Source organism: Cherax quadricarinatus, chromosome 40 (assembly GCF_038502225.1).
Source record: "Cherax quadricarinatus isolate ZL_2023a chromosome 40, ASM3850222v1, whole genome shotgun sequence".
Classification (NCBI taxonomy): domain Eukaryota; kingdom Metazoa; phylum Arthropoda; class Malacostraca; order Decapoda; family Parastacidae; genus Cherax; species Cherax quadricarinatus.
In genome coordinates this window covers 10351742-10423830 of record NC_091331.1, presented here as the reverse complement: position 1 = coordinate 10423830, position 72089 = coordinate 10351742, and the positions used below count along the sequence as shown (strand labels likewise).

Genomic DNA, 72089 nt, shown 5'->3' with positions numbered 1-72089 from the left:
ATTGCCCCCCTATCCACCCTGTCATACGCCTTTTCCAAATCCATAAATGCCACAAAGACCTCTTTAGCCTTATCTAAATACTGTTCACTTATATGTTTCACTGTAAACACCTGGTCCACACACCCCCTACCTTTCCTAAAGCCTCCTTGTTCATCTGCTATCCTATTCTCCGTCTTACTCTTAATTCTTTCAATTATAACTCTACCATACACTTTACCAGGTACACTCAACAGACTTATCCCCCTATAATTTTTGCACTCTCTTTTATCCCCTTTGCCTTTATACAAAGGAACTATGCATGCTCTCTGCCAATCCCTAGGTACCTTACCCTCTTCCATACATTTATTAAATAATTGCACCAACCACTCCAAAACTATATCCCCACCTGCTTTTAACATTTCTATCTTTATCCCATCAATCCCGGCTGCCTTACCCCCTTTCATTTTACCTACTGCCTCACGAACTTCCCCCACACTCACAACTGGCTCTTCCTCACTCCTACAAGATGTTATTCCTCCTTGCCCTATACACGAAATCACAGCTTCCCTATCTTCATCAACATTTAACAATTCCTCAAAATATTCCTTCCATCTTCCCAATACCTCTACCTCTCCATTTAATAACTCTCCTCTCCTATTTTTAACTGACAAATCCATTTGTTCTCTAGGCTTTCTTAACTTGTTAATCTCACTCCAAAACTTTTTCTTATTTTCAACAAAATTTGTTGATAACATCTCACCCACTCTCTCATTTGCTCTCTTTTTACATTGCTTCACCACTCTCTTAACTTCTCTCTTTTTCTCCATATACTCTTCCCTCCTTGCATCACTTCTACTTTGTAAAAACTTCTCATATATATACATATATATATATATATATATGTATATATACATATATATATATATATATATATATATATATATATATATATATATATATATATATATATATATATATATATAATGTATATATATATATATATAATGTATATATATATATATGTATATATACATATATATAATATATATATATATATATATATATATATATATATATATATATATATATATATATATATTATATGTATATAAAATTTTACGTAAAGATACCACTCCATTTTATCTCATCTAGGGAATTATTAGGGAAGTAATGTACAAATTTTATCGCCACTACTCACATTAGCCAACAAAACTCAAGTCATAATGAATAAGCCATCGAATAATCACAGTTGTTCATTACGACTTACCACGAAAGCTTCTGAGGCTGTGGGATGAGACAGTAGGGTCACAGTTGGTGTCGCTGATGCAACAGAAGTGAAGGCTGTAAAATCATCTTATTGTAAGCTCTGTGACTGAGTGCTTACTGCGTTGGACCTGATATATACATGGACCACAGGTTGAATCCCCATCTATTTTTCTGTTTAGCCAACACAGTTAAGCAGTAACATTCCCTGGATAAAATTGTAATAAATGAATTAAGATTTATACAAGCCAGTTTCATTTCACGACAATGAAGCATTGCACAAAAACTAGTTTTTAAAGAGAATTTACCCGAGTAAGATCATTTTTTCCAAACTCATTATGTAATTGGGGGGGAGGGGTTGTATATATACAAATAATGACCAGAATAGCTTAACCTCTCCACGTTCCACCAAAACACACTACAATCGCCCAACGATTGTCAGCTTTGATCCAAATGGCATACTGTCAATTCTAAAAAAAAGAAGAATGCTATTGAACATTCATTAGGGCATTGCTTTTTTTATATTAAGGACATCGCTATTGCATTTGGATAGAGAAAAGAACGTTGCATATTACATAAGAGATCCGTACGATGAAGATGCAAATATATGGAACATACTGTCCACCCAGGCTCTTCACATCGTCAAACATACCATGCTCATTAAGCACCAGTAATTTAAGAGTTATGAATCTTTACTTGTTACTGTGCCCCGGGAAGTATTGCCCGGTTTAGGAACCTCCCGAAAGGTCCGTATACGCACCACCACATTAGTAACTCCATGAACGCTAGTAACACTGACATCACTACTGTTAATACTCTTAGTTGCGTCAGTCCGGGACTTCTTGCTTGGTGGTTTCTGCGCCGGCGTGAGCACATCAGAATCAGAACTGGCCCCTCTCTGACGAGGCCTTTTTATATCAACATTGTATGCCACCTCTTGATCAACCCCACCCCGTGGAGATAGGTTGAGAACTATCTTTACCCGCCACCATTTTGCCCAAATCACATAGCACCTAATCCAGAATTACTTTCACTCCCTTACAGTAGTACGGTCCTCCACACCTTCCATCACAAGCTGCTGGCTGGTAACCTCCGTTATTACATCACCCACAGGTGGTGACAAGCCCTGAGATCAACCCCACTCCAAGGTCACTCACGTCGGACCTGATGTTCTTCACTCTCGGGCTGCACCTCCACTGCCTGCTGCACTTCATACTCTTGATGGCCTTCAATAACTGGTCACTTGCTTGCTCGTCTCAACCCTCCAGAGGTGAAACCTCAAACAAGCCCCGCAGCTCAGTTTGACGGATTTCTCCACTGACTCCTCAGCCATTCTTTAGCCATATGATCATAAGCCTCACAGATGCGGCATGTCCTCCGTTGACCCTTGTAAGTGACCATGACCTGAGATCCAGTCTAGGGTAGGTTCACATACGAAGTGATAGCATACCGCAGCGCCACCTTCAAGGAACCTGCGGCATCTTCACAGCGGGAGTAAATGCCAGACAGCTACTTACCATGCTGGTCTACATAAATTTTGCCATATTTATCAACTGCTTGTCTGATCAACACTTAGTCGATCTCAAATTAAACATTCCTAACCATGAGCCAGGTATACCTCCTGGAAACTATCTGTAACCGCACCGTGACATCGTATTTGACACTGAGAACGGTACGTGTATTCAGAAACTTGTCAACAAGATTTTCATATGCTTCACTCGTCAGAAACTTGAAGAAGCGTATCACTCCATTGAGGGAAACACCTCATATATCCGAGTGAGAAACACCATACCGTGTCCCTGATGACATGAGGCAACAGAAAATCACAAACGCCTGGTGTATTCGTTCCCCATGGCAATTTCACACTGACCGTGTTGACACGGCTCATGTAAACCCTCCGTCATAGTGCTTCACTATGCTCCGAAGTAATTTAGGACAAAATGTTGTAGGTTTTCTTCGACATTCTTGCCAATATAATGCTTACCATTTCTTTGGTAAGGAATTCTCATGGAATTTTGATTAAACATTAGAACAATATTTAAGTTACGATGTCTGTTAACGTATTTTCAACCTTGTGGGTCCATTGCAAAATTAAAATCAACCGAACATTTTCTGTTCATCTACTTTAGACCACAAAGCAAGAACCACCTTCAAACACGAATTTGCCACCCTCGCATCCCATACAAAATTAAAAACATTCTAGGTAATGCAGCCTGCTCATTACATATACCATAAAAGTAAACAAAATAAAATGAGAGTGCTGCTAATCTAGTTTCCACAAAAATTATGGCAGTTTCTTTACATACATGGTGAGGATTGGGGGGATGAGAGGATTGAGTTCATTGCTATTGTAGTCATGCTGAGTGGGCTTCTGCTCCCTATTTGCGGCCACCACATACGGAGGCTAAACTAAGCAATACTTGTGCATTTGCCGTGCATGGTGACCTATATACTCCTTGCTTTCTCTGAGAAGTTGAGCCTTCCTGCGGACTTACATTACATTCATGGTGGGAGCTCCAAACCTGTATTATTATTATTATTATTATTATTATTATTATTATTATTATTATTATTATTATTGTTGTTGTTGTTGTTATCAAAAAGAAGCTCTAAACTCTAGATCTGTAGAAGTCATGCAGTAACTGAGGGAATGGGAGGCAATCAGATTCGATCCAAGAAAGTGGAGATCATGTCTAAATCTATGGATCAAGAACACCTTCACTGGGGTCAAGGAACCTCTCTTGAGGGGCCTGCCCTTCTAGTTGCAACCCCTGAGTGGGCAACATGTTTCTTTAATAAGGGGAAGTAGATGTCAAACGGGAGGTTTGGTACAATCCTTACTCATGGTGGCGAATCTTGCAAACTGTTGACTCCTCATTGTGGCTATATTTGTTTATGCACTATATTGTATGCCTTATAGGGTACGATATCAATCTTTTAAAGGAGTAAGATGGCAAATCATATGGCCAGGCAATGGATCATCTTTGCCGAGCTGATCTGCTCATGATTTCATGTTTGTAAGGATTACCCGACTTCCATTTGATGAATGCATCACTCCTCGCTATCTTTTGCATTTAAATTTGAAGTTTTTTTTCTGAAATTTCTATATCGACTCAGTGCTCTGTGGATTCTAATTTCTCCGCAGATTCTAATCATTTCCCCTGAAATCCTAAACGCTGTAAAAACCTTGAGGAATCTTCCCTGCATGACAGTCATTAATCTTTGGCGAGACTCTGCCTCACCTTTCTATTCACCCTATTCATTTCTTTTCCACCCCACCTTACCCTCAAGGGAGGTTCCTTGATGCTGGTGAGGGGCTCTTAATACAGGGAATTGGATCTGTGCTCCAGTTCTCTGAATTGAATCTGAATACCTTCCATTCAACCCCCTCAAGTGCTGTATAATCCCTACGGGTTTAGTGCTCCCCCATGATTATAATAATCCACCCCACCAGGAGAGGTACTGATGATGCGAGAATGTCCTTCCTTCCCTTTCCAGAGTCTTTTATCTCTGCTATGGACATACGCTCCCTCTTCCTTAAACATTTTCAGTTGCACTCACATGCTTCTGCTGTATACCCTGATTGTTATAAATCCTATAAAGGTATATGATGACTCACGAAATCGTAATGACGCGATTGCAAACAAACCATTCAATGGGCAGGATTTGAACCCGCGGTCAGAGAGTCTCAAAACTCCAGACCGTCTCGTTAGCCACTGGACCAGCTAGCCACAATAAGATTCGTCCAACTAGGTATATTTCTACACCATAGGAAGGTTAGCATAGGCACCACTGTGACCACAAATGCAAATTTTTACAGACGAATCTCCAGCTAGGGTGGCCGTGACGAACTCTAGCTCAAGTCCCCTCACTGCCGTCAACATGACTCATGAAATCGTAATGACACGATTGCAAACAAACCGTACCACAGGCGGGATTTGAACCCGCAGTCAGAGAGTCTCAAAACTCCAGACTGTCGCGTTAGCCACTGGACCAACTAGCCACAATAAGATTCCCGCCCGTGGTATGGTTTGTTTGCAATCGTGTCATTACGATTTCATGAGTCATGTTGACAGCAGTAAGGAGACTTGAGCTAGAGTTCGTCACGGCCACGCTAGCTGGAGATTCGTCTGTAAAAACTTGCATTTGTGGTCACAGTGGTGCCTATGCTAACCTTCCTATGGTGTAGAAATATACCTAGTTGGACAAATCTTATTGTGGCTAGCTGGTCCAGTGGCTAACGTGATGGTCTGGAGTTTTGAGACTCTGACCGCGGGTTCAAATCCCGCCCGTGGTATGGTTTGTTTGCAATCGTGTCATTACGATTTCGTGAGTCATGTTGATGGCAGTGAGGGGACTTAAGCTAGAGTTCGTCACGGCCATGCTAGCTGGAGATTCGTCTGTAAAAACTTGCATTTGTGGTCACAGTGGTGCCTATGCTAACCTTCCTATGGTGTAGAAATATACCTAGTTGGACAAATCTTATTGTGGCTAGCTGGTCCAGTGGCTAATGCGACGGTCTGGAGTTTTGAGACTCTGACCGCGGGTTCAAATCCTGCCCGTGGTATGGTTTGTTTGCAATCGTGTCATTACGATTTCGTGAGTCATGTTGATGGCAGTGAGGGGACTTGAGCTAGAGTTCGTCACGGCCACGCTAGCTGGAGATTCGTCTGTAAAAACTTGCATTTTTGGTCACAGTGGTGCCTATGCTAACCTTCCTATGGTGTAGAAATATACCTAGTTGGACAAATCTTATTGTGGCTAGCTGGTCCAGTGGCTAAAGCGACGGTCTGGAGTTTTGAGACTCTCTGACCGCGGGTTCAAATCCCACCAGTGATATGGTTTTTTTAAGGGTATATGATATGCAGCAGTTTTTCCAGAGTGTCTTACCGGAAAACACTTACTGGATATGGCTAGTATTTTCACGGCAGAGTTTTATTCACTTACAGCTTTTGTCCATATTGCTTCTCTTAACACAAACTCTTTGTAGCTTTGACTCGTCACATCCCATCATCTTTCGCATTCAATGCTGGTTGTGTCGCATCTTCAGCAAGCGTAAAATTATTGTCTTTTGCTGAATTCCTGGTCATCCTTGCGCTCAGGACAATAAACTTGCAGACCTCTCTACATTTTCCACAATTCAGAATCTATCACTCTCTTGCAGCACTCTGCCCTTTTCAAATTATTTTTCAGGTTTGTCTCCGAGCATTAGGGATCAATGGCAACATCGCTGTTTCAGGTTAGAAAACAAGCTGTTATTGATTTAACAACAGGGGAGTCTTGGTCGACTTCTTTACCGTGCTGTCGTATTTAAGAAACGATTCTTGTGTGACTGCATATTGGTCACACAAGATTCACACATAGATAACACACTGAGAGGCACCCGCCACCATTTTGAAACTTGCCAGGTCATGTTGACGGTCAAACACTTTTAGGATGATTCTTCTATTTATCAGAGCATGCAGAATTTATCTCCGTGTTCTCTTCTCAGCGCCTGGGTACCCTCACTTTGCTGATCTTTTGGAAAGCCCTACTTTTGACTTCTTATAAGTTTAACTTTCACACTGTTTTACCGATAGATGACCTTAACTTTACAATGCCTTACGGCTCGTACTGGCTTGGCGCATTTTGTGTATAAATAATCTACATACTACAAGATATATGAATATGTGGGCAAATAGCATATTTCATCCAAGACTTTCTGCAGAAGCAAAAGACAACACTTGTGATGCAGCTCTGCAAGCATTATATTTCTTGACAACAAACTTTACTGAACCAAACATAACCTAATGCCCAGTTTCCACACAACACTGAATGACCCTACACAAGTTTAATTTTTGCTTTTATGGATATAACAGTTACTTAACAAAAGTAACTGCCCACTCTGAAGTGCCACAACACACTACAACTCGTGTGCTCATCAGAAGAAGAAACCTTAAGGCAAATCACATATGTCTGGAGGAACACTTATTGCATTATATTTGGCTATTAATACAGCTGCATGAATTTTTACCCCTTCGCTTGCGATTAAATATTGTATTAGGAATAGAATATTTTTGAAAATAAATCATGCATATTTTCTGGAAATTTTAATTAATTCTATTTTCTTGTGAATTTCAGTAGTAACCCCATTAAAATGATATCTAAAGAAATGAGGCCACAAGAACTGTCAACAGCAGTGACTGATTGAACTACAAAGCAATATCCCCTCAAGGGAGGTTCCTTGATGTTGGTGAGGGGCACTTGATCTAGGGAATTGGATGTGCTCCAGTTCCCTGAATTGAGCCTGAATACCTTCCATCCCCCCCACAGGCGCTGTATAATCCCTACGGGTTTAGCGCTCCCCCTTGATTATAACAAAGCAATATCACTTAGTTTCTTGTCAGAATCAGTTCACTGTCAGCTTAAAAATCTTGTATCTAAACTAACTGACTTCCTCTTAGCCTTTTCACTACTGAAATTGTATCACTTTAATTTGTTTTAAGATTTTACAGACAAAATATTATACCAGTTTAAAAATGAAATTGGCAAATACACACTCTAATAACAGTTCCAAAGCATCATTCGCTGCCTGACTGCGGTGGAGCGCGGTTGTGCTCTGCACCCCTCTGCTGTTTTCAGGCGAGCTCTCATAGCAACAACATGGCACTGAGTGTATGGCATAGAGTGAATACTGTCAGCATTGAGCTGCTTCGTGGGGTGATTTCCCCCTCTACGGCACAAGTATTGCTACCGACAATCATCAGAGACATACGGAATACAGGATGACGAGGTATATGGTGTAGCCCTGAATGGGGCCTACAGAATCTTCGTTAAGTTGAATTCGATGGCTGTGTATGAGTGTTGGTGAACAAATTCCAGCATGTGAGTCTAGATGCAACCCCAGCTGTAAGAGTGCATCTCATAGACGTCTCTCGGCATTTTATGTGGGTGAAGTTGCGCAACGTCCCCTTCGAGGCTGACGAGGCTGACATAAGGAACGTGTTTGAGGCATATGGTGCCATGCATCTGGCAACCCAAGGCAAGTGGGGGGCAGGTGCATACATGGGACGTCCGGAGGGTATATTCTCCCTCAAAATGACTCTGAGGCATCCAATCCCGTCTTACGTTGTGATGAAGGAATTCCGGACCCAGATTCTTGTATCTTATGCTGGGCAATGACATGCGTGCAGGCTGTGTGGGGAGTACGATCACATGGCGGCGATGTGTCTGCAACAGAGGAGGGGGATGGCGTAGACTGGTGGAGCACCAGTTACAGGTGTGAATGCCATTGTGGAGAGTCCCACGGGCAAACGAGTGAGTGGCCGTCTGTGGAGTGACATAGTTGAAGATACCATTGTGGTGAATGATGGGCATGCCAAGAATTGTGTAGAGCCAGAAATGGCCACTTTGCCGGTGATGGGGGAGGAAGTACTTGTACAGCAGGAGGTGAAGGCACTGGAGGAAGAGCTGGACGAGGTTTTGAAGACTTTAACTCCATCTGGGGAGGATGACGTCCCTGTACGGGAGACCGTCACTGCGTTGCAAGGAGAGAGTGACGGGGCATGCATAGGAAGGAAGGAGGAGATCAGCAGGCACAGATAGGAGTCACCGTGCTCTGTGCAACATGAAACAGTGGAGGTTGAAGTTCATTGTGAGGAATCCTCGAAAGACAGCATGGCGGTGGAGGGCGTCATGAGGAAGAGAGCGGCGGCGTCAGACTCAGATGATGTCCTGACACCGGCGCAGAGGTCTGGGAGGAAGGATGAATATTCTCGAGGTAGCCAGGATAAAAGGCATCGAAAGAAGGGGGGCAGGGTGGATGGTGCAAAATCATGTGTTGACCCTGGGGCAGGAGACCCTGGGAAGGATGAGAGGAGGAAGAGTTGGAAATTTTAAGAAGGCCTTAGGTGTATGACTGTGAATGTGAATGGACTGTGTAATAGAGTGAAGAGGGAATGTTTTTGTATGCTCCTGTGTAAATATAGAGTGAACGTCGTATTTCTACAAGAGCATAATTTCAGGGAGGGAAGAGTGCTAGAGGTGGCAGGGTTCAAGGTTTTGACTCTTCCATCTGCACGTTTGAAAGATGGTGTGGGTTTATTGATAAAGGAGGCAAGCCCGTTTGTGTTTGTGGCCATCGTTGGTGGGGGCTGGAATTGTGTAATTAGGAGGGCTGATGTGGAACCACAAGGGGCGGGGCACATGTTGGCAGTCTTACGAAATCTCTTGGTGGATGTTCAGTTGAGGGGTGTGGTAGGTGGGGGGCATGGGAGGTAGAGCATACTTTCATGAGGAGAGGTTACACGGCTAGGTTAGATAGGTTGTACATATCTCACAGGGTTTTGCCAAATAGAAGTAGCTTTTTCAGATCATCGGGCAGTAGTGGCAGAGGTGGAGTGGGAGTCATTAGCTAGTATCTCTAGGGGATACTGGAAGTTAAATACGAGTGTGTTAGAAGATGAGGAGGGGTTTGAGGGTTTCACAGCACTGTGGGAGGGGTTAAGTGAGGAGGTAAAAGGGGTGGAGGATGTGGTGACGTGGTGGGATGGTGTGGCTAAGGAACGGATTCAGCATTATTACGTGCGGGAAGGGAAACGGATCAATTCTTTAAAATATGGGTTCATTAACTATTTGGAGGACAGGTTAAGGAGTTGTTATGTAAGGGGGGCAGTGGAGGGTACTTATCCTATGGACGATATTATGGTAATTAAGGGGAGGTTGCGTGAAATCCAGGACAAGAGGTTCCAAGCGGTGAGAGTAATGGCAGGGGTGGAGGAGGTGTTATGGGGAGATAGGCCATCGTCGTGTGTATTGCGTAGGCAAAAACAACAACAGCGGGCAATAGCTATTCCAAGGTTGGAGGTTCATGAGTCGGTGGGTGGGTATAGGGTGGGTCATGTTATACAAACTACAGATGGGATGGGGGTGTTTGCGTATAAGTGGTATGAGCAGCATTGGCAAGAGGAAGGGGTAGGAGCTGGGATTTAGAACAGGTGTGTGGGAGTGTGATATGTCGGTTGGGAAACAGTAATAAGGAAGCACTGGGTGGGGAAATAACTGAGGAGGAAATATGGAGAGCTTTAAGTGAAATGCAAAAGGGCAAAGCGCCAGGAATCGATGGACTACCGGCAGAGTTTTATCAACAGCACTGGGATCTAATGAAGGGGTTTTTGGTAAGGTTATTAAATTTGATGAAGGAGAGGGGCAAATTGGGAGAAAAGCAGGCAACAGCTGTAGTAGTCTTGGTACCAAAGGGTAAGGGACAGCATACCCTTAGGGACTACCGGGCAATATCATTGTTATGCGCGGATTATAAGTTGTTTGCTAAGATTTTAGGAAATAGGTTTAAGTGCATACTAGGGCGGGTCGTATTGAGAACTCAGTTTGGGTTGCCAGGGAGATCTGTGGTGGAGAGGCATGGGTTACTACGGGATTTTGTGGAAGAAAAAGGGGGGAAGGGGGGCTTGGTTGCTCTAGACTGGCAAGGAGCATATGATAGAGTGGAGCGAGAAGCATTGAGAGCTATCCTTAGGGGACAGGGTTTTGGGGAAGAAATAGTGGGATGGGTAGATGCATTATATCATGGGACAACGGCGAGGGTACAGATCAATGGAAGATTGGGGGGGAGGATTGTAATGGGTAGGAGACTTAGACAGGGGTGTCCTATGTCACAGCTTTTGTTTGCATGCATACAGGACCCCTTTTATAGAATGGTGGAGCAGCAAATGGGCATTAGTGAGGGAGAAGGGTGTGGAGTTGGGAGGGTTTGACCAGTTCTAATAGGGTATGTAGATGATACTACTGTTCTGGTTAGGGAGGGGATGTCAATGGACGCCTTAGATGGGGTAGTCAACATGTTCGCAGGTGCAACTGGTATGAGAGTGAATTCAGAGAAGTCCATGGTCATGGGGTTAGGAGCTTGGGTGGGGAGGGTTGAGTGGGGTAGTGTAGTTGTGACGAAGTGGGTGACTTCATTAAAAATTTGTGGTCTTATCTATGCAGATGATCTGGATGTTGCACGTGTGGAAAACTCGGTTAGGTTGGTAGACAGGATTCTGGGTCGCTTGGGAGCATTGCGGCCTTATCATTTGACCCTTGTGTAGCGTGCCATTGTTATTAACGTCTTATTGTATAGTAAGGTTTGGCACGTGGCAGCCATGTTCCCTTTAACTGGGATGGCAATTGCAAATATACTTAGACGGGTTTTTAAATTCTTGTGGGGTTTGGGCTGTGATTGGCTTAAAAGGGATGTGGTAATGTTACCTGTGCATCAGGGGGGTTGGGTTTGATGGATTTAAAGCAGAGGGTTAAATGTATCTTCATTAAGAGGGAGGTGATGAGGGAGGGGGTGGGTGGGGGGGTTTGGTCAAGATACACAGTAGATTGAAACGTATGTATTCTGGGGTAGAGTTGCCCGAGTGTGAAACTGTTTTGAGGGCTCTGGTGTTGGCTCGGGATCTGGGGAAGGTAAAAATAGGTGGGCTGTGTAGGATGTTAGTGGGGAGGGTAGTGGCACCGGTGGAGGGGATTTTCCCCATGTATGACTGCTGAAGTATATGGGGTAGGTTCAGTAGGTTAAGGTTACAACCCCATGGGCGTGAGGTGATGTATCGTTTTTTGCATGGGATTTTACCGTCGGGTGGTTGAGGGTGGGGTCTGTGGAATATGTGGAGGGAAGGATTCGGCGTTCCACGTAATGTATTTTTGTGAGGGGACGGGGAACGTCAGGGGTTGGTTGAGCAGGGTGCTGCATAGGATAAAGGGTAAAAGCATTTCTGTTCTGCAGGCATTAAGTTTTGACATGGGGGGTATGGATGAGAGTATTATTAGGGCTGTGGGGTACATTATGGTAGATTATATTTACATATCGTGGGGAATGCGGGGGAAAGGGGTTAGTGAGGTGAAGCGGCGGGTATTAGCGGTTACGTTTTATAAAACATTGTGTAGAAACAGGGATATTTATGGGCGGAGGTGAGAAAGGGATTTTCCAGCTGGATACAGAGAACTAACGTTAGGGGTATTATTAGACTTGTAAATCAGGAAGGAGGGGTAGGATAGGGATGGTGTATGCTTCTGTGGGAAGGGGTGCCAGGGGTATGAAACGGGGTTGCCTCCTGGGGTTGACAGTTGCTAAAGATGTGTGTGATTTGATGGGAGTGAGAGTTGTTGAACTAGCGCACTTTTTCTGAGGTGTAAGGAATATTATCATTGGCAGTTATTGTCACCTGGTTGAGGTGACATTATGTTACAACCTTATCTCCATAATTATGTAAAATGTTGATATCCAATGTAATGTGTCTTGGTGTTATTGTGAACACCGATGATTATATATTTATTTAAGGATTCCTTCATGTTTTGTAAGGATGTACGTAAGCATGTTAGTATATAAACATTTTAATTGTATCATAGGATATTTAGTGGTAGGGTGTGGATGGTGTGGTTTGGGAGGAATAGAGCCTTTATGATTGGATCTGAGTCTTGCTAGTAGAGATTTGTAACTTGTAACCATATGTGTCTACCTATATCTGTAGTTGTGCATAATTTAAAATGATCAATGTAACTTGTCATAATAATGAGGTATTCATACCTGTTTTTTAACTAGTGGCACGTTTAGGTATTGTATATATAATGTAAGATCTTGCCTGGGGTGTTCTTGCTTATGTATTGTTACAGAAGTTTTTCACAAGTTCATTATATATGATTAAGTGAATGAGTTTTTGATCTTGTGTATAGCCAGGTGAAACTGGACAGTTTTCACTTGGGGGTGGGGGGGGGGGTAGGAGTGTAAGCAATCTCTGCAATAGCAGGTCATGTGAAACACATGTCATAATTATTTAATTAAGATGTCTAATGTTGTCCATCTCTGTAGGATGTGATGTATAGATTATCTCCGGCAGTGTAAATAATCTGTCTGCAGGAGGGAACAATGTGTAAATTTATTTATTTTGGTAGGTTTATGTATATAGCGTGTTATTAGGGTGATATACATTATAAGACGCTAATTACCATCAATGACTGTTGGTGGTTATGAGTGGTGATGGTAGACACAGTTACTAGGCATGTGGGAGGGGGGATTGAAGTGTCAGTGGTAGTGTATTAAATCCACCACCGTGCACGATATTGATTATTACCATAGGGTATATGAGGGTTAGGGTGTGGATTGTGTTCTATGGTGGATGTGAGCCATCATATTCAGACAGTCCTTGTATTATAGTGTCATCCGTTTAGCTGGCTGGATTGTGTTTATATATTTTGTTATTGAGTTTCTTAATTTGGGTTCAACAGAGCATGTACGCGAGGATGAATTACAACTGGACATGTTGAATGATGAAGACAGAATAAAGCATTAGATGGTGAGCTGCCTAGTATTAGCCAGTAGGCCTGCTGCAGTGTTCATCCATTCTTATGTTTGTGTTAAGATAAGATAAGATTTCGTTCGGATTTTTAACCCCGGAGGGTTAGCCACCCAGGATAACCCAAGAAAGTCAGTGCGTCATCGAGGACTAACTTATTTCCATTGTGGTCCTTAATCTTGTCCCCCAGGATGCGACCCACACCAGTCGACTAACACCCAGGTTCCTATTTGCTGCTAGGTGAACAGGACAACAGGTGTAAGGAAACGTGTCGAAATGTTTCCACCCAGCGGGAATCGAACCCGGGCCCTCCGTGTGTGAAGCGGGAGCTTTAGCCACCGGGCCACCGGGCTACCTAAGACGTCATCTACATAAAGCAGGCGCCAGACATGATTCAAAATAAATTTCCACATGACTTATTTATTTCCATTGGAGACCTGGTGGTTGATAGTCTACTATTCCCACCAGTGAGCTACTCACTATAGCAAATAAAACACTCAAGGGCCGACTTAGTATTTCTTCATCCAAAAATTAAACTTCAGAAAATCTGGAAACCTAGTAAATGCTTATAATAAATACTATTCCAGTTCAGTGTGATAATTTAAATATGTAAATTATTATAAATAATAACGTTAAAGAAAAGATAAGAAAAGTAATATAAGAGTCTACCATGATCCACTCTGCCATTCATTTTTTTTTTTTTTGCAGTGTAGAAATCTTTATTTTTTTCATAATATAAACCAATGAGACTGCATAATTTTGTTTAATGTAGTGTTTTCAAACCATATATCTGTATATTGGGGAAAAGTGTTTTCGTTACAATCTAAATTAAGGGGTAGAGGATTGTGCCACACTTGTGTGGCAGCAAGGGTTCATCATCCTGCCCTTTGCAGGTTTTGAGTGAGTGTTAACAGAGTGTGGGGGTTTAGTGTTCTTTGGATTGGTGTGGTATAAATTATGTTGCTATTGTAAATTGTGAACGTTTTGACAATGGTCCTTTTATTGGGCAACATTTTTGTGCTAGCGTGCATTTATGTATTGTGTAAGTTTTTAAATAAAATATAAAAAAATATATAAATCAGAGGTAAGCGTCTGTTATTTACATATATTTTTTAGTGTCAAAATTAACTAAGTAAGTTTATTCAGATTAAATATATAGCTACGCTGATGTACGTGGGTAATGAGAGGGCTAGAGCCCTTAGTAACAAGTTTATTACACACCCATCATACAAGATGGTCTTACACTGTAAGATATCATGTTACATTACACGGGATGGATTAAAAAGAAGTAATATTTGTAATTATTTCAAATATTTCAGTCATCATTTTTAAACAAACAGCATTTAATAACAAAGAAATAAATGAAAGTTTTTTATATAAAAGTATCTTGTAATAGTAGATATAAAAAATCTATGTATGATTTCACAAGTTAAATTAATTAATGGTACAGTACATGAATTTACAAAAGCATAAATCTTTATCAGATGTGTTGCGTGGAGGTGGTGATGGCGGGTGAGGCAGCAGCGTCACTCGTCCACTCTCTCTGCCGCCACACACCAAGCAGCATCACTCTGGACACTCCTCTCCATCACCCCGACACCGGTAAGATCCTCACTTAGTGGCCTTCTTAGCTGTATTAATACACTTAGAGGAGGTTCCTTGACTCCTGAGAGATGGCCTTGATCCAAGGGATTGGAATTTATTGCTTTCTTTATTCGAACCTCATTGTTCCCCCCCCCCCCTTCCTCCATGCGTTGTGCAGCCCATGTGGGTTTACGGGTCCCCTATGAATGGAACCAACTTTAAATTAGGTAAATAGTTTACAATTAGTAGTTCAGTAATAATAATGGAAGTTAATTGTATTTAAGTGATCAAATTTGAACTTCCATGCTGCACGTGTTATATATAACCCCAGGGTACTGCTGCTCCACCTACCATAGTTTCATATTGACGTGCTCTTGATCCAGGAAATTTCTGTTCAAATCTTATTCCTTTCCATCCTCTGCGTTATAGGACCTGTGAATTGCCATTGCGTTGACCTGGGTTAGCACTAGTATAAGAACATAAGTAACATTACAGCAGGCCTATGGGCCCATGTGAGGCAGGTCCATGTCGCCTACCCAGCCAGGTTCTACGGGGATAGACTGAGGTCCCTAAATCTGCACTCTAGAAAAGCGTAGAATTAGGGGGGATATTATTGAGGTATATACATGGGAAAACAGGAACAAAGGACATGTAGATAACGTGGTAAAAATATGTAGCCAAGACAGGACTGGCAGGAATATTTGGAAGTTGGAGAAATTTAGATTCGGAAAGGATATAGAAAATCACTGGTTTGGTAATAGTTCTGAATGAGAAACAAACTCCAGAGTGGTATAAACCTTGGTAATAAATACCGACAAGTTGGTTTAGAAAGACACGTAAGCAAACACTATAACATTTATTAGAAAACGTTTCGGTCCTGGGACCTTGATCACTTCTAACATACAGAGGTAGGAAGACATTATATATAGGCGGAGAGTGAGGTGTGACGCACGTGACCTGAGGAATGTCCTAAGAACATAAGAATGGAGGAACACTGTAGAAGGCCTACTGGCCCATGCGAGGCATGTCGGTGAAGTCACCGACACTATAGAACGCAACACTGGAAACTACAAAATTTCAAAAACATTGGCATACATGATACTTCAGCACCAACCCAACAACACAGGAGTCACGTGGTTTCATCGTCTACCCGTCCTCATCATAGGCAGAGGTTGTTTTTGATAAGGACCTGCCTCGCATGGGCCAGTAGGCCTTCTACAGTGTTCCTCCATTCTTATGTTCTTATGACATTCCTCAGGTCACGTGCGTCACACCTCACTCTCCGCCTATATATAATGTCTTCCTACCTCTGTGTTAGAAGTGATCAAGGTCCCAGGACCGAAACGTTTTCTAATAAATATGTTAGTGTTTGCTTACGTGTCTTTCTAAACCAAACTCCAGAGTACCGTCGTTGAAGCTGAAACTTGCACTCTTAAAAATAGGTTAAATACACGGGTACCTGGAGTGAGTTCCGGGGGTCAACGCCCCCGCGGCCCGGTCTGTGACCAGGCCTCCTTAGGTCAGTGTCCCAGGATGCGACCCACACCAGTCGAGTAACACCCAGGTACCCATTTTACTGATGGGGAACATAGACAACAGGTGGAAAGAAACACGTCCAATGTTTCTACTCTGGCTGGGAATCGAACCCAGGCCCTCGCCGTGTGAAGCGAGAGCGTTAACCACCAGGCCACCAGGGTAGGTGCGAGTACTTTTAAAAATAGGTTAAATACACGGGTAGGTGCGAGTTGGACTTGACTAGCTTCGGCTAATAGATCTGATGCAGTGCTCCATCCTTAAGTGAATGTGATTTAGACCTGACTAGCTTAGGCCGGTAGGTAATTTGGACCTGCCTCGCGTGGGCCAGTAGGCCTACAGTGCTTTTTCTTTTGTCTTTCAGCCGACAATAAAAATTATCCACACATTTGTTCATAATACGGGAGACTTGTATGAAAATAGATTTTAGCCGTATATACATAAAAATTACTGAGCCAGCTAGGACGCTGGCCCCATGCTAGGCATGTCTACCTGGAGTCTATCTGGAGGGAATTCCGGGGATCAACGTCCCCGCGGCCCGGTCCACGACCGGGCCTCCCGGTGGATCAGGGCCTGATCAACGAGGCTGTTACTGCTGGCCGCACGTAATCCAGCGTACGAACCACAGCCCGGCTGATCCGGCACCGTTCTTAGGTATCTGACCAGCTCCCTCTTGAAGATAACCAGGGGTCTTCCCGTAATGCCCCTTATTGCTGGTGGGAGGCTGTTGAACAGTGTTTGTCAGTCGCCCATTTGTCTACTTAAGTCCACCAAAGGTTTTTGCTTGAAAGATGCTAAGTTTGTTCCACTTCTCCACAACTCCTATTCTTCTGTATCCTTTCTAAATTCAAATTTAGATAATTTAAGCACGTGTTTGGTTCAGAAACCTAAAAGTTGATAAATTAGACACATATGCAATACTTGGGTATCTGTAACGAGGAAACATTTCGTCACAGTGCATAATTACCTCAAACTCCGCTTTCTTCACCATTTTCCTTTGGACTGATGAAGCCACTGTGTGGGGAAACGTTTCCTCACTAAAGATACCAGTGCTGCCTTCAGTATATTGATCTCATTCCCCTAATTCCATGCCTTAAGAACAGTGTGCCTCTACAATCTGGAATTCTTTATCAGAAGACTTAGATGAAGTCTACTATATCACCTCTTAATACCTGTATGCAGAGAAGTAAGCTAGTAAGGCAGAAATCCCCCTCTGTAAAACAGTTAAGAGATTTGTTGTTTACTTTGGCAAGTGATTATTTTTGCCAACTATAGCAAACCGTTTAATTTTTTTTTTTTTGGGGGGGGGGGGGGGGGAATACCTTGGTTTTTTTTAATAACCTCCACCTTCCAATCCATAAGTTTTTTAATTTCTAGGTACTGTGTACAGAGTAAATCGAACTTGGTGTATGGACTCTCCTATTTATGGGTGGAGTGGTGTGTGTGTGTTTGTGTGTGTGTTTGTGTGTGTGTTTGTGTGTGTGTTTGTGTGTGTGTTTGTGTGTGTGTTTGTGTGTGTGTTTGTGTGTGTGTTTGTGTGTGTGTTTGTGTGTGTGTTTGTGTGTGTGTTTGTGTGTGTGTTTGTGTGTGTGTTTGTGTGTGTGTTTGTGTGTGTGTTTGTGTGTGTGTTTGTGTGTGTGTTTGTGTGTGTGTTTGTGTGTGTGTTTGTGTGTGTGTTTGTGTGTGTGTTTGTGTGTGTGTTTGTGTGTGTGTTTGTGTTTGTGTTTGTGTGTTTGTGTTTGTGTGTTTGTGTTTGTGTGTTTGTGTTTGTGTTTGTGTGTTTGTGTTTGTGTGTTTGTGTTTGTGTGTTTGTGTTTGTGTGTTTGTGTTTGTGTTTGTGTGTTTGTGTTTGTGTGTTTGTGTTTGTGTGTGTGTTTGTGTGTTTGTGTGTGTTTGTGTGTGTGTGTTTGTGTGTTTGTGTGTGTGTGTTTGTGTGTGTGTGTTTGTGTGTGTGTGTTTGTGTGTGTGTGTTTGTGTGTTTGTGTGTGTTTTTGTGTGTGTGTGTTTGTGTGTGTGTGTTTGTGTGTGTGTTTGTGTGTGTGTGTTTGTGTGTTTGTGTGTGTGTGTTTGTGTGTGTGTGTTTGTGTGTGTGTGTTTTTATGTGTGTGTGTGTGTGTGTGTGTGTTTGTGTGTGTGTGTTTGTGTGTGTGTGTTTGTGTGTGTGTTTGTGTGTGTGTGTGTGTGTTACCATTTTGTCCTAGGCACATGTCAATTAGACACTTGGCCTGTTGTATATAAGAGTGAGTGTGTATGTGTGTGTGTGTGTATGTGTGTGTGTATGTGTGTGTGTATGTGTGTGTGTGTGTGTGTGTGTATGTGTGTGTGTATGTATGTGTATGTGTGTGTGTCTGTGTGTGTGTATATATGTGTATATGTGTGTATATGTATGTGTGTATGTGTGTATGTGTGTATGTGTGTGTATGTGTGTGTATGTATGTGTGTATGTATGTGTGTATGTGTGTGTATGTGTGTGTATGTACTCACCTAGTTGTACTCACCTAGTTGAGGTTGCAGGGGTCGAGTCCAAGCTCCTGGCCCCGCCTCTTCACTGGTCGCTACTAGGTCACTCTCCCTGAACCATGAGCTTTATCGTACCTCTGCTTAAAGCTATGCATGGATCCTGCCTCCACTACATCGCTTCCCAAACTATTCCACTTGCTGACTACTCTGTGGCTGAAGAAATACTTCCTAATATTATCACCCTGTGATTCATCTGTGTCTTCAACTTCCAACTGTGTCCCCTTGTTGCTGTGTCCCATCTCTGGAACATCCTGTCTTTGTCTACTTTGTCAATTCCTCTCAGTATTTTGTATGTCGTTATCATGTCCCCCCTATCTCTCCTGTCCTCCAGTGTCGTCAGATTGATTTCCCTTAACCTCTCCTCGTAGGACATACCTTTTAGCTCTGGGACTACTCTTGTTGCAAACCTTTGCACTTTCTCTAGTTTCTTTACGTGCTTGGCTAGGTGTGGGTTCCAAACTGGTGCCGCATACTCCAATATGGACCTAACGTACACAGTCTACAGGGTCCTCTTCCTCTTCCCCCCTCCCCCTCTCCCTGTGTGTGTGTGTGTGTGTGTGTGTTCACCTAATTGTACTCTCCTAATTGTGGTTGCAGGGGTCGAGACTAAGCTCCTGGAACCCGCCTCTTCACCAACCGCTACTAGGTCCTCTCTCCCCCTGCTCTACGAGCTTCATCATACCTCGTCTTAAAACTATGTATAGTTCCTGCCTCCACTACATCGCTTGCCAGACTATTCCACTTCCTAACTACTCTATTACTGAAGAAATACTTCCTAACATCCCTTTGACTCAACTGAGTCTTCAGCTTCCAATTGTGACCCCTTGTTTCTGTGTCCCATCTCTGGAACATCCTGTCTCTGTCCACCTTGTCTATTCTATGCAGTATTTTGTATGTCGTTATCATGTCTCCCCTGGACCTCCTGTCCTTCAGTGTTGTCAAACCGATTTCCCTTAACCTTTCTTCTTAGGACATTCCCCTTAGTTCTGGAACTAGCCTTGTTGCAAACCTTTGCACTTTCTGTAATTTCTTGACGCGTTTGACCAGATGTGGGTTCCAAACTGGTGCTGCGTACTCCAGTATGGGCCTGACGTACACAGTGTGTGTGTTAGTTACCATTTTGTCCTAGGCACATGTCGATTAGACACTAGGCCTGTTGTGTGTGTGTAGGTGTGTAGGTGTGTTAGTTACCATTTTGTCCTAGGCACATGTCGATTAGACACTAGGCCTGTTGTATGTGTGTTTGCGTGTGCGTGTTTGTGTGCGTGCATGTGTGTGTGTGTTAGTTACCATTTTGTCCTAGGCACATGTAGATTAGACACTAGGCCTGTTGTGTGTGTGTGTGTGTGTGTGTGTGTGTGTGTGTGTGTGTTAGTTTCCATTTTGTCCTAGGCACATGTCGATTAGACACTAGGCCTGTTGTGTGTGTGTGTGTGTGTGTGTGTGTGTGTGTGTGTGTGTGTGTGTTAGTTTCCATTTTGTCCTAGGCACATGTCGATTAGACACTAGGCCTGTTGTGTGTGTGTAGGTGTGTGTGTGTGTGTTAGTTACCATTTTGTCCTAGGCACATGTCGATTAGACACTAGGCCTGTTGTGTGTGTGTGTGTGTGTGTGTGTGTGTGTGTGTGTGTGTGTTTGTGTGTGTGTGTGTTTGTGTGTGTGTGTGTTTGTGTGTGTGTGTGTTTGTGTGTGTGTGTGTGTTTGTGTGTGTGTGTTTGTGTGTGTGTGTTTGTGTGTGTGTGTTTGTGTGTGTGTGTGTTTGTGTGTGTGTGTGTTTGTGTGTGTGTGTGTTTGTGTGTTTGTGTGTTTGTGTGTGTGTGTGTGTGTGTTTGTGTGTGTGTGTGTGTGTGTGTTTGTGTGTGTGTGTGTTTGTGTGTGTGTGTGTTTGTGTGTGTGTGTGTTTGTGTGTGTGTGTGTTTGTGTGTGTGTGTTTGTGTGTGTGTGTGTTTGTGTGTGTGTGTGTTTGTGTGTGTGTGTGTTTGTGTGTGTGTGTGTGTGTTTGTGTGTTTGTGTTTGTGTGTGTTTGTGTTTGTGTGTGCGTGTTTGTGTGCTTGGGTGTGTGCGTGTTTGTGTGTGTGGTGTTTGTGTGTTTGTTTGTGTGTTTGCGTGTACTCGCCTAGTTGAGGTTGCGGGGGTAGAGTCCGAGCTCCTGGCCCCGTGTGTGTGTGTTGTAGTTGTAATTATAACTAACAGTTATAGTTAGAGTAAACATTTGAGTTATAAGCCAGCTCCCCATCAACCCAAAACCTAGACACCTCCCTTGTTTATTTATGATTTCGTGCTTTAATTCCATGGAAATCATCCTCTTTTTCTTCTCAGCACTGTCCTTTACACTTTGACCCATGGTTAGAAAAGCAAAATTTGGCAAATGACTGTCAAAAATGTAAGGAAAGCAGGAGAGAACTGCTCCCACAGCTGGGTAAACGGTACACTGAATTGGCTTCGGTCTGAAGCTCTCATTATAATTTATTAATTTAGGGAACTGACGCTCTATCAGTGTCGAGGCTCCTTGATGCTGGTGAGGAGCTCTTGGTCTAGGGAATTGGATATGTACTAGAGTTCTCTAAATTAAATAGTAATAATAAAAATAGTAATTATAATAGCGATAGCTTCAGTTCCCTAAGTTATCAATAATTATTTTTATCACAATTACGTACATATTATGTGCATGTACGTAATAACTATGAATGCTGCTGCTACTTGGCCAGCTGATTTCGGAACATCCGGTAAGCAGTACACATGTTTACATTGTTCTGGGAACAGTTCTCTCCTGCCTTACGTTTTTGAGTCATTTGGCCAAATTTCACTTCTCTAACCATGGGTCCTAAGAAAATAAGTGCAAAGGACAGTGCCGAGAAGAAAGAGGGCGATTTCCATGGAATTAAAGAATGAAATCGTAGATAAACATAAGCAAGGTGCACGAGTTGTGGATTTAGCCAGGCAGTACCAGCGAAGTACATCTATGTACAATACTAAAGGAGTCGATAAAAGCTATAGCATCAGCCAAGGGCGTTGCAATGTCTAAGCTACGGACCTCTGTCTATGAAAAGATGGAGACCCTGCTGCTGATGTGGTTGAGAGAAAAGCAGCTCGCAGGAGATGCCATGACTGAGGGTATCATCTGCAAGAAGGCATGAGGCAGTGAAAATAAGAAGTGAAAAGTTAAACAAAACAAATTGTACCAGTTATTTTATGTGATTTAGTGTTGTATACAATATTTTCAGTGTTTTCCTTAGAAAACTAGTGATCTACTGCTGTTAGCCTCAAAAATACTGTTCTCTTAAAATAAGAGTATGGGAAGATACTATATATGTAATCAAAGATGGACAGGAAATGGTGGACTCCTCCACTGCTTCCTCTGCCACCATATTACGGCCTATTTTATTCATTCTAGGGTATATATCTTTGTGTTAATTATATTGTTTGTTGTATTAGAATTAGATGAATTGATAGATAAATAAGCCATACAGATGATAATAGCAGCTCCTGCAACGGATTAAACTCTTTAAGTCACGGTTCCACTATACTTAATTTGAAATGTTGGTTACACTGGACAAATCACGGTTGCCTTGCGTCTGTAATAGTTAGGTGTATGGCATTTAAAATTCAATAAATGTGGTTGGTCTTCAAGCAAACCATAAGGGTAGTAAATATTCTCTTGCTAAATTTTTCACAAAAAAAAAAAATAACTTGTAAAAATGAATCGTGACCCTTTACCCAAGATACTGTTTACCTAGGTAACTTAAAATGTATGTTGCAAAAGTTTTCTAAATTTAAGTTTTTGAACAAAGGAAATGGGCAGCATTTTTGGTATATTTTTAAACTGCCCCTAAGAGCCTTTTATAGGATAGCAGTGAAGCAGTAGTGGAGCCATGCAGCTGGTGTTGACAGTCCACAAGTGATAGGCCTGGTTTGAAGAGCAAAATATAGTATGGTCTAGGGCATTTTGCAGTCTTACATTCATGAAACTTCCAGAATATAAACTTGCACTAGGCTTAAGCTTTAATTGTCCCTTCCCTAGTAGGAAAAAAAAAAAAATTCTTGAACCCAGGTGTACATGTAGTGTTATAAAATTAGTAATATATACTTAAGCACTTTAGTTTTGCATTGGATTTTGTCTGTTAAGACACATCTGCTTTCAGCCCTGGGCATAATGAACAGAAATGACAATTTATATTTAAATTTCAGCACCCTCGCCTAGTGACTCTTCTGCTTGCATAATGCTAGGAAATTTTAGTACCCAGCAAGGCATGTGTAAGTCTGATGGGAGCTTCAAGAAATAGCTTGCTGGTTGAAATAAACAGGCTGGAGACTAAACAGCTGGGAGAATTCACTGAAGTTCTAAGAGGCTGGCTTCAGAATATGGTAAGTTTGATATGCTTTGTAAGTATGGAGATAATTTAGTCAATTCTAACGTGCCTGAAAAATATGATGAAATTACATTTTCCAAGTTTGTGGTTTCCAACAGAAGACTTTGTCTAATGGTGGTTTGTGGTGTCTGATAATTACTGCTATTTTTAAAGAAAAAAAACCAAGTGGGGTTTTCTTTTAACACTTCATTTCTTTATTGCAGTATCTACTAGACTGCTAAATACCAGGTAAGGCTACCAAGGCTCAGGTCTGTTTTTTCCAAATTATAGAAACATTGCACTTGCAGATTTTTTTTACTTAAAATTAATGTTCCTAACAGGTTGGCATGATAATTTGGTAGTTAATATGCTGTGTAAGTAAGTTATGTTGAATAGTCAATTTGTAAATGACCTGAAGAAATGATGAAATTACATTTTCCAAGTTTGTGGTTTCCAACAGAAGACTTTGTCTAATGATGGTTTCTGGTGTCTGATAATTACTGCTACTTTTAAAGAAACAAAAAGTGGGGTTTTCTTTTAACATTTCATTTCTTTATTACAGAATCTACTAGACTGCTAAAATACCAGGCAAGACTACCGAAGCTTGTGTAATGTTTTAGGAAAAAAAATTAGCAACTTTGTGACAGTATTAAAATAAGTCTCTTCATTAAATGTAATGTTGCAGGTAAGTGGCCAAGCTATCATGGACAGAAATATTAACTTGGTATTCTATTTTCATGAATTAGTGCTACTGGTAATGACTAGTCAGCAGTTAATTGCCAATACTTTGTGTATATATAGGGGTAGCTTTATGGATAGAGAAATTAATTAGTTTGGACATTAAGGGGCGGTACAAGGTGTGCGGCACGTGAGCGAAATTTATTTGAAGAAATTATGGAAATTTTTTTTCATATAGAAAAACAGTAACTGGCAACACAATGGTACCAGAATTGATGTTCAACGACGTTTCTACAAGAAATTATTCATACCAGGTATGGTGACGGCGATGTGCGTAGCGTGTCTGCTCTCAGCCCATACATTTTTTGGAATTTTTTCCTTTATTTTTTATCGCTTTTTCTTGCATTATTCTTTCTAATAGACTATTTGTCATCATAAAAAAGTAGGCGGAGCTTATCTGTAGACTTCTAGCCAATCTGGAACCATTGGGGAACACCACAGTATTTCCACTCTAGAGAGTGGCTTATTTATCTATCAGAATTGATCTAATATGATATAATACACTATAAATAATGAACATGTTATATACTCTAGACTGAATAAAATGGGCCATATGGCGAGAGTCCACCAGCAATATTAGATATAAAATTATTACCCCTCGTCTCCATGTCGTAGTTTTTGGCCTTCAGTAAGAGAAAACAGTGTTTTGAAGAGGATAACTCCAGTAGAACATCAGTTTACTAAGGAAACCACCGAAACAAATGGGACTTTTGCGGAAAAACAATTGAGATGGCGGGCCGGCCGGCGTTCCAGGCCTATATCTCGGAAGTAACTTATTCACTTATTTCGCTTAACTACGCCTTTATTACTTAAGTAGGATAATATTCACAGAAATTGCAAAATGATTCTTTTAATGATGCACTTTTTGAAATATTCCAAATATTTTGGGATTGATGGAGTAAAGGGCAGGTTTTTTTTTTTTTTTTTTTTTTTTGCACTAAAGTCTAAGAACTAAAACTTTATATTTTTTTTTTTTTTGGTGGAATAAAGGAAAGATATTTAGAGGAAAGTGCATCGTTAAAAAATCGTATTAGCATTGTTCTCGGTACGAAGTGCCCAAACAACCTTACGTCGTCCCATATAGGACTACCATCCTGCCAAAGGATATTTTTTAATTTTTTTGTTTGGCATATCTTGACAAATATTTTCAGTAAATAGTGTATGTACACCGTCTTGTGCATCAACAATGAAAGAAATCTGAGGGTAAAAAAAATGGACCAAAGTTATACTGCCCCTTAATGTTGTCCAAAGAAATTTAGGAATGGCAAGTGTTTGAAATTTGTTAGCACGGGTAAAATATCAACTTTCATGCTACGGATGATAACTTTTGTATGAATCCTGCAGTCACTACACAGCAAAGCCAGAAATGGTTGAACCCATTGTTGTGGACTAAAGGGTATGTGTCAATCTTGCTAAAATGCTGTCTGATTATACTAAAGGTTGATTTAAGGAAATTAATGGAAGTTCAGATTGCTAATTAAATATTTCTTGCAGGAGGAAGTCCTGATTAAGAAGTGGTCTGGATACTGTAATAGGTTAGTGTCAAAATGTCTTGTTGCTAATGTAACTTGGGTAGTTTGAAGGTAAACTAAAGAATGAAAGCTCAAAGTATAACGCTCATTTTACACTACGTACTTTCTTTTCTCGGCTGATGGAAGGCATTGTAATGCAATTATGCAGTCCTAACATGACATGATTGATAATTATTACTTGATATCTCTGAGAGAAGTCAAAAGGATTCTGAGATTAAAAAAGAAAAAAAAAAATTAGTGTGCTGGATCTGTACTAAATATATACTATACACTTCCAGATTGGTGCAGTTGGAAGCCATTTTACACAACCTTAGGTATGTATCAGCATGCAGTTATATAACACATTTTTATTTTTTTTTTCTTCATAATAGTGTTCTTTGATAATTTAAGAATCTGTAATGTTTAAAAGACTGATGCTTTATTTTGTTTGGAAATTGACAAGTATATCATAGTTGAATTGTTGAAATTTGATTTGATTACTCCCTGGCCTTCAACCGGAATCCTCCCTTGCTTTCAAATTCTGAGCTGTATTAATTTTAAAAACTTGTCAGATCAAGCCACACTGCAAATGTTTGCATATACAGCCTGTGGAAGTAGGGCAAAGTAATGTAAACTAAATGAAATAAAACTCGCTTTTCCTCCATAACAGTTCTAGACAAATTGTGGGTGAATTTCACAGGTACAGTCCTGAAATATTTTACTTACATAACTGGAGAGAACTAGCACATCTAAAACAGAATGAACTTGCTGTTATAGTTGTACCTCAGTGACTTTAGCAACAGTGGGTCACTGCACTGTCCCTCCTTTAACCCTTTCAGGGTTGCTGTACTAGTACGCATAAATTCTAGCACCTTCAGATCTAGCAAGAGAAAGCTGGTAGGCCTACATATGAAAGAATGGGTCTGTGGTCAGTGTGCACAGTATAAAAAGAATCCTGCAGCACAGTGCATAATAAGAAAAAAATAAACTGTTTTTGCTTTAAAACAGCAACTTTGCAGTGTATTTTCTTAAGCTATTTATGGTTGTATTCTAGTCTTTCTAGTCTCATTTTATAGAATGGAAGATATATTACGGAAATTGAGACTATTTTGATTGGTTTCACAACTAAAAGTGCCTTGAAATTGAGCTCAGTAGCAGAAATGTTTTGGTTTTTGCCAAAGTTCAAAAGTAAACAAATCATGCCACACGTCCAATACATGTCAACTGGCGAGTCTAATATTCTTTCACAAGTGTGCTGATATTATTTATACCATTTCTAATGTAGTCTGCATAACGGTAAATCTTTAATATTTTTGCAAGAATAAAAATTCAAAGTGGAAAGCAAAAGTAATGGAAGAGACCTGTGGACGTGACTCATGAACAGAAAAAAGGTATTTTAGTGCCAGGAGTGTCTTGTTTATTCTGGACCCTATTTGGAAATTGGCAACTTTTGAAAGTTGTGTGAAATTGACAAAACTGCCAATTTTTGACCACTTCATTGGATAGTTGAAATTGGTAAGAGTGGTTTCTTGTACTTGTTACATAGAAAAAGTGGAGTTCTATCGAAATGGTTGATTTGTCTACTGGTACATTGGAATTGGCCGGAAATAGGGCCTAGTGGGTGAAATTACTGATGCGTAAACTTCGTGGAGACCGCTAACTTTGCGAGGGCATAGTTCAGTAAGTTTTCCATCAGACTTCATACTTTTGGTGTCTTTATGATCAAGAGAAGATTCTCTATCATTTCATAAGAAAAAATTTTTTTCTTTCCCAGAAATTTCCAACCCTGAGAAAAAGTTTAGGAGAGGGCCTGCCGACCCTGAGAGGGTTAATGCCCTCCTCAGCTCCCCAAATTCATCTGGACCTTTAATTATATGAACCTCTCATTCTTTAATTTATTAAATGAAATTTTCAGCCAGTAATGCTGCTTATTTATCTAGTTGTAGACTGTACTACTGAAATTTGGTTGTCCAATCCTAACTAAAGTAACTGACTAAACCATACCACGGGCGGGATTTGAACCCGCGGCAAGTCTCAAAACTAAAGTAATTTGTTGGTCCCATTTAAACAATATACCATTTTCATATTACATAAAATTGTGCATAAATGCATAACATAAGGACTACTTGCAGTTATCTTGATATATCATAATACCTCCATAGCAGGTGGGTATGCTAAATATTGGCCACTACTAGATACCATACCTATTTTGTGGGTTGATACCCTATATAAGGAGGCAAAAATTAAACTTCTGTAGGTACGTTTAATCAAAACTTAGTCCAATCCCTGCCTCCAGTATTTTCATTATCAGCCTTATTATGGCCAGATTAGTATGCATTTGAACCCTTCCAGTTGCCTATTTACTCATTTCATGGTCCTCTGTTATTGCAGATATACAGTGGACCCTTGGTTATCAGCCATAATCAGTTCCAGGTCAGCCTAAAACCGAAATGGCCGAAAACGGAAATATTTACCCTAAGAGAGTGCAAAAGGAGAGCAGATGATAGAGTGGGAGAGGCACTGTCAAGAAATTTTAATGAAAATAAGAAAAAATTTTGGAGTGAGTTAAACAAGTTAAGAAAGCCAAGGGAAAATATGGATTTGTCAGTTAAAAACAGAGTAGGGGAGTTAGTAGATGGGGAGATGGAGGTATTAGGTAGATGGCGAGAATATTTTGAGGAACTTTTAAATGTTAAGGAAGAAACAGAGGCAGTAATTTCATGCACTGGTCAGGGAGGTATACCATCTTTTAGGAGTGAAGAAGAGCAGAATGTAAGTGTGGGGGAGGTACGTGAGGCATTACGTAAAATGAAAGGGGGTAAAGCAGCTGGTACTGATGGGATCATGACAGAAATGTTAAAAGCAGGGGGGGATATAGTGTTGGAGTGGTTGGTACTTTTGTTCAATAAATGTATGAAAGAGGGGAAGGTACCTAGGGATTGGCGGAGAGCATGTATAGTCCCTTTATATAAAGGGAAAGGGGACAAAAGAGACTGTAAAAATTATAGAGGAATAAGCTTACTGAGTATACCAGGAAAAGTGTACGGTAGGGTTATAATTGAAAGAATTAGAGGTAAGACAGAATGTAGGATTGCGGATGAGCAAGGAGGTTTCAGAGTGGGTAGGGGATGTGTAGATCAAGTGTTTACATTGAAGCATATATGTGAACAGTATTTAGATAAAGGTAGGGAAGTTTTTATTGCATTTATGGATTTAGAAAAGGCATATGATAGAGTGGATAGAGGAGCAATGTGGCAGATGTTGCAAGTATATGGAATAGGTGGTAAGTTATTAAATGCTGTAAAGAGTTTTTATGAAGATAGTGAGGCTCAGGTTAGGGTGTGTAGAAGAGAGGGAGACTATTTCCCGGTAAAAGTAGGTCTTAGACAGGGATGTGTAATGTCACCATGGTTGTTTAATATATTTATAGATGGGGTTGTTAAGGAAGTAAATGCTAGGGTGTTTGGGAGAGGGGTGGGATTAAATTATGGGGAATCAAATTCAAAATGGGAATTGACACAGTTACTTTTTGCTGATGATACTGTGCTTATGGGAGATTCTAAAGAAAAATTGCAAAGGTTAGTGGATGAGTTTGGGAATGTGTGTAAAGGTAGAAAGTTGAAAGTGAACATAGAAAAGAGTAAGGTGATGAGGGTGTCAAATGATTTAGATAAAGAAAAATTGGATATCAAATTGGGGAGGAGGAGTATGGAAGAAGTGAATGTTTTCAGATACTTGGGAGTTGACGTGTCGGCGGATGGATTTATGAAGGATGAGGTTAATCATAGAATTGATGAGGGAAAAAAGGTGAGTGGTGCGTTGAGGTATATGTGGAGTCAAAAAACGTTATCTATGGAGGCAAAGAAGGGAATGTATGAAAGTATAGTAGTACCAACACTCTTATATGGGTGTGAAGCTTGGGTGGTAAATGCAGCAGCGAGGAGACGGTTGGAGGCAGTGGAGATGTCCTGTTTAAGGGCAATGTGTGGTGTAAATATTATGCAGAAAATTCGGAGTGTGGAAATTAGGAGAAGGTGTGGAGTTAATAAAAGTATTAGTCAGAGGGCAGAAGAGGGGTTGTTGAGGTGGTTTGGTCATTTAGAGAGAATGGATCAAAGTAGAATGACATGGAAAGCATATAAATCTATAGGGGAAGGAAGGCGGGGTAGGGGTCGTCCTCGAAAGGGTTGGAGAGAGGGGGTAAAGGAGGTTTTGTGGGTAAGGGGCTTGGACTTCCAGCAAGCGTGCGTGAGCGTGTTAGATAGGAGTGAATGGAGACGAATGGTACTTGGGACCTGACGATCTGTTGGAGTGTGAGCAGGGTAATATTTAGTGAAGGGATTCAGGGAAACCGGTTATTTTCATATAGTCGGACTTAAGTCCTGGAAATGGGAAGTACAATGCCTGCACTTTAAAGGAGGGGTTTGGGATATTGGCAGTTTGGAGGGATATGTTGTGTATCTTTATATGTGTATGCTTCTAGACTGTTGTATTCTGAGCACCTCTGCAAAAACAGTGATAATGTGCGAGTGTGGTGAAAGTGTTGAATGATGATGAAAGTATTTTCTTTTTGGGGATTTTCTTTCTTTTTTGGGTCACCCTGCCTCGGTGGGAGACGGCCGACTTGTTACAATTAATCCATTCCATGACCAAAAATGTTAACAAAAAATACATTTTTTGAAGATTTTTACGTACACAACAATGAGAACTAAATAAAATAGTACGTAAACAATTAAATCGCCATTACATACCTTCATTGAAGACTCCTGTAAGTTACAGTAAGTGTAAATAAAGTGAAATTTTTTTTTTGGGGGGGGGAATATTTGTGTACCTGGGCTGTTGCATATAATAGGCCTATATCTCGGGAGTAAGTTATTTACCTGTTTGGAGCCACAGACCAAATATTTATGGACAAATTGACCTGATTTTCACAACATAGAAGCACAATTGCTCTACAAGCACTTGTTAAGATTTTTGACGTATCCTAAATATTTTCAGATTTGTGGATAAACAAGGGCGATATCTTCCTAAATGTTAAGAAACATAGGAACTATTTTTTCTAGAACTAATAAGGTTTATTATGAGGAAGGATGGAGTTAGTGCTCTCAGCAGTTTGTCAAAACCACTTTTCCAAGTACCACTTTAGCCCTATGCCCTGCCAAGTGTAATTTTTTGTAAATTTATTTTTTTTTTGATTTTCACCCGATCTTTCTGGCACTTCGTCAAATCGGTTGATATAAGCTTCTGTTAGTACACCAAAATTGAACAAAATCGGTCTACAAATAAGTGGACAAATTTTTGTTTACACGCCCCTAAGCGCAGACCGATTACTGGGATTTATATAGTGTAAGGAACAGAAGTTCAGCAATTGCATTACAGCTTTATACATCATTAGTAAGCTCAGTTCTGGTCTCCATATTACAGAATGGACATAAATTTGTTAGGAAACATTCGGCATAGAATGACGAAATTAATACATAACATTAGAAATCTTCCTCGTGAAGAAAAATTGAAAGACCATTTAACCCTTAAACTGTCCAAACATAGATCTACGTTCACATGTGTACTGCTTCAAAAGTAGATCTGTTTTTTTTTTTTACATACTTTCAAATGTAGATCTACATTTGGACAGTTTAAGGGTTAAATTACATTAACTTGTCAGATGAAGAATGAGGGGAGACATGATCGAAATGTGGAAGATGGGTATTAATCAAGGGGATATAAATAGTTTTGAGGACCTACAGTAATGTATTCAAATTAGAGAAGTTTAGATTTAGAAGGGATATAGGAAAGTATTGGTTTGGAAATAAGGTAGTTGAGTGGAATAGTGTGCTAAGTTGGGTTATTGAGGCTGAAACCTTGTAGTTTCAAATATAGGTTGGATAAATACTTGACAGGGGTTGGATTTGATTGGGACTTGCATGCAAGTGGATAGTTATCAGAGCTTTTCTTGGGGTAGCATTGAAATTTGGGTTGAGCAAATATTTTTGGTGGGATGGATTGTGAAGAACCTGCCTAGTATGGGCCAACAGGCCTACTGCAGTGTTCCTCCTTTGTTCTTACGTATTGTAGAATTGGGCAATTTCAGTTTTACTGTAACTACAATCTGGCAAATTAAAGGCTTTTTATTTTTTTAATAGTGATGAGATTTGACACCTCTTCTGAGACCATTATGCTGTACATGGTTGAACTGAAAAAAAAATAATAAAATAAAAAAAAATAATGTACATTGTTACACTAAATAAATGTTTTTCCTTTTGTTTCAGGAATTGGAAAGTGCTTGGAATTTCTTGTGAGTAAAATGGACAGTTCATAATGTCATTAAACTATTCTGAAAGCTTTTCTTCATGTCATAACCCCTTTGTGTTAATCAGTCAGTACAAAACCGTGCCAGGAATGGTAACAACCCAGTTTTATGGGCTAGTGTCAATCTTGCCAAAATGCAATATCTGTATTAATATACTTGCATCTACCTTTAAGTAGAGATTACTAATTGATCTTTTCCTGCAGGAGTGGATATGATTGCTTTGCCTTTGAATGGTATTTTTATTCTACTGGAGCCCAGACCTGGGCAAGGCTTAAAAAATCAACTAAGCTGTTGCTTCTGGCCTACATGTCCACCACAGCCTGGTTGACCTGGCACCTGGTGATAATTGTCCAGTTTCATCTTTAAGATTTCTGCATTTGTCAGTGTTCTCAATCTGGTAAGATATTCAGATTGGTTCGAGTACTGGTAGATTAGTGTCAAATGTACGTTGGAAGTTGTTCATGTGACTTAATGATGAGAAATGTTTATCTTGACTCCTGAATTAAAGCTCAACAGGACTGACATACCTTAAGTAAAGGTCTGATATGTAGCTTAGGTGAAAACTAATTCTATTAAATTTTCCCAGGTGGAGGCTGGTGCTCTGTGAAAAGGTAATTATGGTATCCTGTTGGCATTAAATTGTAGTTGCTTTATTTGAGAGAAACCAAAAAGATTTAAAGTAATTTTATGATGACTTGTGTATCAAAATATTTATGTTGACATAATAAATTCCTCGTTTCTGATAGATTAAGAAGCTTAATTATATAGTTGAGTTTAGCAGGGGACTGATGCTCTTTTCTTTTTTTCCAGAGGGACAAATGTATCATGGGTAAGTTGCTGCCTGCACACTTTCACTTTCATTAGACCTAGAGCTCCATTCTGTGAACTTTGTTTAATCAGTGTGTGAGCGAGTGCGAGTGTGTGAGCGTGTGTGTGAGTGAGCAAGTGTGTGAGCGAGCGTGGGGATGTGTGTGTACTCGCCTATTTGTGGTTGCAGGGGTCGAGTCAGCTCCTGGCCTCGCCTCTTCACTGATTGCTACTAGGTCCTCTCTGCTCCATGAGCTTTATCGTACCTCGCCTTAAAACTATGTATGGTTCCCGCCTCCACTACTTCACTTTCTAGGCTATTCCACGGCTTGACTACTCTGACTGAAGAAATACTTCCTAACACTGGTTTTTAATGAGCAGTGCAACTCCTCCCTCTGTCTGATATCCTGATGGAAAGATTGAATCTGTTATTATTCTGGTGAGTTTTGTTTGCGAGTGCTATGTTTGAGGGATGTCTCCTTGATTCTTTCGTGCCACTCCTCATACTTTTGTTATTCCATCTGCATTTGTATACCACACCTTCAACTTCTTTTCTAAGATTGTGGTCTGGGAGGTGTATTGGGGTTGGGGAAGTGGGAGACCTGATGAGGAACTGTGGGTGGTTGCTGCGGGGGTGGAGTTTGTAATGCAGTGAGTGGGGGCATTGGATATGGCATGGGTGTTTTGGTTTAGTGTTTGGCTGCACTGGGGTTGACCTGGTTGGGAGGCTTCTATAGGAAGTTGAGGGAGGCTGTATTTGATCTTCCTGTGTCTGGGATCTCCTGTCTTCTCCATCCCCTCTTTCCTCCTTTCGCCTTTGTACTATCTGTTTCTGCTTGTGTTTTGTGGCGGTAGAGATGCACCTTCCTGTATGCCGACATGTCCCTTAATCGTGCTTTCTCCTGAAGGATCCTGTTCAGAGTGGGTTCTGCCTTGAAGGTCACTTTCACTGGCCGGGTGTTTTTTTTACAACCCCCCCCCCCCCTATTCTCCGAAAATTTTCCAGCTGGATTGTCTTCTATTGCTTTCATGATGCTTTCAATTGCTTTTTCTCCTTGTTTTCTTGCTTCATGTGTTTCCCCCCTTCAACTCACCCATTCATTCTCCCACTGCATATCCCTGTGTATCCCCTCATTCAATTTAATTTCCTCCATTTCAGCTTTCCTTTCTTCAGTTTCACTAGCTAATGTACTTTGGCTCAGTGGCCTGTCATTTTCCCTTCCCAGCTTTCCCTGTGGTCTGTTAGGGCCTCCACATATAGCTTAGCTCTTTCATTTACTAGTCTCCACTGATTGAGTTTCTACATGCAGTTTTGCTCCTTTCCCTACAGTTCCCTTATTTGTGACCGAGGTAGCAGTCTGTTGTCAATCCCAAAATGTTCTTTAGTTCTTCAGGCTGTTTCAGATTTTTCAGTTCCTCTTCTAAACTCTGTATCCTGGTCTCTGCTTTGACTTGCACCTCCCACTTCCTGCTTTCCATGTCTATCCTCTCTTCCATTCTCATGCTAAGTTCTTCTAGTTTCTTTTCTCATTCATGTTCCCTTTTTGTGAGCTGTGCTGCCCAATTTTCCTTTGCAGTTTCCTCCTCCTGTCCCTTGGTTTTTCTTGTTGCTCTCTGGCAACCCATTTTTGTTTTATCCTGATGCCTCAGAGTGGGGAAACCTATGCAATTCTGTATGTTAGGTTAGTATTTTATGTCAGAGTGTGGGGGGGGGGGAGGTAGAGGAGGAACTGTGGCTATGTGGGAGAGTAGTGGGAGTGGGTGAGAGGGAGAGGTGGGGAGCGGGAGGGTGGAAGAGGGAGGGGAGGGATCAGGTGAAGGAGTGAGATGTCTGGGGGAGGGGGGAGTGTATGTGAGAGTCTGGCAATGTGTTTGTGGTATTGTTGGTTTGTGGTGTTGTTGGTTTGTGGTGTTGTTGGTTTGTGGTGTTGTTGGTTTGTGGTGTTGTTGGTTTGTGGTGTTGTTGGTTTGTGGTGTTGTTGGTTTGTGGTGTTGCGTTGTGTTGGTTTGTGGTGTTGTTGGTTTGTGGTGTTGTTGGTTTGTGGTGTTGTTGGTTTGTGGTGTTGGTTTGTGCTGTTGTTGGTTTGTGGTGTTGTTGGGTTGTGGTGTGTGTTCGCTTAGTTACCATATTGTCCTAGTGCAGGTGTATGTACGTACTCGCCTAGTTGTATTCGCCAAGTTGAGGTTGCGGGTGTAGAGTCCGAGCTCCTGGCCCCGCCTCTTCACTGATCGCTACTAGGTCACTCCCTGAACCGTGAGCTTTATCATACCTCTGCATCGATCCTGCCTCCACTACATTGCTTCCCAAACTATTCCACTTACTGACTACTCTGTGGCTGAAGAAATACTTCCTAAACATCCCTGTGATTCATCTGTGTCTTCAATCTCTGGAACATCCTGTCTTTGTCCACCTTGTCAATTCCTCTCAGTATTTTGTATGTCATTATCATGTCCCCCCTATCTCTCCTGTCCTCCAGTGTCGTCAGGTTGATTTCCCTTAACCTCTCCTCGTAGGACATACCTCTTAGCTCTGGGACTAGTCTTGTTGCAAACCTTTGCACTTTTAGTTTCTTTACGTGCTTGGCTAGGTGTGGGTTCCATACTGGTGCCGCAAACTCCAATATGGGCCCAACGTACACGGTGTACAGTGTCCTGAACGATTCCTTATTAAGATGTCGGAATGCTGTTCTGAGGTTTGCTAGGCGCCCATATGCTGCAGCAGTTATTTGGTCGATGTGCGCTTCAAATGTGCCTGGTGTTATACTCGCCCCAAGATCTTTTTCCTCAAGTGAGGTTTGTAGTCTGGCCCCCCCTAGACTGTACTCAGTCTGCGGTCTTCTTTGCCCTTCCCCAATCTTCATGACTTTGCACTTGGTGTGATTGAACTCCAGGAGCCAATTGCTGGACCAGGTCTGCAGACTGTCCAGATCCCTTTGTAGTTCTGCCTGGTCTTCGATAGTGAATTCTTCTCGTCAACTACCTGTCATCTGCAAACAGGGACACTTCGGAGTCTATTCCTTCAGTCATGTCGTTCACAAATACCAGAAACAGCACTGGTCCTAGGACTGACCCCTGTGGGACCCCGCTGGTCACAGGTGCCCACTCTGACACCTCGCCACGTACCACGACTCGCTGCTGTCTTCCTGACAAGTATTCCCTGATCCATTGCAGTGCCTTCCCTGTTATCCCTGCTTGGTCCTCCAGTTTTTGAACCAATCTCTTGTGTGGAACTGTGTCGAGTGCCTTCTTGCAGTCCAAGAATATGCAATCCACCCACCCCTCTTGTCTTACTGCTGTCACCATGTTATAGAACTCCAGTAGGTTTGTGACACAGGATTTCCCATCCCTGAAACCATGTTGGCTGCTGTTGACGAGATCATTACTTTCTAGGTGTTCCACCACTCTTCTCCTGATAATCTTCTCCATGATTTTGCGTACTATACATGTCAGTGACACTGGTCTGTAGTTTAATGCTTCATGTCTGTCTCCTTTTTTAAAGATTGGGACTACATTTGCTGTCTTCATCTCAGGCAATCTCCGTTTCGATAGATGTATTGAATATTGTTATTAGTGGTACACATAGCGCCTCTGCTCCCTCTCTCAATACCCATGGGGAGATGTTATCTGGCCCCCATTGCCTTTGAGGTATCTAGCTCACTCAAGCCTCTGCACTTCCTCCTTGGTTGTGTGCACTGTCCAGCACATGGTGTGCCCCACCTGTGTGTGTGTGTATGGGGGAGGTGTGAGGGGGAAATACTGCTAACGTGTGTGTGTGCGCGCGCGCGTGCCTACATGACTATTCTACTGCCTTGCTGGCATTTCTAAAAATGCTTAGGCTTTAATTGTCCCTTCCCTAGTAGGCCAAAAAAAAAAAAAAATTGAACCCAGGTATACATGTAGTGTTATAAAATTAGTAATGTATACGTAGGCACTTTAGTTTTGCATTGGATTTTCTGTTAAGACACCTGCTTTCAGCCCTGGGCATAATGAACAGATGTGACAATTTATATTTAAATTTCAGCACCCTCGCCTAGTGACTCTTCTGCTTGCAAAATGCTAGGAAATCTTAGTACCTGGCAAGGCATGTGTAAGTCTGATGGGAGCTTCAAGAAATGGCTGGCTGGTTGAAATCAATAGGTTGGAGACTGTAGACAGCTGGGAGAATTCACTGAAGTTCTAAGAGGCTGGCTTCAGAATATGGTAAGTTTAATGCGCTTTGTAAGTATGGAGATAATTTAGTCAATTGTAACGTGCCTGAAAAATATGATGAAATTACTTTTTCCAAGTTTGTGGTTTCCAACAGAAGTTTGTCTAATGATGGTTTGTGGTGTCTGATAATTACTGCTATTTTAAAAGAAACAAACAAACCAAGTGGTGTTTTCTTTTAACACTTCATTTCTTTATTACAGTATCTACTAGACTGCTAAATACCAGGTAAGGCTACCAAGGCTCAGGTCTGTTTTTTCCAAATTATAGAAACATTGCACTTGCAGATTTTTTTACTTAAAATTAATGTTCCTAACAGGTTGGCATGATAATTTGGTAGTTAATATGCTGTATAAGTTATGTTGAATAGTTAATTTGTAAATGACCTGAAGAAATGATGAAATTACATTTTCCAAGTTTGTGGTTTCCAACAGAAGACTTTGTCTAATGATGGTTTGTGGTGTCTGATAATTACTGCAATTTTAAAAGAAACAAACAAACCAAGTGGTGTTTTCTTTTAACACTTCATTTCTTTATTACAGTATCTACTAGACTGCTAAATACCAGGTAAGGCTACCAAGGCTCAGGTCTGTTTTTTCCAAATTATAGAAACATTGCACTTGCAGATTTTTTTACTTAAAATTAATGTTCCTAACAGGTTGGCATGATAATTTGGTAGTTAATATGCTGTATAAGTTATGTTGAATAGTTAATTTGTAAATGACCTGAAGAAATGATGAAATTACATTTCCCAAGTTTGTGGTTTCCAACAGAAGACTTTGTCTAATGATGGTTTCTGGTGTCTGATAATTACTGCTATTTTTAAAGAAAAAAACCAAGTGGGATTTTCTTTTAACACTTCATTTCTTTATTACAGAATCTACTAGACTGCTAAAATACCAGGTAAGACTACCAAAGCTTGTGTAATGTTTTAGGAAAAAAATTAGGAACTTTGTGACAGTATTAAAATAACTGTCTCTTCATTAAATGTAATGTTGTAGGTAAGTGGCCAAGCTATCATGGACAGAAATATTAACTTGGTATTCTATTTTCGTGAATTAGTGCTGCTGGTAATGATGACTAGTCAGCAGTTAATTGCCAATACTTTGTGTATATATAGAAGTACCTTTATGGATAGAGAAATTAATTAGTTTGGGCATTAAGGGGCAGTACAAGGTGTGCAGCACGTGAGCGAAGTTTATTCAAAAAAATTATGGAAATTGTTTTTCATATAGAAAAACAGTAGATCTGGCAACACAATGGCACCAGAATCGTTTCAACGACGTTTCTACAAGAAATTAGTCATATCAGGTATGGTGACGGCGATGTGCGTAGCGTGTCTGCTCTCAGCCCATACATTTTTTGGAATTTTTTCCTTTATTTTTTATTGCTTTTTCTTGCATTATTCTTTCCAATAGACTATTTGTCATCATATAGTAGGCGGAGCTTATCCGTAGACTTCTAGCCAATCTGGAACCATCGGGGAACACCACAGTATTCCCGCTCCAGAGAGTGGCTTATTTATCTATCAGAATTGATTTAATATGATATAATACACTATAGATAACGAACATGTTATATACTCTAGACTGAATAAAATGGGCCATAATATGGCGAGAGTCCACCAGCAATATTTGATATAAAATTATTACCCCTCGTCTCCATGTCGTATTTTTTTGGGCCTTCAGTAAGAGAAAACGGTGTTTTGAAGAGGATAACGCCAATAGAATAAGTTTACTAAGGAAACCACAAACAAACTGGACTTTCGCAAAAACAAAAAAAAATTCGAGACGGCCAGCGTTCCAGGCCTATATCTCGGAAGTAACTTATTCACTTTAGTAACTACGCCTTTATTACTTGAGTAGGATAATATTCACAAATTGCAAAATGATTCTTTAAATGATGCACTTATCAAAATATTCCAAATATTTTGGGATTGATGTGGGAGTAAACCGCAGATTTTTTGCAAAAGTCTATTAACTAACAAACTTTTTTTTTTTTTGTGTGTGGAATAAAGGAAAGATATTTAGAGGAAAGTGCATCGTTAAAAAATCGTATTAGCATTATTCTCGGTACCAAGTGCTCAAACAACCTTACATCGTCCCATATAGGAGTACCATCCTGCCAAAGGATATTTTCATTTTTTTTTTTACAGTTTGGGATATCTTATTGACAATATTTTCAGTAAATAGTGTATGTACACAGTCTTGTGCATCAAGAATGAAAGAAATCCGAGGGTAGAAAAATGGACCAAAGTTATACTGCCCCTTAATGTTGTCCAAAGAAATTTAGGAATGGCAAGTGTTTGAAATTTGTTAGCACGGGTAAAATATCAACTTTCATGCTACGGATGATAACTTTTTGTATGAATCCTGCAGTCACTACACAGCAAAGCCAGAAATGGTTGAACCCATTGTTGTGGACTAAAGGGTATGTGTCAATCTTGCTAAAATGCAGTCTGATTATACTAAAGGTAGATTTAAGGAAATTAATGGAAGTTCAGATTGCTAATTAAATATTTCTTGCAGGAGGAAATCCTGATTAAGAAGTGGTCTGGATACTGTAATAGGTTAGTGTCAAAATGTCTTGTTGCTAATGTAACTTGGGTAGTTTGAAGGTAAACTAAAGAATGAAAGCTCAAAGTATAACTCTCATTTTACACTACGTACTCTTTTCTCGGCTGATGGAAGGCATTGTAATGCAATTATGCAGTCCCAACATGACATGATTGATAATTATTACTTGATATCTCTGAGAGAAGTCAAAAGGATTCTGAGATTAAAAAAGAAAAAAAAAATTATGTGCTGGATCTGTACTAAATATATACTATACACTTCCAGATTGGTGCAGTTGGAAGCCATTTTACACAACCTTAGGTATGTATCAGCATGCAGTTATGTAACACCTTTTTATTTTTATTTTTTCTTCATAGTAGTGTTCTTTGATAATTTAAGAATCTGTAATGTTTAGAAGACTGATGCTTTATTTTGTTTGGAAATGCACAAGTATATCATGGTTGAATTGTTCAAACTTGATTTGATTATTCCCTGGCCTTCACCTGGAATCCTCCCTTGCTTTCAAATTCTGAGCTGTATTAATTTTAAAAACTTGTCAGATCAAGCCACACTGCAAATGTTTGCAAATACAGCCTGGGGAAGTAGGGCAAAGTAATGTAAACTAAATGAAATAAAACTAGATTTTCCTCCATAACAGTTCTAGACAAATTGTGGGTGAATTTCACAGGTACAGTCCTGAAATATTTTACTTGCATAACTGGAGAGAACTAGCACATCTAAAACAGAATGAACTTGCTGTTATAGTTGTACCTCAGTGACTTTAGCAACAGTGGGTCACAGCACTGTCCCTCCTTTAACCCTTTCAGGGTTGCTGTACTAGTACTCAAATTCTAGCGCCTTCAAATCTAGCAAGAGAAAGCTGGTAGGCCTACATATGAAAGAATGGGTCTGTGGTCAGTGTGCACAGTATAAAAAGAATCCTGCAGCACAGTGCATAATAAGAAAAAAAACAACTGTTTTTGCTTTAAAAATTGCTACTTTGCAGTGTATTTTCTTAGGCTATTTATGGTTGTATTCTAGTTTTTCTAGTCTCATTTTATAGAATGGAAGATGTATTACAGAAATTGAGATGATTTTGATTGGTTTCACAATGAAAAGTGCCTTGAAATTGAGCTCAGTAGCAGAAATGTTTTGGTTTTTGCCAAAGTTCAAAAGTAAAAAAATCATGCCACACGTCCAATACATGTCAACTGGCGAGTCTAATATTCTTTCACAAGTGTGCTGATATTATTTATACCATTCCTACACTAATGTAGTCTGCATAACGGTAAATCTTGAATTTTTTTTTTTTGAGAATAAAAATTCAGTGGAAAGCAAAAGTAATGAGAGACCTGCGGACGTGACTTGTGAACAGAAAAGAGGTATTTTAGTGCCAGGAGTGTCTTGTTTATTCTGAACCCTATTTGGAAATTGGCAACTCTTAAAAATTTGTGAAATTGGCAAAACTGCCAATTTCTGACCACTTCATTGTATAGTTGAAATCGGTAAATGGGTGGTTTCTTGTACTTATTAGATAGAAAAACTGTAGTTTTAGCGGAATAGTTGATTTTTGTTGACTGGTACATTGGAATTGGCCGGAAATAAGGCTCGGTGGGCGAAATTACTAATGCGTAAACTTCGTAGAGACTGCTAATTTTGCAAGGGCATAGTTGCGTAACTTTTCCATCAGACTTCATACTTCTGGTGTCTTTATGATCAAGAGAAGATTCTCTTATTTCATAAGAAAAAATTTTTCTTTCCCAGAAATTTCCGACCCTGAGAAAAAGTTTAGGAGAGGGCCTGCCGACCCTGAAAGGGTTGCCCACCTCAGCTCCCCAAACTCAGCTGGACCTTATATTATATGAACCTCTCATTCTTTAATTTTTTATTTTTTATTTTTTACAGGAGGCCTGGTCACAGACCGGGCCGCGGGGGTGTTGACCCCCGGAACTCTCTCCAGGTAAACACTGGCCGATTCCTACCAAGGCAGGGTGGCCCGAAAAAGAAAAACTTTCACCATCATTCACTCCATCACTATCTTGCCAGAAGGGTGCTTTACACTACAGTTTTTAAACTGCAATATTAACACCCCTCCTTCAGAGTGCAGGCACTGTACTTCCCATCTCCAGGACTCAAGTCCGGCCTGCCGGTTTCCCTGAACCCCTTCATGAATGTTACCCTGCTCACACTCCAACAGCACGTCAAGTATTAAAAACTATTTGTTAAAATTTATTCCTATCAAACATGCTCAGGCATGCCTGCTGGAAGTCCAAGCCCCTCGCACACAAAACCTCCTTTACCCCCCTCCCTCCAACCTTTCCTAGGCTGACCCCTACCCCGCCTTCCTTCCACTACAGACTGATACTCTGATTCTGTTTCGCTCCATTCTCTTCACATGTCCGAACCACCTCAACAACCCTTCCTCAGCCCTCTGGACAACAGTTTTGGTAATCCCGCACCTCCTTCTAACTTCCAAACTACGAATTCTCTGCATTATATTCACACCACATTGCTCTCAGACATGACATCTCCACTGCCTCCAGCCTTCTCGCTGCAACATTCGTCACCCATATAAGAGCGTTGGTAAAACTATACTCTCATACATTCCCCTCTTTGCCTCCAAGGACAAAGTTCTTTGTCTCCACAGACTCCTAAGTGCACCACTCACCCGTTTCCCCTCATCAATTCTATGATTCACCTCATCTTTCATAGACCCATCCGCTGACACGTCCACTCCCAAATGTCTGAATACATTCACCTCCTCCATACTCTCTCCCTCCAATCTGATATCCAATCTTTCATCACCTAATCTTGTTGTTATCCTAATAACCTTACTCTTTCCTGTATTCACTTTCAATTTTCTTCTCCACCAATCTCTGCAACTTCTCTTCAGAATCTCCCAAGAGCACAGTGTCATCAGCAAAGAGCAACTGTGACAACTCCCACTTTGTGTGATTCTTTATCTTTTAACTCCACGCCTCTTGCCAAGACCCTCGCATTTACTTCTCTTACAACCCCATCTATAAATATATTAAACAACCACGGTGACATCACACATCCTTACACAAATAACCCGCACATAAAAGACAGAAGCTTACGACGACGTTTCGGTCCGACTTGGACCATTGACAAAGTCACACTAACAGAGGAGGAGCAGGACGGCTATATATAGGCAGGAAGAGGTGGAGGTAGTAGTAGTAGTAGTAGTAGTACAAGAATTGTATATAATACCGACAGGATGAAATGACACATGCACAACACCCGGGCATCCCCACCGTAGACGTTTCGCCATCCAGCCAGCCACTGGATGGCAAAACGTCCACAACAAAGACAACCAGACGCCGCACATGTGTCTAATTTCATCAGTAGATGTAGTAGAAGAAGAAGAGGTAGTAGTAGTGGTAGTGGTAGAAGTGGGAAATAAGGAAGACGAGCCAGTCAAATACAAAGGAAGGGGAGCACTGCAAGAGAGCTAGAAACCCACAGAGGGAGAGCAAGCGCACCGAGGTGCGTGAAAGGGGAAGTGGTGAAATAAAATAAAGAAGGAACAGAAACACGAGACACGAGACCTCCGTCACTCTCAAGACTACATTGAACGGGTTCGCTCTCTCCCAACCTGTAAGATGCTTAGTCTTGACGTTGAGTCCCTCTTCACCAATGTCCCTCTTGATGATGTCCTTGATTTCCTTAGAGAGAAGGCCCATGAAGGGTTTCTTCATCTCCCTATCCCCACTGATGTCTTTCATCTGAGACTCTAACTCCTTTTCCTTCCAAGGGAAATATTATTCCCAAACCTTCGGTGTCGCTATGGGCTCTCCTCTCTCTCCTGTCCTTGCTAATCTTTACATGGAATACTTTGAGACTGTTCTTCTTCCTACGCTCGATGTGCAACCTTCACTCTGGCTCCGCTATGTGGATGACATCTTTGCTCTGTGGCCTCATGACTCCAGTCTCTTTCAACCTTTTCTTGAAGCTCTTAACAATCTTGCCCCTTCCATTAAGTTTAAAGCTGAATGGGAATCTAATTCCTTACTTCCTTTCCTTGATGTCCATGTCCACCGCTCAGATGCAGGTTTTTCCTTTTCCGTTTACCGTAAACCTATGCACAGTGGCATGTACATTCACTACTTTTCCTATCATGCTTCCCCTGTCAAGAAAAGTGTTCTTATCTCCCTCTTTCTCCGTGCCCTCCGCATCTGTGATCCTCAGTTCCTTCCAGCAGAAATTTCCACTCTTTATAATTCGTTCTCCCGTCTTGGCTACCCTTCCCATTTCATAGACTCTGCCCTCTCACGTGCTAAACGCAATTTCTTCTCTCCCAAACTCTCTACTCATGGGAACTCTTCTATCCTCTGCCTTCCCTACATTTCCGGTCTTTCTTTATTCTCTCCGTCCCTTAGACATCAAGCTTACCTTCCGCCAGACTAACACTCGTTCATACCTCTCCTCCCTCTACAGATGTTCCTGGTGTCTACTCTATTTCTTGCTCCTCCTGTCCTCTTCAATACTTTGGAGAAACTGGTCGATCTCTTTCTGACAGACTTAGGGAGCACAAATATAGTGTTAGGCTTGCCCCCATCTATAAATATATTAAACAACCACGGTGACATCACACATCCTTGTCTAAGGCCCACCTTTACTGGGAAATAATCTCCATCTTTCCTACATACTTTAACTTGAGCCTCGCTATCCTCGTAAAAACTCTTCACTGCTTTCAGTAACCTACCTTCTACACCATACATCTGCCACATTGCCCCCCCCCCTATCCACCCTGTCATATGCCTTTTCCAAATCCATAAATGCCACAATGACCTCTTTAGCCTCATCTAAATACTGTTCACTTATGTTTCACTGTGAACACCTGATCCACACACCCCCTACCTTTCCTAAAGCCTCCTTGTTCAACTGCTATCCTATTCTCCGTCTTACTCTTAATTCTTTCAATAATAACTCTACCATACACTTTACCAGGTATACTCGACACTCTTAACCCCCTATAATTTTTGCACTCTTTTATCCCCTTTGCCTTTATACAAAGGAACTATACATGCTCTCTGCCAATCCCTAGATACCTTACCCTCTTCCATACATTAAATAAGTGCACCAACCACTCCAGAACTATATCCCCACCTGCTTTTAACATTTCTATCTTTATCCCATCAATCCCTGCTGCCTTACCCCCTTTCATTTTACCTACTGCCTCACGAACTTCCCCCACACTCACAACTGGCTCTTCCTCACTCCTACAAGATGTTGTTCCTCCTTGCCCTATACACGAAATCATAGCTTCCCTATCTTCATCATCATTTAACAATTCCTCAAAATATTCCCTCCATCTTCCCAATACCTCTAACTCTCCATTTAATAACTCTCCTCTCCTATTTTTAACTGACAAATCCATTTGTTCTCTAGGCTTTCTTAACTTGTTAATCTCACTCCAAAACTTTTTCTTATTTTCAACAAAATTTGTTAACATCTCACCCACTCTCTCATTTGCTCTTTTTACATTGCTTCACCACTCTCTTAACCTCTTTTTCTCCATATACTCTTCCCTCCTTGCATCACTTCTACTTTAATTTATTAAATGAAATTTTCAGCCAGTAACACTGCTTATTAATTTAGTTGTGGACTGTATTACTGATATTTGGTTGTCTAATCCCAACTAAAGTAACCGACTAAACCATACCACAGGCGGGATTTGAACCCGCGGTCAGTCTCAAAACTTAAAGTAATTGGTTGGTCCCATTTAAATAATATACTTTTCATATTGCATAAAATTGTGCATAAATGCATAACGTGAAGACTACTTGCAGTTATCTTGATATATCATAATACCTGCCTAGCAGGTGGGTATGCTAAAAATTGGCCACTACTAAATACCATACCTATTTTGTGAGTTGATACCCTATATAAGGAGGCAAAAATTAAACTTCTGTAGGTACGTTTAATCAAAACTTAGTCCAATCCCTGCCTCCAGTATGTTCATTATCAGCCTTATTATGGCCAGATTAGTATGCATCTGAACCCTTCCAGATGCCTATTTACTCATTTCATGGTCCTCGGTTATTGCAGGTATACAGTGGTCCCTCGGTTATCAGCCATAATCAGTTCCAGGTCAGCCTAAAACCGAAATGGCCGAAAACGGAAATATTTACCCTAAGAATTAATGTAAATACAATTAATCCATTCCATGCCCAAAAATGTTAACAAAAAAATACATTTTTTGAAGATTTTTTCATACACAACAATGAGAACTAAATAAAATAGTACATGAAAAATTAAATCGCCATTACATACCTTCATTGAAGACTCCTGTAGGTTACAGAAAGTGTAAATAAAGCGAATTTTTTTTGGGGGGGGGAATATTTCTCCGCGTACCTGGGCTGCTGCACATACAGGCCTATATCTCGGGAGTAAGTTATTTGCCTATTTGGAGCCACAGACCAAATATTTATGGACGAATTGACCTGATTTTCACAACCTAGAAGCACGATTGCTCTACAAGCTCTTATTACGATTTTTGACGTATCCTAAATATTTTCAGATTTGTGTGGGTAAACAAATCTTTCTAAATGGCAAGAAACATAGGAACTGTATTTTTTCTAGAATGAAGATGAGGTTTATTACAAGGAAGGATGGAATTAGAAGTGCTCTCAGCAGTTTGTCAAAACCACTTTTCTAAGTACCACTTTAGCCCTGTGCCCTGCCAAGTGTAATTTTTCATAAATTTTTTTTTCATTTGATTTTCAACCAATCTTTCTGGCACTTCATCAAATCACAGTTATTAGCTTCTATTAGTACACCAAAATTGAACGAAATCGGTCTACAAATAGTGGACAAATTTTTGTTTACACGCCTCTAAGCGTACATAGTAAGGCAAACCGATTACTGGGATTTATATCAAGTGTAAGCAACAGAAGTTCAGCAATTGCATTACAGCTTTATACATCATTAGTAAGCTCAGTTCTGGTCTCCATATTACAGAATGGACATAAATCTGTTAGAAAACATTCGGCATACAATGACGAAATTAATACATAACATTAGAAATCTTCCTCGTGAAGAAAAATTGAAGACCATTAACCCTTAACCTGTCCAAACATAGATCTACGTTCACATGTGTATTGCTCCAAAAGTAGATCTGTTTTTTTTACATACTTTCAAATGTAGATCTACATTTGGACAGTTTAAGGCTTAAATTACATTAACTTGTTAGATGTAAAGTAAAAGGACACAAGTGCAACTAATGTGACATTTATTGTGGCAACGTTTTGCTCTCCAGGAGCTTTATCAAGCCATTACAAACAATACATGGACACAGAGGGTATATAAAGGCTCAGTGAGGTGAATACTAGTGAGGTACCATTTCGATGTTCACTAGTGGTGGTGGTAGTAGTAGTAGTGACAAAAGTAATACAATATGGTAGAGCAATTAATTCGTACATGAGTAAAAGGATATAAAAGCTATTACTTGGGTAACATAAAAATAGGTTGGACAAATATAAACTGGAATGAGGCAGCTTGTTTCAGTGTTCACTCTGTGCTTTGTGTAGTATAACAGGAGAGACTATGTGATGGCAGGGTTTACTGTTTTCAGGAGGATTCTTGCTAAGACTTCGGAGATGGTGAAGCTGCCGTTGTTTTGGTTAATTGTATTCGAAACTGCGATCAGTGCTGATTCGAGGCACTTGCGTCTGCGGAAATTAGTTTCTTTGATCATAGTCTCTCCTGTTATACTACACAAAGCACAGAGTGAACACTGAAACAAGCTGCCTCATTCCAGTTTATACTTGTCCAACCTATTTTTATGTTACCCAAGTAATAGCTTTTATATCCTTTTACTCGTGTACGAATTAATTGCTCTACCATATTGTATTACTTTTGTCACTACTACTACTACTACTACTACTACTACTACTACTACTACTACTACTACTACTAATACTACTACTACCACTAGTGAACATCGAAATGGTACCTCACTAGTATTCACCTCACTCTGAGCTTTTATATACCCTCTGTGTCCATGTATTGTTTGTAATGGCTTGATAAAGCTCCTGGAGAGCGAAACGTTGCCACAATAAATGTCACGTTAGTTGCACTTGTGTCCTTTTACTTTACATATTGTCGGTAATTCTACCAACTTTATTACAACTTGTTAGATGAAGAATGAGGGGAGACATGATCAAAATGTGGAAGATGGGTATTAATAAAGGGGATACAAATAGTTTTGAGGACCTGCAGTAATGGATTCAAATTAGAGAAGTTTAGATTTAGAAGGGATATAGGAAAGTATTTTTAAGTGATGAGATTTGACACCTCTTCTTAGACCATTATGCTGTACATGGTTGAACTGAAATAAAAAAAATAAAATAAAAAAAAATAATGTACATTGTTACACTAAATAAATGTTTTTCCTTTTAAGTTTCAGGAATTGGAAAGTGCTTGGAATTTCTTGTGAGTAAAATGGACAGTTCATAATGTCATTAAACTATTCTGAAAGCTTTTCTTCATGTCATAACCCCTTTGTGTTAATCAGTCAGTACAAAACCGTGCCAGAAATGGTAAAAACCCAGTTTTATGGGCTAGTGTCAATCTTGCCAAAATGCAATATCTGTATTAATATACTTGCATCTACCTTTAAGTAGAGATTACTAATTGATCTTTTCCTGCAGGAGTGGATATGATTGCTTTGCCTTTGAATGGTATTTTTATTCTACTGGAGCCCAGACCTGGGCAAGGCTTATCGAATCAACTAGGCTGTTGCTTCTGGCCTACATGTCCACCACAGCCTGGTTGACCTGGCACCTGGTGATAATTGTCCAGTTTCATCTTTAAGATTTCTGCATTTGTCAGTGTTCTCAATCTGGTAAGATATTCAGATTGGTTCGAGTACTGGTAGATTAGTGTCAAATGTACGTTGGAAGTTGTTCATGTGACTTAATGATGAGAAATGTTTATCTTGACTCCTGAATTAAAGCTCAACAGGACTGACATACCTTAAGTAAAGGTCTGATATGTAGCTTAGGTAAAAACTAATTCTATTAAATTTTCCCAGGTGGAGGCTGGTGCTCTGATGTGAAAAGGTAATTATGGTATCCTGTTGGCATTAAATTGTAGTTGCCTTATTTGAGAGAAACCAAGAAGATTTAGAAAGTAATTTTATGATTTGTGTATCAAAATATTTGTTGACATAATAAATTCCTCGTTTCTGATAGATTAAGAAGCTTAATTATATTTATAGTTTAGTTTAGCAGGGGACTGATGCTCTTTTCCTTTTTTCCAGAGGGACAAGTGTATCATGGGTAAGTTGCTGCCTGCACACCTTCACTTTCATTAGACCTAGAGCTCCATTCTGTGAACTTTGTTTAATCAAACATTACTTTGTCGGGCATGCATCCTAAAATTTTGGTCAGTTTCAGGTCCTCCCCTCCCTCTACAGTGCATACAGTAATTGTGCTAATGGTATATTTTATATTCATATATTCAAATTTCAATTTTTTTTGCCCAAATGCCAACCATATGTTGGGTGAATATTCCTCTTCACTAAAGGACATAACCCAACTTGTACTTTACCCAGGGGAGATGTGCATGGCAAGGTACTGTTGCTGGTGCAGGGTTCTTGATCTAGGGAATTGGATCTGTTCCAGTTCCTGGAATTAAGCCTGAATACCTTCTACATCCTTGCACAGGCCCTGTATAATCCTACAGGTTTAGTGCTTTCCCCTTTATTCGTGATGCTGTACCAAATTTGTAATTATACTTAAATTGGCAGAGTAAGCACCTGAAGTACCAAATTGCATATCTACTAGCATATCCCACATATTCATTGCTCCAATAGTAGGTACCATGCTGATTAAACAATCTTGGTCAAATTAAGCCCTTGGTGGGCCACTTTAACCCTTAAACTGTCCAAACGTAGATCTACGTTAACGTGTGTAGTGCTCCGAACGTAGATCTAAGTCCGATTTTATGTGCTTTAAAATGGAGAGAATCGAGGTCGGAGTGCTACACACTTCAACAAAGATTTACGTTTGGAAAGTTTAAGGGTTAAGTTGCCACATCGTCAGTAATGTCAATGTATGAATTTTTTTTTTTTGTCATGGAGATAAGTTATTTATAATCTAATTGCTTTTTTGAAATTTTAAGCTGCTAATGTCTTGTATTATTGGCCACAACTGGGAGGTATAATAATGTTTTAGCATATTACCTGTAAATAAAATGCATATATCTTAACCCATTAACTGTCCAAACAAAAATCTGTTTGCTCGTCCAGCACTCCGAATAGTATTTTAAATATTTTTAATTTTAAAGAGAAGTTGGCGTTGGATGCTCGCATGATGGCAACATGAAGTCCTGCCACTTGCAGATGTGTACAAAGTATTTATTGGTCCCAACAGTGTGACACTGGAGTATATATGAAACTCCTTGAAGCATGGTGTTGAGAAGTTACTAAACTGACAGGATAAGCAGTGGAGTGACACTTGATTGTCTGTCGACTCATGTCGTGATCTGCTTGTCTGAGTTGCTTATGAGCCAACTGGTATTATACAAGCTCATGTCTGATTCCTGAACAAGTAAAAAGGCATCTTATTTGCCAGTTGTCAGTCATGCTTATTACATATTATATTATCTAAAAGTGCAGTATAGCACTGTCTGGATTTCTTGGGTTATCCTAAATGCCTATGGTAGCTTCCCACTTTCTTGACCACTTCCGCTCTCATTCTCATGCCATTGCAATGTACACAGATGGCTCTAAGTCTTCTGATGGCGTTGGATTCACAGCAGTGTTTCCGGACAGTCGTGCGAGGACATTTACTATCCTCGGCTAGCATTCTTACAGCTGAATTGTATGCCATTCTTGCAGCACTTATCCGTATTGCATCTATGCCCGTCATCATTTGTGGTTCTCACTCCCTTATAGCTCTATAGGCTATACGAAAATTTGATAACTCACCCCCCTAGTCCTCCATATGTTGATGTACAGGGCAATGAACAGGCGCACTGCTGCACGGTCAGCAGTACATGACCTACCAGTTTCATATAGGTGTTGCATTTACAGAGTATTTTGCTGTAATAGCCACCCACCTTTACACCCGTTGCCAACAACATTGGTCTAATCTACTGTAACGAACTTTATTCTATTAAACAGATATAGGTTACTGGCCGTCTTCTTGTCATCAGTGTCTAGGTTGGGAGACTACTTTCTCCCGTCTTTGCATTGGCCACACTCGTCTTTCTTGTGGGTATCTCGTGGAGAGGCACCCTGTTCCTCTGAGGTGTCAGGCTCCAGTGTTAGCCACATTCTGTTAGACTGCCCCCTCTATCAACGAGCAAGCAGAATTTACCTCCAATATCGTCTCTGCTCTACTACTCTCTTTACCTTTCCTTCTTGCCTTTAATCCTGAACTTGCCCATTGACTTCTTAACAACTGACTTACTCCACAAACTCTTATACCTTTTGCACTCCCCTCAGTCCTTTCTACCTCAATTTCTTGCTACCCTCTACTCCTGCACTATCCACTGCCACACTGTTCTCCATAACCTACTAATTATCCCTCTCCCTTTTGCCACCTGATACCCCTGCTTTCTTCCTGCCCTGCAGAGCTGTATAGCCCTTGTGGTTTAGTGCTTCTTTTTTATTATAATTGGGTTATCCTGGGTAATTTACACCATGTATGTGTACCTGTGAGATATAATGATGCAAATACAGACGGAGATGCAGCCAGTCGGCCTACCTGCTGAGCAAGTTTTATATGTTCCAGAATTTTTTTTTAGGTTACAGGACATTCTGGCAGGATGACACTGCTAGTGGTACAAAAATTGAAAGGGTGTTGCACATGGGTTATTGAGGTTTTTGATATTTCCACAACCACTTGTGGCCACATCCACCTCAGTCACTAAACTTGGTCAACATCACTTTCCTCTTAAAGGGGTAGTGTTAATGACATGACATCAGTGAATCCTTGGTGCTTACTGTGCTGTTTGCTCTAGCACTCAGTTGAACTGGTGATCCCACAAGGTACTAAGTGGTCCCAGATTTTTTTAAGACCCATTCTATGCTGACCAGGCATCTCAGGCCAATTGTGCCAAATTTGGAGGCAGGGAAAATTAAATGTAGATCTACATTTGGACAGTTAACAGGTCAATATTGCCACATTCCCTTGGATGTAATGTAATTTGTGGTGTAATGCTTCTGAGAAAAGTTTAAACATGCCCTATCTTAAAGAACTGAATTGAACCTCCCTTCCCCCCCCTCTCCAAGTTATCTTTCATATGAATTAATTGAAGCTTGTTAACCTATAAATTACTGACCACCATTCCATAAGTGCATTATTGGACCTGTATGGATAAAACGGTTGGAGGGTATTTTCTGATGTTGGCATGCTTTTGGAAAGCATTACACAACTGATGGTTTCTTTGAGGTTCCCTTCCTTTGTAGGTGGCCAGAGGCAAAAAATAAATCTGCTTGCTTAATGTTTAGTGTAATTATTAGGTCCTACTTTCAAAGTACGACTTGCTTTAATTGGAGTAATTGTCATGTCTAGGAATATTATCCTGATGAGTATAACAAGCATATGGCTGACAAGTTTGATGTTAAAATAATCTGATTATTTCCAAAGTTTGGACTACTCACAATTTATGCAGGCTGTAATTTAATACTGTGTTCTTTTCAGGGGCGGCTTCAAAAGTTGTGTTCTTGGATGGTTTTGACGAACTGTTTATTTTGGATGTAAGTTTGCTGTGAATTCAGTAAATTAGAACATTGCATTTGGCATTTTTAAATTCTTATCCACAGGATCTTGAAGTGGATTCCTTTACATCAGTTTAATAAAAAATCAACTGCATAAATTATCTACAGACCAACTGCAATATTTTTCAAGTTTATCTGAAATTACATTATCTAGTTTGACTTGGTGGGATATGTTGTGTATCTTTATATGTGTATGCTTCTAAGCTTGTTCTGAGCACCTCTGCAAAAAGTGATGTGCGAGTGTGGTGAAAGTGTTGAACAATGATGAAAGTATTTTCTTTTTGGGGATTTTTTTACTTTTTGGGTCACCCTGCCTCGGTGGGAGACTGCCGACTTGTTGGAAAAAAAAAAATTGACTGGCTTTAAAATATACTTTTACCTTCCAGGTAAGAGGTAATTTCTTGTACTGTTGGCTTGCCATGTTCAAACCTAGTTGAAGCACTGAATTTAATTTATTGTATTGTAAGAGTTATTGGGATTGGTTGAATTGATTTTGTAATGTTAATCCAGACTGGCCTAGCCTGAAATTTGTATGAATATTTTTTTTTTTTTAAAAGTTGAGCACTGGCCCACTAGTAGAAATAAGTTGGGTTTAGTGTGATTTGAGATAACTAGTATGGTCCAGAAGGCCCATAAGAGTTCATGGGCTGGGAGGCCCATACTGGGTTGGTCTGTGCCCTTGCTACATATAACCATATGTACTGCCTCAGTGGTTTGCTAACAGATTGTTTCTTAAGCCTTATATTGATAGCCTCCCCCTTCACTTGTAGTTAATGCCTTAGCACTAGTTAGATTGTTCATTATTTTTAACTTGTATTTAGAATGCTCTATTTTGACTTTCAGCTCAGATCCAGTGATTCTGCTGGTGTGGACATTGTGTAGTAGTGTACTAGGATCTTTGCCTCCTCAAAATCTTTGAAAAGGCAAGATGCTGGGAGTTTTCCTTGGAGGCTGGCTCCAGAATGTGGTAAATAAGCTTTAAAAGTATGTAGTTTCTAACCAAACAAATGATAAATATTTTCTTGTCAAAGTTTGTGGTTTCCTACAGAAGGCTTTGCCTTATGATGGTTTATGGTGTCTGAAAATATCTTTTTATTTAAAGAAATGAATGGTTTTGCTTTCTTCAGCATTTCATTTTTTTCCTTGCAGAATCTACTCGACATTGGTTGAATAACAGGTAAGGCTACCAAACATGTTAACCATCCTAAAGCCACTTTTTGTGCCTTTGCCTAATTCTTTGCCTTGACTGGTGCCTCGTATTTTTTTCCAGAATGCCCCCTTTCCTCTGTATTTGTTCTTGGATTACTTTAATTTACCTACCCTCTAGATTAATGAATCTTTCTTGGCATTCCCTGGACCTAACAACTTCTAACATTCAGTCACTTTTTTTCTCAGTATAGACTAATTGCTTCAGTGTGTAAATTTGGCAGTTTTGATTTACCCATTTGCAAATCTTGTGAAGAGCATACAAACCTTTCTTTAGCTTTTTCAGTCCTCTAGGTCACCCTGCCTTGGCAGGAGACTTCTGTTGTGATAGTCCTAGCTAAAGTATGTGTTTCATTTTTCTATTGTAATGTTCAGGAATAGTCCTGATGAATTAACAAGCATATGGCTGACAAATGTTTGATGCTAGTACTATCTGACTTAAAACCTTGGACAACTTCAAAAATTTTACTCTACGTATAATTTAATACTGGGTATTCTTTTCAGAGGCAGTTTTAAAAAAACAGGGACTTTGGTATCTGCTTGACTCATTAATTTAGAGGTAAGAGTTTGATATGAGAGATGAATTGACATATTGCATTTAGTGTATTCAGTTTATCCACAAGTTTTAATGTAATGACTACTAATGAGAAGTTCTGCTAGGCCTTGTTTTGAGAAAAGGTGTTAATCTGAAGTAAAATGTGTAATTTTGGTAAACAAGGTTTTCATTTTTCAGGTAAGGGGCAGTTACACCACAACTTCCAAATCGGTTTTCATCTGATTTAAATTTTATCATAGTACATGTTTAAAATTTTGGCAAGGCTTTTGTGTAGACTTAAATACAATGTGCAGTTAAAATTTGATTATAAACTTAACAGTATATTGTGTAATAGGAAAATAATCATTTGAAAATAAAAGCTTTTAATGTCTTGTTGGTTTCTTACGGTATCCTGAAGAATTTACTACTAGTGCTGTGATTGGTATGTGGACTGGCAGTAGCATAATCATACTTTTGAAAGTTCCATACCTGCTAGAAATTTATCTAAAGTTTTAAGATTTAAAAATGGTTAGTTTTTCCTAGGGAATGTATACTCTTAAATAATATGCATTCAATAGTTGGCACAATAGCAAGGATAAGAAAACTAAATGTGGTTGGGCAGAGCTAAAGCAAGGGCTTAATGATTAATGCCCCATTTTTTTTTTTTTTTTTTTGACACCTGCCATTTCCCACCAAGGCAGGGTCAACCCAAAAAGAAAAAAAAATCAACACTGTCACTTGTATAATTACTCTGCAGAGGTTTAGAAAAATCTAGATGTACATGTATAACATATCCCTCCAAATTGTCAATATCCCAAATCCCCTCCTTTCAAAATACAGGCATTGTACTTCCCATTTCTAGGACAAGTCCAGTTTACTGATTTCTCTAAATCCATTCACAAAATATTACCCTGTTCACACTCAGCTTGTCAGGACCCAAGAGCCATCAGTCTCCATCCAAGCATGCTTGCTGGAAGTCGAAGCCCCTCGCCTACAAAAGCTCCTTTACCCCCTACCAACCTTTTTGGGGATGACCCCTACCCTGCCTTCATTCTACAGATTTGTACTCATTCTTTGTTCCATTCTCTAAATGACAAAATGCCTCGGTAGCCCCCTCTGAATAATACTATTAGTAACTCCATACCACCTAATTTCCACACTGCAAATTCTCTGCATATTTAAACCACCCTTAGACACATCTCCACTACCTCCAGCTGCCGCCCCACTGCAGCATTTACAACCCATGTAAGAAAGTGTTGGTACCAAACACTAACCTATTTGCTAACATTGGCTACTTTTGCTTCAAATGGCTCCCTCCCCGTCATGCTCCCCTACCCCTCCTAACATCACATCTCTTCGTACTGCTGCTGTTTAACATTTCAGGGTCCAAAATTTTATATAATTGCTAGTGTTTCCCTAGTGCTACCCTTTCCTTTTAGTGCTTCCCAGCAACTATTCTGATAAAACAAAAGGAAGTCGGTATTGTGGCAGCCTAGGTTACAGGTTGAGGACATTTTTGTCCACTTGGGTGATTCATTGATGCTAGTGAGGGGCTTTACATTCAGGGAATTTGATATCCTATACTTCCCGGAATGCCTTTCACACCCCTCCCCCACAACAAGCGCTGTATAATTCCTACGGATTTAGCGCTCCCCATAATGCCTTGATAAGCAAAGCGTCACCAGACTTGTATCTACCCCGAACCTCACTAAAACTACCACTCGAATCTACCCTTACCTCACTTATGGTATTTGTGCCCTTCAAGGAAGGTTCCTTCAAATTGGCGAGGGGCTCTTGATCTAGGGAGCTGGATTTGTTCCAGTTCCCTGAATACCTTCCACATTCTCCCCCACACAGGCGCTGCATAAACCTATGGGTTTAGCGCTCCCTCTTGATTATAATATAGCATTTGTTTGGGGATCAGCCACTACCAATCTTAAACCATTAATAACCCAACAAAAAGTTGCTGTGTGGATTATGAACTGCTCCAGACCACACCCCACCGCTCAAGAGCTTGGATTTAATATTAAATATATACACAACATTGAATTGAATTCCTCAACCTTCTTGATAGCTACAACAGAGCACAGGCATAACACGGGACAACGCATTCTTTGGCATCTCACTGGTTTGTCTCGCACTATGCAAAAACAATGCACATGAAGGCCACAAAGATCTGGAATTCATTGCCTGAACCAGCAAAAGTTCTGCCTGCTTATCCCCTCAAGGAAGGTTCCTTGATGTTGGTGAGGGGCTCTTGATTTAGGGAATTGGATCTGTGCTCCAGTTCCCCAAATTAAGCCTGAATGCCTTCCACATCCCCCCCAGGTGCTGTATAATCCTCCGGGTTTAGCGCTTCCCCCTTGATTATAATAATAATCTGCCTGCTTATAGATTTAGGTTATATTTAAAAATTAACTCTTCCAAACTTAACCATACCAACAATTCTCTCCAACCAAAACTGAAATTGTGAAAATACTATGGGGTGTGGAAATTTATTTGGTCCCTAAGTTCCACAGGACAGATCCAGCATGGCCGTATGGGACGGCTGAGCTGGATGGCCCTTATACCCCACCCAAACATGAAAGCATTCTAACCATACCCCCGGCCGGGATTGAACCCGCAGTCCTAGAGTCTCAAAACTCCAGCCCGTCGCGTTAGCCACAATAAGATTCATCCAACTAGGTATATTTCTACACCATAGGAAGGTTAGCACAGGCACCACTGACCACAAATGCAAGTTTTTACAGACTAATCTCCAGCTAGCGTGGCCGTGACGAACTCTAGCTCAAGTCCCTTCACTGCCCGTGGCTAACGCGACGGACTGGAGTTTTGAGACTAGGACCGTGGGTTCAATCCCGGCTGGGGGTATGGTTTGTTTGCAATCGTGTCATTACGATTTCTTGAGTCATGAAAGCATTCTCTCTTGTTGGCGATGGATTGTTGGTAGGCATGTATTGAATTTGAAGATTTACTCTTCAGGGAAGGAGTAGGTAGTTTTACTGTTAGTATATTATTAGGTTTACTAAGGCAACTGTAGATAATAATAATGTAGACCTAAGACCTTAACATAGGTAGTAATAGGCCGATAATGTAGGCAAACACTAGGATAAGTTAGCTAGGGAGAACTGGCAGCCCTAGTTTGAACGAAGAGACGAGGGTCTGGAAGAGGGACCAGCTAGTTCTAATTAAGACAGACGCCAACTGGACAAGACGTGCCGTGATCAGCAGACGGCGCCCCCCACGTGTCTTCACCTTTGAGACCTGGGGAAATCTGGTAGAGGCACCTCGATGTACCGTAGATGACCTACGTCAGGCCCATACAGTAAGACAAGACCTCCACTATTTCTCGTAGATTTCTGGCCAGTGTCTGGGGAGAATTGAGTCGAGTTTTATCTGTGGGCCTGGTGTGCAACAGGCAGAGCATGCCCAGTAAGTACCAGTGTCTCAAGGCAGTCTGGAAGCTAGTGTCTGAGTCTGCATAGTTATACTATGGGATACATACCCTCTTGGATATAGGAATTTCTGAGGTGCAGGCAGGACACTAATTACGATTGAACATTGCAGGAATTAAGGCTCCCGGTTGCACGTGGTTTCTGAGGGGAAGTCAAAAAGGGGCTAAGGCTAAGCTTAGGGAAGTGAAGATCAGGATATATGCTGCAACACCAAGTAAGGTAGTCCTTTATACGTGCATGCAGGCGAGTTTCTTGCAACATCAATCATTTGTGAAAATTGTCCTATAAGCCACTTGTGAGGCTGAGGTACCAACCTCAGAGCTCGGTGTCAACAGTTTGCCAGGGTAGGCGACTCACTTGGAGGCAGTCCACACAAATTTTCACGTGGGGCATCTGTAAGCATGGATATTGAAAAATAAAAAATGCTGTATAGCCCTTGTGGCTTAGCGCTTCTTTGATAATAATAATAATTGAAAAAAAAATAACTTTGAGCATCCCAGAAAATGTAGTGACCTGTCTAAAGGGGTGTCTTTCTTCCTGTACTTTTTCACGGTCACTCCTTGGTCCTCTAAATGCAATGTTGCATCAGCTGTGCTGCATATCGTCTAAAAGGGACCAGGAGGCACAGACACCACAAGAGAAACAAGAGTAGCTACGACAACTGAACCCCATGTGATTTTTTAATGGCAGGAAACGGAAAGTGGAAGGAAATAACATAGTCCACCACCCTGGAGCCTTGTTGGACTGGAGGCAGTCGGTGGCCACTCGTGGCCCTCCAGAACTACAACTGCTGATGCCAATAAAATCCTCTAAAAAAACACAAATACAACCTCGTTTATATTTGCTAATATACAGGACCTTAAGCCACCCTCAACAACAAAATGCCTTTTATCAGTGGACTTTTAGAGGAGTCTAAGCAATGTTTGCAGCCATCAGAGACACAAGATTACTTTGACAATGAAATATGGATAAGTGGTTACAACCTTTTTAGATGCGACAGAAAACAGGCAACCAAGGGGATGGGGGTTGGCCTGTATGTCTGCTGTATAGCCCTTGTGGTTTAGCGCTTCTTTATTATAATAATGGCCTGTATGTCAATCGCTCATCTGCATGGAGTTGCTGAACACCACAAAAGATGTAGTTGAAGTTCTATCAATAAAGATCGAGAACCAAAACCTAGTCATCGTGGTTGTATATAAGCCACCAGACGCAACCTCACAACAGTTCAAGGAACAGCTACTGATAATTGATTACTGTCTGGAAAGCCTTCCAGCTCCATCCCCAAACATCTTAATGCTTGGTGATTTCAACCTAAGGCATACAAAAATGGAAGAATGTAGTGCATAATGTTATAGCTGAAACAATCCCTGGAGGTAGCGCAGATGAAAAGACATGCACGCACACGCGCACACGCACACACACGAGCTACTAAGTTTCTGCGATAAACACGCCTTAAGCCAGCAGATAGTGGAGCCAACAAGACTAGAAAACACACGATCTTATCTTCACAAATAATGAGGACCTGGTAAGAGACATAATATCAAAAACGACTAATTCCGATCACAATCTAATCAAAGTCCAGACTTGCATGCACAGGGGTCCTGATCAGCAAAATGCATGTAACAGCGAAGGTGTCTTCACAAAATACAATTTCGACAAGAACATCAACTGGGACCAGGTAAACCATGTCTTAAATGAAACGTGTCAGGAAGATATCTTAAATAACATGGATCCAAACCAGTGCCTTGAAAGAAACAACTTCCTGACAGCTGAAGCATGCTCTAGGCATATTCCTCTAAGAAAGAAGAGCAGAAGTAAACTGGAGAAAGACGCTCCCTCTACAGAAGACTATGCTGTATAGCCCTTGTGGCTTAGCGCTTCTTTTTGATTATAATAATACAGAAGACTACGAAGAATCTCTGAGCTCTTCAGGAATGCTAGAATATCTGATACACGGAAGGAAGCGCTGACCAGAGAAGTGGAAACTATCGAACTTAAGTTAAAGGATACACAAATAACCCGCACATAGAAGAGAGGAGCTTACGACGACGTTTCGGTCCGACTTGGACCGAAATTGCAGGTGAAATTGCAGATCTAGAGTGTACAGAGAACCTTTACTGCACGTATAAATTCTCTCAAGCACCTGAACTACTGGGAACGCTTGAAAGCACTTGTACTCATTGGAACGCAGGATAGAGAGAAATATAATCTACACTTGAAAAATCCTAGAAGGAATGGTCCCGAATCTGCACACATTATTATTATTATTATTATTATAATCAAGGGGGAAGCGCTAAACCCGGAGGATTATACAGCGCCTGGGGGGGATGTGGAAGGCATTCAGGCTTAATTTGGGGAACTGTAGCACAGATCCAATTCCCTAAATCAAGAGCCCCTCACCAACATCAAGGAACCTTCCTTGAGGGGGAATCTGCACACAGAAATCACTCCCTATGAAAGTAAGACTGGGCAGGCGATGCAAAATACCCCCAATTAAAAGTAGGGGCACCATTGGTACACTAAATGAGAGAACCTTCAAAACTAGGGATGCCAAGCCCATGATGACACTCTTCAGGTCGCTTGTTCTATCTAGGCTGGAATATTGCTACACGCTAATAGCACCTTTCAAGGCAGGTGAAATTGCTAACCTAGAAAATGTACAGAGAACCTTCACGGCACGCATAACGGAGATAAAACACCCCAATTACTGGGAGTGCTTGAAGTTCCTGAACCTGTACTCCCTGGAATGCAGGCGGGAGAGATACATGATTATATACACCTGGAAAATCCTAGAGGGACTAGTACCAAACTTGCACACGAAAATCACTCACTACGAAAGCAAAAGACTCTGCAGATGATCCAACATCCCCCCAATGAAAAGCAGGGGTGTCACTAGCACGTTAAGAGACAACACAATAAGTGTCAGAGGCCCCAAGACTGTTCAACTGTCTCCCAGCATACATAAGAGGGATTGCCAATAGACCCCTGGCTGTCTTCAAGCTGGCACTGGACAAGCACCTAAAGTCGGTACCTGACCAGCCGGGCTGTGGCTCGTATGTTGGACTGCGTGCAGCCAGCAGTAACAGCCTGGTTGATCAGGCTCTGATCCACCATGAGGCCTGGTCACAGACCGGGCCGCGGTGGCGTTGACCCCCGGAACTCTCTCCAGGTAAACTACCGCCCACAGGATGGGTATAGGGTGCATAATAAAGATTAACAATTATTGCATAAAAAATTGTTAAAAACTCAAGCCATCTGAAAAACATTGGTAGTGTCCACAGCAAAGTTTAATCTGTGAACTAAACTGAACATGCATCGCATGTGGAATTTTCTGAAGTAACAAATTTTATTTCTTTGCATAGGTTACAGTGTACGATTTACATTTTATTTAGTGCTGTTAAGAACGAAGAAAGCCACTAACATGCCGAGGCACTTCGGGCAGACTAATCCTAATGTTTACAGACTACTTAAAACTAGACATGGGTTATATGGTGGTAAATTTTTATTTTTTATTTTACCCTATTACTAAAGTGAGGTAGCCAAAAAATGTATAATTAATAAGATTTATAAGTGAGGTAATAAAAAATAACTTAAATTAGTACAATATACAATGTTACAACAGTGCAGTTTTAACCATGTACGTTTTTAGGCTTTCGTAATTTTTTTTTTTAAGTAGTTCAAACTGGTTGAATGATTAAGCATAGTGTTACCTGGAGGTTATTCTGGGGATCAACGCCCCCATGGCCCGGTGGATGACCAGGCCTCCCGGTGGATCTGGGCCTGATCAACCAGGCTGTTGCTGCTGGCCGCATGTAGTCCAACGTACGAACCACAGCCTGGCTGATCCGACACTGACTTTAGGTATCTGTTCAGCTCCCTCTTGAAGGATCTATGAAGAGTGGGGGGGGGGTTGCCTGGGATTGGACTGCGTGATTATTCTTACTTCAGCTTTTTGTTGGGTTATTATTGGCTTTAGGTGTGTTGCTGCAATTGATCCCCAAGCACAAATAGCATAGGTGAGGTAGGGATAAATGAATGAATGCTATAGTGTGAGAAGGGCAGATTGTGTCACGTAGTAACGTATCTTAGAGAGGATCTCGACTGCTTTGGATACTTTTTTTGTTGTGCTGGATATGGGTGCAGAAATTCAGGTTGCTGTCGAAGTGCATGCCTAGGAATTTGCACTCATTATATCTGGCAATAAGAGTGTTGTCGATCTTAATGTTAAGTTGTGCAACACCTGCTCTGTTACCAAACATAATATAGAAGGTTTTGTCAGTGTTAAGTGTAAGTTTATTGGTTGTCATCCAAGTATATATTTTGAGTAGCTCCTCATTAACACTGGTGTTGAGGGTGGCAAGATTTGGGTGGGAGATGACTTAAGTCGTGTCGTCAGCAAAGAGAATGGGTTTCAGGTGTTGTGATACGTTGGGAAGATCATTGATGTATAAGAGGAAGAGCAGGGGACCAAGGACACTCCCCTGTGGTACTCCAGTATCAAGTGGCCGTGTTGATGAGGTTGTGTCTTTTATGATGACATATTGATACCTACTGATAGCCTGGAGAACAGGCTATCAGTAGTATATTGTTACCATACATTAATAAAGCCATTATTTCGATAACATGTAGATGGATCTACAACTTCCTGACAAACAGAACACAAAAAGTAATAGTAAACAGAGTGAAGTCCCAGGCAGCCATGGTAAAAAGCTCTGTTCCACAAGGCACAGTACTCGCTCCCATTCTATTCCTCATCCTCATTTCTGACATAGACAGAGATGTAAGCCATAACCTCGTGTCTTCCTATGCGGATGACACTCGGATCACCATGGCAGTGACCTCCATCGAAGACACTGTGAGACTCCAAGTGGACATCAACCAAATCTTCGAATGGGCCACTCAAAACAATATGAAGTTCAACAAGGAGAAATTTCAGCTACTCAGATATGGAAAACTTGAAATTAAAAATGTGTTGACGTGTACTTGGCTCTGTGAAGACCTGTTTGCGCGCTCTCTAGAATTGAAGCAAGATGCCCTCCATCGAGCAACTTTACCAACAGCTTAAGGAAGAATTGAGGTTGGTGAATATGGAAATTCGGCGACTGACCGAGGAAAACAAAAAGATTCGGAGTAGTCCTCCTGTTTTGAGTCCTCAGGTCAAGAAGGGAAACTGGTCAGTGGCTGGACAGCAGGGAAAGAAGTTGACGATCAAGAAGACGAATGGAAAGGTAGAAATGATGAAGAAGAAAGAGACTGCCGTGGAAACTGTTGTGGAAACATTCAATACATTCTCAGTGCTACCCGACGAATGTGAGTCGAATACTGGGAACGTCACGACGAAAGACATTAAGGAAGGTACGAATATTGTTGTTGTTGGGGATAGCCAAGTTAGGTATATGGATAAGGCGTTCTGCTTGAAGGACAGGAGTAGGAGACAGAGAGTTTGCTTTCCTGGGGCTGGGATGGAGGATATTGTTAGCCGTCTGGATGACATCATGAGAGGTAATGGGAGCAATCCTATTATCTGCCTCAGTGCTGGAGGCAACGATGTTGGCAGACGTAGGAGTGAGGACCTGATTAGCAGGTATAGGTCAGCAATAGAAATAATTAGAAGTAAGGGTGGGAACCCTCTCATATGTGGTATTTTCCCAAGGAGGGGAGTTGGAAATGAATGGTTGTCCAGGGCAATTGGTGTCAATTGCTGGCTGGACAAATACTGTAAGGAAAATGCAGTAACATTCATCGACAACTGGGACCTCTTCTATGGCAGAAATGACATGTATGCTAGGGATGGGGTTCACTTATCTAGGTGTGGGGTGGGAGCACTGGCAACTGCAGTGGAGGGAGCAGTTAGGACTTTAAACTAGGAATAGTTAGTGGTATGGGTTTTGGCAGGAAAACAGTGAAGTCCCAGTGTAGTAATATTACGAGTTCTAGGGGAACTAGTAATAATAAGAACGAGATAGATATTGAAAAGCCAGGGACCTTGGGTGATAAGGACAGTAATAGGTTTAGTAGAAAAATAGAAATGAGCAGGAAGGGTAAAGAGAAAGGAGAGTCTTTCAATGTTTATTATGCTAATTGCCGTAGTGCTAGGAATAAGATGGACGAGTTGAGATTAGTTGCTAGTGTAGGTAACATTGATGTATTTGCCTTAACTGAGACGTGGTTTAATTCAAAAAGTCGGGACATGCCTGCGGAATGTCATATTCAGGGTTTTAAATTGTTCCAAGAAGATAGAAGTATTGGGAGGGGGGGTGGGGTGGCATTGTATGTCCGAGATCGCTTGAACTGTTGCATAAAAACGGGTATTAAGTCTGAAGTAACACATACAGAGTCTGTTTGGATAGAATTTTCAGAGCGGCATGAAAAACTGATTTTAGGAGTGATATACCGTCCCCCAAACTTAGATAGGGACCAAGGGAACCTGCTATGGGAGGAAATTGTTAAGGCCACAAGGCACGATAATGTAGTAATTCTAGGAGACTTTAACTTTAGTCATGTTGATTGGAATTTCTTGACTGGGAATTTAGAATCATACGACTTCTTAGAAGTATTTCAGGATTGTTTTTTGAAGCAGTTTGTGACAGAACCTACAAGGGGAAATAACCTACTTGACTTAGTTATGGCAAACAATGAATCCCTTGTTAATAATTTAGAAATTTCAGAGGAACTGGGTGCTAGCGACCACAAATCAATTACATTTAGCATTGAATGGAAGTACGATAGTAGCGATAACTCAGTAACAGTCCCAGATTTTCGCTTAGCAGATTACGATGGGCTTAGAGAACACTTATCATCTGTTGACTGGGGTAAGAAGAGAGCTATCAATATGACAGTTTTCTGAACACTATACATGCTGCTCAAAGAGCGTTTATCCCATATAAAGAAATTAGATCAAATAGAAATGACCCAAAATGGATGAATAATAGGCTCAAATATCTACTAGGGCATAAGAAAGGAATTTATAGGCGTATCAAAAGAGGTGAGGGTCATCTTATGAATCAGTATATTGACATTAAGAGGGACATTAAAAAGGGGATAAGAAAAGCTAAAAGGGACTATGAAATTAAAGTTGCTAGGGATTCTAAAACTAACCCAAAAAGTTTTTTCCAGGTCTATAGAACAAAAGTTAGAGATAAGATAGGTCCCCTTAAAAATAACTATGGGCACCTTACTGACAAAGAGAATGAAATGTGCTTGATTTTAAATAATTATTTTCTCTCAGTTTTTACACAGGAAGACACTAACAATATTCCAGTAATTAATTTTTACAGTGGGCTAGAAGAAGATAAATTATGTAACATCACAGTCACTAGTGAGATGGTTGTGAAGCAGATAGGCAGACTGAAGCAAAATAAGTCGCCGGGTATAGTGTCTGATATGTGGAAGATGGCTAATGTAACTCCTATTTTTAAAACAGGGGACAAGTCGTTACCGTCAAATTACCGCCCAATAAGCCTGACCTCAATTGTAGGCAAATTACTAGAGTCAATTATAGCTGAGATTATAAGAAGCCATCTCGATAAGCATAGCTTGATTAATGATACTCAGCATGGATTCACAAGAGGCCGGTCTTGTCTAACTAATTTATTAACTTTCTTCAGTAAAGCTTTTGAGGCTGTTGACCACAATAAAGAATTTGATATTATTTAATTAGATTTTAGTAAGGCTTTTGATAGAGTTTCGCACCATAGACTGTTAAAGAAAGTGGCAGCTCATGGCATTGGGGGAAAAGTGCTCTCGTGGATCGAGTCATGGCTCACTGACAGGAAACAGAGAGTGTCCATAAATGGGGTTAAATCCGAGTGGGGATCTGTAACAAGTGGCGTTCCACAGGGATCAGTCTTGGGCCCGTTGTTGTTTATAATATATATCAATGATCTTGATAAGGGAATTACTAGTGATATGAGCAAATTCGCCGATGACACAAAGATAGGTAGGATAATTGATTCAAACGTAGATGTTATGGAACTTCAGGAGGATTTAAACAAACTCTATTCTTGGTCAGAAAAGTGGCAGATGCAGTTCAATGTAGATAAATGCAAGGTTCTGAAGCTTGGGAGTGCCCATAATCCTAGTACTTATAAGTTAAATGATGTAGAACTTAGCCATACAGATTGCGAAAAGGACTTGGGGGTTATGGTGAGCAGCAACCTTAAACCAAGACAGCAATGCCTAAGCGTACGTAATAAGGCAAATAGATTACTGGGATTTATATCAAGAAGTGTAAGCAACAGAAGTCCAGAGGTCATACTGCAGCTTTATACATCATTAGTAAGGCCTCACCTAGATTATGCAGCTCAGTTCTGGTCTCCGTGTTACAAAATGGACATAAATTCGTTAGAAAACATTCAGCGTAGGATGACTAAATTAATACATAGCATTAGAAATCTTCCTTATGAAGAAAGATTGAAGACTCTTAAGTTACATTCACTTGTTAGACGAAGAATGAGGGGAGACCTGATCGAAGTGTATAAGTGGAAGATAGGTATTAATAAAGGGGATATTAATAGGGTCTTGAGGATGTCTCTCCAAGAGAGAACCCGCAGTAATGGATTTAAATTAGATAAGTTTAGATTTAGAAAGGACATAGGAAAGTATTGGTTTGGAAATAGGGTAGTTGATGAGTGGAACAGTCTACCTAGTTGGGTTATTGAGGCTGGGACTTTGGGTAGTTTCAAATCTAGGTTGGATAAGTACATGAGTGGGAGGGGTTGGATTTGAGTGGGACTTTCACATCAGAGCTTATTTCTTGGGTGGAATTGAAAATTGGGTTGGGCAAATGTTTTGTTAGTGGGATGAATTGTAAAGGACCTGCCTAGTATGGGCCAGCAGGCCTCCTGCAGTGTTCCTCCTTTCTTATGTTCTTATGTTCTTATGTATACCACAAATTCTAACCATACAATAGAGCGGACAAGTAATGTGAAGGACCTGGGAGTGATAATGTCAGAGAATCTCGCCTTCAAAGACCACAACAATGTATCTACCTCATCCGCTAGGAAAATGATAGGATGGATAATGAGAACCTTCAAAACTAGGGACGCCAAGCCCATGATGATTCTCTTCAAATCGCTTGTTCTCTCTAGGCTGGAATACTGCTGTACACTAACTGCCCCCTTCAAGGCTGGCGAAATTGCTGACCTGGAGAGTGTACAAAGAACTTTCACGGCACACATAAGTGCGATAAGGCGCCTAAACTACTGGGAACGGTTGAAGGTCCTTGATCTGTATTCCCTCGAACACAGGCGAGAGAGATACATGATAATATACACTTGAAAGGTCCTGGAGAGATTGGTACCAAACCTGCACACGAAAATCACTCCATATGAAAGCAAAAGACTCGGCAGGAGATGCAATATTCTCCCGGTGAAAAGCAGGGGCGCCACGAGTACACTGAGAGACAACACAATAAGTGTCAGGGGACTAAGACTGTTCAACTGCCTCCCAGCATACATAAGGGGGATTACCAATAGACCCCTGACTGTCTTCAAGAAGGCACTAGAAAGGCACCTAAAGGAACTTAAGGAAGAATTGAAGGCAGCGAAGATGGAGATACGGCGATTGACCGAGGAAAACAAGAGGATTCGTAGTAGTCCTCCTGTTTCGAGTCCTCAGGTCAAGAAGGGATCGTGGTCAGTGGCTGGACAGCAGGGGACGACGAAGTTGACGTTCAAGAAGACGAATGGAAAGCCAGAAACGATGAAGAAGAAAGAGACTGCTGTGGAAACTCCCGTGGAAACCTCCAACGCATTCTCGGTGCTACCCGACGAATGTGAGTCTACTACTGGGATCGTCACGACGAACGACAAGGAAGGTAAGAATATTGTTGTTGTTGGGGATAGCCAGGTTAGATACATGGATAGGGCATTCTGCTTGAAGGACAGGAGTAGGAGACAAAGGGTATGCTTTCCTGGGGCTGGGATGGAGGACATTGTTAGCCGGCTTGACAACATCATGAACGGTAATGGGATCAATCCTATTATTTGCCTCAGTGCTGGCGGCAATAATGTAGGCAAGCGTAGAAGTGAGGATTTAGTTAGAAAGTTCAGGACAGCTATAGACATGATTAGGAAGAAGGGGGGGCGCCCTGTTATATGTGGCATTTTGCCAAGAAGAGGTGTTGGTAATGAATGGTTGTCCAGAGCAATTGGTATTAATTGTTGGCTGGATAAACACTGTAAGGATAATGCAGTACCATTCATTGACAACTGGGACAACTTCTATGGCCGAAATGACATGTATGCCAGGGATGGGGTTCACTTATCCAGGGCAGGTGTGGGTTTTCTTGCTAACTCAGTTGAGGGGGTTGTTAGGACTTTAAACTAGGATTAGTTAGAGGTATGGGTTTAGAAATGATTAATAATGAGTATGGATATATTGACTTATGCTCTGATATTAAGAATATTAATAGTAACTGTCATGGAGTAACTCTGGGTAATGATAATTTCAGAAAATGTGTAAAAACAAAGATGAATAGGAAAAATGTGCAGAAGAAAAAACATATGATGGTATTTTATGCTAACAGTCGAAGTGCAAGAAATAAAATTAATGAACTACGTTTGGTAGCATGTGCTGGGAACTTTGATATCATTGCATTAACTGAAACGTGGTATGATTTAAAGAGTCGGGATATGACTGCTGAGTGTAATATTCAGGGATTTAAGTTATTCAATGTGGATAGATGTAATGGGAAGGGGGGAGGAGTTGCATTGTATGTTCGAGAAAATATTAATTGTTGCATAAAAAAAGGTATAAAAATAGATGGAGCAGTAACAGAGTCTGTTTGGGTAGAGTTCGTGGAGGGTCAAGAAAAACTAATTCTAGGTGTAATATACCGACCTCCAGGCTTGGATCACGATAGAGGGAGACTTCTTTGGGACGAAATTGTTAGGGCTTCTGGACACAGTAACGTAGTCATAGTAGGGGATTTTAACTTTAGCCAAATTGACTGGAATTCTTTGACAGGTAATCTAGAGTCCAGTGACTTCATGGAAACAGTTCAGGACTGTTTTCTGAAACAGAGTGTAACTGAACCTACCAGGGGTAATAATTTGCTAGACCTAGTCTTGTCAAATAAGGAAACACTAGTGAATAATCTGGAGATCACTGAAGAGCTTGGCGCAAGTGATCACAAATCCATCACATTTAGCATTAATTGGGAATGCAAGAATAATGATAATACAGTAAAAATCCCCGATTTTCGTTCTGCCGATTATAATGGACTTAGGGAACATCTGTCTAATCTTGATTGGGGTTATCTAGCTAATGATTTTATTGACGATAATCATACTTATGAATATGAAGGGATCTGCTTTTATGATTGTTTTCTTAATAATGTACACAGTGCCCAGAGTATATACATTCCCCAGAGAGAAATTAGGTCTAACAATAACGATCCCAAATGGGTTAACAGGAGGTTAAAGCATCTATTAGGGGAGAAAAGGGGAATTTATAGGCGCATCAGAAGAGGAGAGGTTAACCTTACTGACCAATATGTTCAGCTTAAAAGAGAAGTAAAAAAGGCGATTAGAAAGGCTAAACGTGACTATGAAATTAGAGTCGCTAATGAATCAAAGACTAATCCAAAGGGGTTCTTTCAAGTGTATAGGACGAAGGTGAAGGAAAAAGTAGGACCTCTGAAATCTGGGAATGGACAGCTGACGGATAATGAACTGGAAATGTGTTCCTTATTTAATGACTATTTTTTGTCAGTTTTTACACAGGAAGATGTAAATGAGATTCCAGTAATTAACAATTATTTAGTTCCTGATGAATTTAAGTTAACTAATATTACTGTCACGAGGGACATGGTTATTAAACAGATAGACAAACTGAAACAAAATAAGTCCCCGGGACCCGATGAGTTGTTTTCAAGGGTACTTAAGGAATGCAAGATGGAGCTTAGTCAGCCATTAACGAGTGTATTCAATGCGTCCATCTTTACCAGTGTTGTGCCAGAGATGTGGAAGATGGCTAATGTGGTTCCTATATTCAAATCAGGGAATAAGTCCACTCCTTCAAATTACCGTCCAATAAGCCTGACATCTATAGTGGGCAAGTTATTAGAATCAATTATAGCTGACATTATCAGAAGTCACCTTGAAGAGCATAACTTGATAAATGAATCTCAGCATGGATTCACGAGAGGTCGTTCCTGCCTGACAAACTTACTGACGTTCTTCAATAGAACATTTGAGGCAGTTGACAGTGATAAGGAATATGATATTGTTTATTTGGATTTTAGTAAAGCCTTCGACAGAGTACCTCACAAGAGACTCTTAAGAAAAGTGGCAGCTCATGGTATAGGAGGTAAAGTTCTAGCATGGATTGAGGCATGGCTTACCAATAGAAAGCAGAGAGTTACCATTAATGGAGTGAAATCTGAATGGGGATTAGTCACTAGTGGCGTTCCACAAGGATCAGTTTTAGGCCCTCTCTTGTTCATAATTTACATTAATGACCTTGATAAAGGGATTACTAGTGACATGAGTAAGTTTGCTGATGATACAAAGATAGGCCGTATAATTCACTCTGAGGAGGATATCAATGAACTCCAGGACGATTTGAACAAATTAATGTCTTGGTCTGAGAAATGGCAGATGAAGTTTAATGTGGATAAGTGTAAGGTACTTGCCCTTGGTAATGAAAATAACCCTCGAAGCTATAATCTAGGTGAAGTAGAGCTTGGTCATACAGAATGTGAAAAAGACTTGGGAGTCATGGTAAGCAGAAATCTAAAGCCAAGACAGCAGTGCCTCAGTGTGCGCAACAAGGCCAACAGATTACTTGGATTTATCTCAAGAAGTATAAGTAACAGAAGTCCAAAAGTTATTTTACAGCTCTATACATCACTAGTGAGGCCTCATTTAGATTATGCTGCTCAGTTTTGGTCCCCTTACTACAGGATGGACATAGACTCATTAGAGAACATACAAAGAAGAATGACTAAAATGATTTACTGTGTAAGGAACCTCCCGTATGAAGATAGACTTAAAGCCTTAAATCTCCACTCTCTGGAGAGGCGTAGAATGAGGGGAGATATCATTGAAGTGTATAAGTGGATGACGGGCATAAACAAGGGAGACATTAATAAAGTACTGAGGGTGTCGAACCAGGTAAGAACCAGGAATAATGGATTTAAGTTGGATAAATTTAGATTTAGAAAGGACATAGGTAAGTACTGGTTTTCTAACAGAGTTGTAGATGCGTGGATGCTAGGACCTTGGGTAGCTTTAAGAAGAGACTGGACAAATATATGAGTGGGAGGGGCTGGGTTTGATTGGTGTTGGGGGGTGCGGGAGTTGTTTCTTGAGTAGCTTTAGGTAGAGATCGTTTTGATAAGGACCTGCCTCGTATGGGCCAGTAGGCCTTCTGCAGTGTTCCTACATTCTTATGTTCTTATGTTACCTGACCAACCTGGCTGTGGTTCGTGCGTCAGCTTGCGTGTGGCCAGCAGTAACAGCCTGGTTGACCAGACCCTGATCCACCATGAGGCCTGGTCTCAGACCGGGCCGCGGGGGCGTTGACCCCCGAAACCCTCTCTAGGTAAACTCCAGGTATATTGATCTAATTTCATGTAATTATTGTTCTCATTCTTTGATATGGATAATTTTCTCACTCATAAAACGTGAATAAAATTATCTAAATTACATTATTTTTATTGATCCATAACATAAGTTAAACAGTGTGCTTGCTCTGCAAACGCGAGAGATAAGATTTGTTCAGATTTTTTAACTGTGAAGGTTAGCTACCCAGGATAATCCAAGAAAATCACTGCTTCATCGAGAACCGTCTGTCTTATCTTCATTTGAGTCCTTTAATGATAAATTAGACACATGATGTGCAACTCTTGGGTATCTTTATTGAGGAAACGTTTTCCTCAATAAAGATACCCAAGAGTTGCACATGTGTCTAATTTATCAACGTGTCAGTTGTCTGAACCATTCATCTAGAGTCCTTTAATGTTGTCCCCCTAAAATGTGATCTACACAAGTCGACTTACATCCAGGTACCTACCTGCTGCTAGGTGAACAGGGGCAGCAGGTGTAAGAAAACATGCCCAACGTTTCCGCCCATGCCGGGGATTGAACCACGGACACTGTGTATGAGGTGAGTGCGATGCCAACAGCCACAGGACACTGCAGCCCAACCATCCAACAAGGTAGCACCTACCCTTAATCCCCCCCAAAACAAAAAATCGTGGCGCCGCCCCTGTTCGCATCGTAATAGCTTGATTGCTAGCGCACTTAGCTCACACACTGAGGTCAGTCCCCGGTACGGCTGGAAAACATAAGGATGTTTCCATAAGACACCTGCTGTCCCTGTTCACCCATCAGCAAAATGGGTACCTGGGTGTTAGTCGACTGGTGTGGGTCGCATCCTGGGACAAAATTGACCTAATTTGCCCGAAATGCCCTGCATAGCAAGCAGCTTTCTATATAATAGTACG

General features: G+C 40.7%; 1 long non-coding RNA gene across 7 annotated transcripts; it reads left to right on the top strand.

Annotated features, from left to right (window-relative positions):
- The first annotated feature begins 15041 nt into the window (after positions 1-15041).
- Positions 15042-54572, top strand: LOC128687398 (uncharacterized). 7 transcript variants are annotated; one of them, XR_011392965.1, is made up of 25 exons: positions 15042-15179; positions 23403-23579; positions 23788-23812; positions 24126-24151; positions 25796-25836; positions 26112-26147; positions 32079-32104; positions 32323-32516; positions 32706-32730; positions 32930-32948; positions 36948-37126; positions 37336-37360; positions 37675-37699; positions 38010-38035; positions 39661-39701; positions 39973-40008; positions 48113-48144; positions 48363-48556; positions 48746-48773; positions 48974-48992; positions 52365-52420; positions 53285-53408; positions 53591-53618; positions 54152-54206; positions 54381-54572. It is a non-coding gene; the product is annotated as an uncharacterized lncRNA (long non-coding RNA). The 7 variants fall into 7 exon arrangements; XR_011392967.1 differs by having other exon boundaries at positions 24126-24248; positions 48119-48144; XR_011392962.1 differs by having other exon boundaries at positions 24126-24248.
- The last annotated feature ends 17517 nt before the right edge of the window (positions 54573-72089 follow it).